General features: G+C 36.6%; 1 protein-coding gene across 7 annotated transcripts; it reads left to right on the top strand.

The window, feature by feature from the left end:
* Positions 1 to 22409: 22409 nt before the first annotated feature.
* LOC142553852 (uncharacterized) lies at positions 22410 to 57960 on the top strand. Of its 7 annotated transcripts, none has more exons than XM_075664368.1 (30): positions 22410 to 22595; positions 22742 to 23090; positions 23361 to 23630; positions 23910 to 24070; positions 26024 to 26089; positions 26467 to 26584; positions 26683 to 26792; positions 26899 to 26994; positions 27615 to 27738; positions 28625 to 28692; positions 37687 to 37773; positions 37930 to 38082; positions 38152 to 38247; positions 38360 to 38419; positions 38522 to 38640; positions 38743 to 38830; positions 39427 to 39531; positions 39611 to 39715; positions 39796 to 39848; positions 39944 to 40007; positions 40131 to 40265; positions 46145 to 46257; positions 46346 to 46439; positions 47451 to 47670; positions 48339 to 48469; positions 49012 to 49158; positions 50537 to 50665; positions 55143 to 55241; positions 55708 to 55746; positions 57414 to 57960. In XM_075664368.1, exons 3-30 carry the CDS (start codon positions 23390 to 23392, stop codon positions 57549 to 57551), a joined length of 3159 nt encoding a protein of 1052 aa, XP_075520483.1. In that variant the 5' UTR covers positions 22410 to 22595; positions 22742 to 23090; positions 23361 to 23389; the 3' UTR covers positions 57552 to 57960. The 7 variants fall into 7 exon arrangements, with proteins under 7 accessions (XP_075520483.1, XP_075520485.1, XP_075520484.1 ...); XM_075664370.1 differs by having other exon boundaries at positions 22742 to 22800; positions 23310 to 23630; XM_075664369.1 differs by having other exon boundaries at positions 22742 to 22800.
* Positions 57961 to 72089: the final 14129 nt, after the last annotated feature.

Below are 72089 nucleotides of genomic sequence, written 5' to 3' on the forward strand. Positions count from 1 at the left end.
TAGCCGTGGGTTCACATCTCCATGTGATTCGGACTAAACATGTCCTTATACGAGCATACCCTAATTGCTCCATTTTTACTTATCAACTCCTTGATAACAAGAACGTCAGAACTCAAGTCTAATAGTACCCAACCAACCATGTTAAACGCCTAGCAGCATCGCTTACATGATTCCCTAGGTATCAAATGATAGTGCCTGCAAGAACCATTCAATTATGGTTAGCGTACAGTACGGCCCCTTCAACTCATATATCCCGACCGATTCGACAATCATTGGTTTATCGAGAGTTGTCAATGAATCGATACTATGTGTCATGTCGTAGTTGCATCAATGGTGTAATCTATGAAACCCCTTTCATAATTACCACCATACTCTGATCAGAGATTTCAACCTACATACACATGAGAACACATAGGATATCCATACCCGAAGGTAAGCGGTGAATCCCCGACTACAATGCATCGACTCCTATATGTTTCGATAGAACACCCAACCTTGCCACCTGATGACCCCATGAGAGTCGGTAAACAAGTCAAAGTGTAATTCTAGCACATAGAGTCTCAATGTTGTCCCGGGTCATAAGGACTAATGGTGTACAACCATAAACTAGGACTTTTCCTTTCGATAAGTGAGAACCACTTGGAAAGTCCTTTATGGAGGGTTGTTCAGTGCACTCTACAAGGAGCAGCTATCTGAATGCTCGGACATCACAATGTCCCCTACCAATGAAACATGGCACTCACATCGCAGATACTAGTCTCGAACTCGAGCGGCCTATATCCTTCTTAGCGGCAGCTGAATCGACTAGGAACTGTTTATAATATACAGTATTCCAAATATGAGTTTCATGATACTCATCATATGAGCATCTCATATTCTTTCTACTATTTGTATATTCAAGGACTTTATCTATGCAACTAGCATGGGTATACAGATAAAGAAGTGCCATAACAATAAATTCAAATATTATTAAAATAAAGACTGTTCATACATAGAGTTTAATCATGAACCCTCGGCCAACACTTGACTCGACGGGCACCTACTCTAACATTAGTCAAACCGAACGACATAACAAGAAATTCGTAATGACCATACCTGGTCCGAAACGCCGTCTTAGGGATATCAGACTCCCTAACTTTCAACTGATAATAGCCAGATCGCAGATCAATCTTCGAAAACACTGTAGCCCCCTGCAGTTGGTCAAAAAGGTCATCTATCTGTGGCAACGGATATTTATTCTTAATCGTCACTTTGTTGATTTCTCTGTAGTCAATGCAAAGCCGCAAAGACTCCGTCTTTCTTTTTAACGAAAAGAACCGGAGCTCCCCAAGGCGAAGAACTCGGCTGTATAAAACCTTTATCTAATAGATCCTGCAACTGCGTCTTCAACTCGAAATAGGAACCGTTTTAGGGACTAAATCAATCACAAACTCTACATATCTGTCCGGCGGTAAACCCGGAACATCATCCTCAAATACATCAGGAAACTCTCTCACAACATTAATATCATCAATATTCAACTTCACAATTCTATCTGTATCAACAATCGAAGCCAAAAACCCATCACAACCTCTAAACAACAATTTCTTAGCCTCAAGACATGAAATAAAAGGAAGAACCAGCGAAGTACCTGCACTGGCGAGCATACCTTCCTTATTTTCATCATCTACAAATTTCAACTTCTTGGCAACGCAATCAATCACTGCACGGTAAGTTGATAGCCAATCCATGCCAAGTATAATATCAATCGCAACCATCGGAATAACAATCAAATCGGCATAAACCACTCGCTCATCAATTTGAACAGTACACGCATACATAATAGACGTCGGGCAAAACACATCCCCAGAAGGCAAAACAACATTAAACTGGAGGGGAAGAACAGAAGGAACTAAACCCAAAGATCTCAAAAATAGTTCAGACATAAAAGAATGAGTAGCACCTGTATCAATCAATGTCGTAGCTATTCTGCCTGAAATTAGAATAGTGCTAAAGATCACAGAAGAATCACGGTTTATACCTTCCTTCGTCATGGTGAAGATGCGACCCTGCACCTTCTCTTTACTCGATCCTCTCGGACAATCCTTGGCGATATGGCCTGCAGTACCACATCGGTAGCATGTGTGAGTACCAAACCTGCATTCACCCCTATGAGGCCTACTGCACTTGGGACACAATGACTTCTCTGGGTCAAACGGGACTGTCGATGCTTTAGAACTCGGCTCTATCTTGCCTTTTCCTTTGTAACTGCCTTGTCCTCTTTGGCTCGAACCTTGACCTCTTTGAGCAATAGCCTGGTGCCTCGCCTGTCTCTCTCTAGCAATATCCTTCTCATCTTGCTCGGCTAACAATTCTTTAGCCACAATCTCTTTAAATGTCACCACCTTAGACATATTGATGTCCCTCCTGATCTCTGCTCGAAGTCCTCTAATAAAATGAGCACCCTTGTCTTTGTCATTTGAGGCAATGTATGGGGCAAACAGACAGCCCTTCTCGAACTTCAAAATGTACTCATCAACATTCATACCTCCTTGCCGAAGCTCTAAAAACTCAGTCACCTTCCGAGCTCGAAGTGCATCCGGGAAATACTTGTCGTAGAAAAGATCCGTGAAATCTTGCCACTTTAATGTCGGAACATCAACACCTACCTTAGTGGCATTCCACCAAATACGTGCAGCTTTGACTAGCATGAAAACTGCACAACCAACTCTATCATTATCTTCATACTTGAGATGATCAAATATCGCCTCAAGTGCTTTAATCCACTCTACAGCCATCAATGGATCAGTGCTTCCTGCAAACTCAGGTGGATCCATCTTCTTGAAAGCAGTAAAGATCCCATCAGTCCCAACTGCTTGAAGCACTTGGCCTCTCACTTGGCCTCTACCTTGACCTGATCCTTGCATACGTAGCAACTGTTGAATCTGTTCACTATGAACCTTGGCTTGCTCTTTCAGTAACTTGCCGAACTCGTCGACAACTCTCGATGAGGAGATATCCTCACCCTCTGAAGCCTGTCTCTTAGGAGGCATAACTCCTACAATGTGCTCACATAATACATATCAACCATAACAATAAATAGATGAAGAAGAAGACATACCCGGACTGTTGAAAGTAGACGAAGTCATATGCATTGGTCCGAAGAACGTTGCTCTGATACCACTAAATGTAACACCTCTGACTGATTTCGTAAAATAACAGCGGAATTTTTCTAAAATTTATTTAGAGGGAAGGAGGATTTAAAATTCTCTTGACATAAAACATTTATAATCAAAAACATATACATGATCAATCAAGTGTTTTATCAAAATACAAAATATTATTTTTGATCATGTCAAAATGCTAGCAAAATATCTTCTTCCTTCCATCTCTTGTATGCACATGACCCCGACTCCAATCAACGTCCTGGCTCGTCCCTCTTATCTGCATCACATGAAATAACTGGAATGAGTATAAAACTCAGCAAGTGGAACTCTTACATAACAATCTACATATATCATACTCTGTAAAACATGACTTTGAAATCATTAAATACCATCCAACTCTTGAAACATGAATAACATTGTATATCATAACAATAACGATAGTATTTCTCTTTTCTCTGGTAGATTGATATTTAAATAGTATCTCTGTCTCTGTACATATATCCCATCGATATAAATGGATTACTCTGTTGGGATATAAGTCTATGGTCGTTGATCAACTAATTGCATGCAATCTCTGACTATGTATCTATCAATCCAATAAATCATTTGAACTCTCTTTTGGGCATTAAACCAAACACTTTGCATACTCTTTCTTTTGTATTCCCTTTTACACAATTGAGACATATAAAGCCTCTCATATACAACATGGTATATCTATACATAATATGAATCAAATGGAATGGAATAACATGTTAAAACATTGGAACACAATACATATATATCATGTGAGCACAAGGAAATGAATTCCACTTACAACAAATGGAAACCTTGAATCTAATCTCTTGGTACAAATCCTACAACAATAAACCATGTATTGCACCATCAACAACTCAATAATCCAACAACCAAACCATAACATCCATAAAACCAACACAATCAACAAACCCATGCTTTCTTCCCAACACCAAAATCCAAAGAATAACTACACCAAAAGCTTACCTTAACTTCTTGAACCCAAAATAATCTTGCTCTCACTTCAACAATCCAACAAGAAGCTTGAATCAAAGGAAATGAAAGGAAGAAATAAGAACCCTAGCTCTCCCTTGAAGTGAAGAACCGAGAAGAATGGAGGAAATGAGAGAAATGAGGGCAAACACTTGTATTTAAACACTAAAAATACCAAAACACGACCTTTAAACATTGCTGGCCGCCCGAGCGAACATCTTTTTCCGCCCGAGCGCGGAACTCTCGGACAGAAATCCAAAATTTTCGAACTAGGCTCGCCCGGGCGCACATCTTTTTTGGCCCGGGCGCGCTCTGCGCACAGCTACATCAAATATTGCTTCCGAAACGCCTCTTTCCTTCAGAATTAGGAAAAGTGGTAAACTGGAAAGTTGTAGCCCTATGTCTTGGCTTGCATCTCCAATTGACCTCATGTCATTTGAAGGTCTGAGCAAAACGTTATGCTAAATCTCCCAACATGTGTCACTAGAGGAACGACGAAACACACGACACACTTCGGGGCACTTTTGGCTTATCTTCCACAATGATTTGAACAAAACCCAAAACAAGAAAGTTATAGCCTTATGTCTTATCTTTCTAATGAAAGTGACCTCACCTCATTTGAATCAATATATAAATTATCATGAATTTAATCGTAACGCCGCTACTATAACACTACACGTGTCAAGGCCCGTATTTCGTATTCATAATTTTACGGAATTATAAAAATTTTTCTAAATAAATAATTATCTTGTCCCATTTAATTAAGTAAATATGTAAATAATTTTAACTTTAAAATAACAGCGGAAGCCAATATTTTTTTCAACCAACAATTTAAAAATAATTCAACGTAAACATCAACTTAAAAATAGTCCAATGTATTAAAACTGAGTTTGAATAATAAATGATGCATAAATTAAATCATGAGGTCCTCAGATTTACTACTGTTGTCCCAAGATCGCTCACTGGTCTCCGTCCGCTGGTCCCGACCTCATCAATACCTACAACAATCAAGTCTAGTGAGTCTAAAGACTCAACATGTGTATATCGTGAATAACAAGTAAATATATCATAAAATCACATGCAACGTAAAAATAAAGTATCGTAAAGCGTACGGTGAAAATAGCATCATGAATAATTATAACTACGTGCATATCTGAAAATCATACGTAAAAGCTTTGCTCAATAGAGCTGTGTCATGTCATATCATAATTTTCTGGTAGAGATAATGTTTAACATAACGTAAGCGCCTGATCAGACTAAACCACAGTATACTGGGCGGTAGAGATCAATCACAGCCCTTGGACTGGATGTTTGTACCCATACATAATCATAAACGGTCGTAAGTCACCAGGCGGAGAGGTCCTCTGTTGCGCCTACCGACTTCCAAACCCATAAGCATAAGGTGGCCACAAGACATATAGCATATATCTCAAAAATAAACATTTTATATTCTTATGCACGTAATATAATTATAACCTTATTTTTATCGGATGAGTTGGATCGCTCCCAGGCTTGCTGCGACTTAATTCTAATATGTGACACATTCAAATAATATTATCTTGACTTAAATTTGACAACTGAATCAAAACTTAACAATAGAACCAAAAAAATGAGACTATTATGACCAACAACTTAATTTTCAATCATGGTATTGTACCAACCCGAACCAACAATAAACCGACGTTTAACCATGATTAAAAATACCCCAAACATACTGAAAATATGCACAAGGACTGTAAAACACAAAAATAGGTGAATAGAATCCAAAAACATAAAACACTCCTTCGAGAGTCATTTTGGCACCTTTCACCGTAAATTCTCATACGACCTCTAAACTTGACCAAATCACGAACGGCCAAAAACATGACCTTCCTAACTCATTGAGGTACTGTCCAGTCCAAGACCATGGGCTAAAAGCCAACCAAGAACTCAAACAACCCCAAAAACCGGATCACGTAGCTGCTGTCAAAAGTGCAGCAGTGGCAGCTTGTGTGTATTTGTAGTAAACTCTGAAAATAATTGACTATGGGCTTGAACCACCGCCCAAGGACTCTTACCAACATCCAAAGGCATGGCTTGGACCATGGCTAAGGGCTAAAAGCCAAACATAAACCAAGCCAACACCGAGGACAATGCATCATACTAGCCGAGAAATGCAACCTGCTGTGTCTTGAGATGTATTAACTTGTTTTACTGTCTTGGGTCGTTCCAATGGCAATTTGATCAACCATGGCTCGACCTAGACATGATGGAGTGTTGTATAAACCATGGCTATGGGCTAGAAGCCAACCATAATCCAAACAAAACACCCAAAACCGAAAGTGTGCTCATGCAGAATTTTGAAGAAACAGAATGCAATTGTATTGTTTTGATGAATTTCTTATGGATCCGTGAACCAAACTTGGAAAGGACTACTTGGCCACATCCTAGACATGCTAAGGAAGGATTCTAACCATGGCTATGGTCCTTAAAACAGCAATGATCCGAATACTCCCTTAAACCATTCAAAAGGCCAAAACTATAACTCATTTTGCTGCTATAAACAAACTTGGTGTCATTTCTTTATGTGTGCGTGAATGGGCTTGAACCATTGAACCAAATACAACCTAACACATTCTAATTTATGCCTAGAAGCAGCCTTGGAAGCCTGGAACCGAGCAACATCCTGAAATCAATAAAACTCAGCAAACCCGTGAGCCACAAAGATGAAGCCAAAAAAATCTGTACCGAAACTTGTGTGTAGTTGCTGTCAAAATTTCGTTTTTACCTCATGAACCCTGAACATATAATGCTTAAAAATATTTATAGGACTTGATTGAAGAGCAAAGAAACAATATATACATGCCTGGAAATTGTTTTGACACGAAAACAAACCAATACGACGAATACGAGCGACGGAGTCGGAGTTGAGAATTCCTTCTTGTTCTTGTGCTGTTATTCTCGATTTTTATCTGCTGTTCTCTTCTGTAAATTTCGAAATTATGGATGAAGGGCTGCTAGGTAATGAGTATCAAGGTTACAAGGGGTGATAAAGGAGTCTTGAAGTGCATTTAGTTGTAGGTTACAAGTCAAGAAGTTGAATGGATATGAATTGTTTTTCCTCCTCTAGTGTTGTTGTTCCTACCCTCTCCTCCTTGCTGCTAATTCACGATTTTTCTCAGATGTTTCCTACTGATTTTTTTGAGCATATGAATGTAGGACATGTAGGTAAGGAAGAGGAATGTTAATAATGGTGTTAAAGGGTCCATAATATACATTAAAATGAGAGTTACAAGTGAAGGAGGTGAAGGGTTTTGAATTGTTTCTTAATCCCCTTATTGCCGTTGGTTTGTTCCTTATTTCCTACTGCATTTACACGGTTTTGTTGTCTAATAGGTTGAGTAGAAATGAGGTATGTTATTGCATTTAAATTTACTACCCATTAGATAATTAAAATGAGAATTGAATACCCCATGAATTGTAATTAGGAATTGTTGGAATGGAGAGTTATCCACCTTTGAATATTTTAAATGTTGGACCCAAAATTATAACTTATTTGCATGGTGTTTTATTGTTTACATCTTGTATGTTAATTGCTTAAGGTTTTAAATACCCATTCTACATTTAAATGAATTTACACCTTAATTTATAATGACTTCTTGCATGGCATTGCATGGATTTAACTTTAAGCATTTAAATACTATGTTTAATTTCTTGAATACTTCATACTTAGATTAATTCATTCTCTCTTGTTTACATATTTTAATTTAAGCTTTAATTAAATATTGAACCTAAAAGAATTTATTTACCAACTTAGCTCTAATTAATTAAATAAATTCTAAAACATTATATTTCTTTAAATTAAATTATTCCTTGACTTAAATTAAATTTAGGAATGTCTTTCTTATTATTAATCTTATCTTTAATCTTCAAACTCCGGTCCATCCTCGCGTATTTAACTGAAAAGATAAAACTAAACTTTTGCATTTAAAATAAATAGTTATGACTTGTCAAATATCAAAATGAATTAGACTCTTCATATATATATATATATATATATATATATATATATATATATGAATTATTTTTAAATTTAAATAGTAATAATTATGCATGGCTTATACGTAGTCTGATTTTCGGGTCGTTACAATCTTCTCCCTTTAAATTGAATTTTGTCCCCGAAATTCGCTAATCCTCGATAATCCAAAAGTTTAGATTCTTAATTCTATTATCCCAACAACCACGCTACCGCTGCGCTACTCTAATAAAAATTAAGTCATAGGCTGTCCTTACGTTTCTTCAATCCTAATTAGATTGCCTACCAAAAATCTCATTTGTGAATCGCAACTTAAAACGACTTATGGTAACTTAGCTTTACTTTACTATGACCTCGAATTCTGACTTTTCTCATCGTTCCCAATATTAGAATTGGTGGTTCAAACTTATCATGTCTTACCTTCCTTATACTATACCCGTAATGTTCAACGACCTATTACATTAGCATTTACGCAGTTCAACTTAAAGACTCTTAGCACCAAAGGTTACTGATCAACTTCTATCCTCGGTGATACACTTAAAAGTTAAATCTTATCTCAGCTCCATAACAAAATTAGTCTAAGATCCTTGAATCGAATCTTTATCTTACAGCCAAAACTTATATAACTTAACTATTTACGAGTATACCCCAAATATAAAGTTGTTGCAAATCTTAAACCTCAAATAACGTTAATCCATAAAACCTAATTATACAACATCGACCTTCTACCAATATTTTAAAGCCCTTCAAGTCTCAATTTTATGCTTAACCCATTTTCTTTCCAAATACAATATAGTTGAGGCCTAAGACTCTGGACTTTCCTCATTGAAACAAATGTCGCATTCTTAAGTATCATCAATGCTTAATTAAGTCTAGTGTATAAAACTTAATAAGTTATCTCATGTTAGCGATAAACTTACTCTAATAATTCAACTTCGCTCATATCACCCATAGAGTTCTAAAATTCCCATATCAAGATTTCGGATTTCTTACTCAATTAAAATCTTAATGTTAGTTCATTGGTATTCTATGTTGAACGCCTCTAATTCTTTTTTTTTATTTCACCCAAAACTTGTGTATGAACACCTATCTTATAAATCTTGAAATTCAAGCTTATGCAACCCAAATAATATTAGATAGTATAACTCCAGCCCACATATCCGCTTAGTCCCAAATTTCTTAATGACTTTCAAAATTCCTCAAGATAAGGTATCTAATTCAATTCTTCATGCGTATATCGAGTAACCTAACCATCCATCATACTCAACTTTCTAGAAAAATCAAATTCCCCCAAAGGTATAATTCTAACTGTTAAGATCCTGGTTAAAACTTACGACACATCAAACTTAAATTCCCAAAAAAAATTTCTAACTCAATATTTATCCTTATAACTTAACTAACCGATCAAATTTTACCTCAAATCGGCATCACTTTAAATCCTTAATTTGCCACAACATGATTTCACTAACGCTTAAATTTTCATGCCTAAGATTGATTCATCCTACAATGTCCTTGGTTACCATTCATTATAACATTATAATCCAAATATCTAAATATTTTATATTTCCTTCGAGCCTAAATAACCGAAAATTCCGACCATTTAAATCGTTCAATTCTCACTTACTACTAGATAAGTTCTCAAATTTCTTAAAATTGTAAAAATAATTCTTACTTTCCTCGAATATCGTCCAAATTTTTTTTTTTTCTAAATCTTGAAATTTCCACAATTACTCATGAGTACTCAGTATTTCCAATTTCATTTTATAGATTTCCCGTATCATAATGTTCAATAGTCTTAAGTTTATTAAACCCAAAATTAATTCTCATAACATGTCTTACATTTCTATAAATACTTAAAATCCCAAGTGTTCCTCAAAAGTTCGCATTTAATCCTTAAAATTTTGAAAATTGCAACCTGACCCTTACAGTTCTCCCAATTTACATTTTGGCCCCACAACTCTTCGAAATCTGCATCATTGTCCCCATAAAATTTTCCATCTTTACCTCATTAAACTTTTAGATTCTCGAACTCAAAATTTAATCCCCAAAATTTAGTAAATTCGAAAATAGTCCATTAGAATTTTTTTTTCCACTTAGGTCCTCAAATTATTAGTTATTACAATTAGGTCCCTAAAATTCTCAATTCATGCAATTCCATCCTTAAATCTAACTAGGTAGAGCATGTATCCTAAATAAATTCTCATAATTAATCTTACATTTCCATAGATACTTAAAATCCTCGAATTGTACATTTATAATCCTAAAGATTGTCGTAGTATTCGAATCGCTATTGCTTATATGAAATCCTCAAAAATTTACTCGACTAGCAACCAAGAACCATCAATAATTTCTTAGAATTTCTACAAGTCCCAAAAGCATTCATAATTTTCAAGATTAACTTATGACCCATAAGGAGGACATCAACACTATTGACCTAAAAATTAATATAGTCAAATCATTTTCAACATCTCCTAAAGCCCAATATTCGAATTCTTAGACATGTCCAATTCCAAACGTACCCAACATGCAAAATTTCATAATTTATATTTTTAATTTAAATAAACACTGAACAATTAAAATCTAAACGCAAAAATATTTCATGAAAACATGCTGTTAAAATAATTCATGCTTTAAATAAAATGCGTAAATGTAAAACTTACAGACCGAAGACGTGACTTCATGAGCTTCTCGAGAGCAGTAGTAGTACAACCCTTTACAAGATCATAGGCTCTGATACCAACTGTCAAGGCCCGTATTTCGTATTCATAATTTTACGGAATTATAAAAATTTTTCTAAATAAATAATTATTTTGTCCCATTTAATTAAAGTAAATATGTAAATAATTTTAACTTTAAAATAACAGCGGAAGCCAATATTTTTTTCAACCAACAATTTAAAAATAATTCAACTGTAAACATCAACTTAAAAATAATCCAACGTATTAAAACTGAGTTTGAATAATAAATGGTGCATAAATTAAATCATGAGGTCCTCGGGTTTACTACTGTTGTCCCAAGATCGCTCACTGGTCTCCGTCCGCGGTCCCGACCTCATCAATACCTACAACAATCAAGTCTAGTGAGTCTAAAGACTCAACATGTATATATCGTGAATAACAAGTAAATATATCATAAAATCGCATGCAACGTAAAAATAAAGTATCGTAAAGCGTACGGTGAAAATAGCATCATGAATAATTTATAACTACGTGCAGTATCTGAAAATCATACGTAAAAGCTTTGCTCAATAGAGCTGTGTCATGTCATATCATAATTTTCTGGTAGAGATAATGTTTCGAAGCAAGTGGCCCATAACATAACGTAAGCGCCTTATCAGACTAAACCACAGTATACTGGGCGGTAGAGATCAATCACAGCCCTTGGACTGGATGTCTGTACCCATACATAATCATAAACCGGTCGTAAGTCACCGGGCGGAGAGGTCCTCGGTTGCGCCTACCGACTTTCAAACCCATAAGCATAAGGTGGCCACAAGACATATAGCATATATCTCAAAAATAAACATTTTCTATTCTTATGCACGTAATATAATTATAACCTTATTTTTATCGGATGAGTTGGATCGCTCCCAGGCTTGCTGCGACTTAATTCTAATATGTGACACATTCAAATAATATTATCTTGACTTAAATTTGACAACTGAATCAAAACTTAACAATAGAACCAAAAAATGAGACTATTAGGACCAACAAATTAATTTTCAATCATGGTATTGTACCAACCCGAACCAACATTAAACCGACGTTTAACCATGATTAAAAATACCCCAAACATACTGAAAATATGCACAAGGACTGTAAAACACAAAAATAGGTGAATGGAATCCAAAAACATAAAACACTCCTTCGAGAGTCATTTTGGCACCTTTCACCATAAATTCTCATACGACTTCTAAACTTGACCAAATCACGAACGGCCAAAAACATGACCTTCCTAACTCATTGAGGTACTGTCCAGTCCAAGACCATGGGCTAAAAGCCAACCAAGAACTCAAACAACCCAAAAAACCGGATCCCATAGCTGCTGTCAAAAGTGCAGCAGTGGCAGCTTGTGTGTATTTGTAGTAAACTCTGAAAATAATTGACTATGGGCTTGAACCACCGCCCAAGGACTCTTACCAACATCCAAAGGCATGGCTTGGACCATGGCTAAGGGCTAAAAGCCAAACATAAACCGAGCCAACACCGAGGACAATGCATCATACTAGCCGAGAAATGCAACCTGCTGTGTCTTGAGATGTATTAACTTGTTTTACTGTCTTGGGTCGTTCCAATGGAAATTTGATCAACCATGGCTCTACCTAGACATGATGGAGTGTTGTATAAACCATGGCTATGGGCTAGAAGCCAACCATAATCCAAACAAAACACCCAAAACCGAAAGTGTGCTCATGCAGAATTTTGAAGAAACAGAATGCAATTGTATTGTTTTGATGAATTTCTGATGGATCCGTGAACCAAACTTGGAAAGGACTACTTGGCCACATCCTAGACATGCTAAGGAAGGATTCTAACCATGGCTATGGTCCTTAAAACAGCAATGATCCGAATACTCCCTTAAACCATTCAAAAGACCAAAACTATAACTCATTTTGCTGCTATAAACAAACTTGCTGTCATTTCTTTATGTGTGCGTGAATGGGCTTGAACCATTGAACCAAATACAACCTAACACATTCTAATTTATGCCTAGAAGCAGCCTTGGAAGCCTGGAACCGAGCAACATCCTGAAATCAATAAAACTCAGCAAACCCGTGAGCCACAAAGATGAAGCCAAAAAAATCTGTACCGAAACTTGTGTGTAGTTGCTGTCAAAATTTCGTTTTTACCTCATGAACCCTGAACATATAATGCTTAAAAATATTTATAGGACTTGATTGAAGAGCAAAGAAACAATATATACATGCCTGGAAATTGTTTTGACACGAAAACAAACCAATACGACGAATACGAGCGACGGAGTCGGAGTTGAGAATTCCTTCTTGTTCTTGTGCTGTTATTCTCGATTTTTAGCTGCTGTTCTCTTCTGTAAATTTCGAAATTATGGATGAAGGGCTGCTAGGTAATGAGTATGAAGGTTACAAGGGGTGATAAAGGAGTCTTGAGTGCATTTAGTTGGAGGTTACAAGTCAAGTTGAATGGATATGAATTGTTTTTCCTCCTCTAGTGTTGTTGTTCCTACCCTCTCCTCCTTGCTGCTAATTCACGATTTTTCTCAGATGTTTCCTACTGATTTTTTTGAGCATATGAATGTAGGACATGTAGGTAAGGAAGAGGAATGTTAATAATGGTGTTAAAGGGTCCATAATATACATTAAAATGAGAGTTACAAGTGAAGGAGGTGAAGGGTTTTGAATTGTTTCTTAATCCCCTTATTGCCGTTGGTTTGTTCCTTATTTCCTACTGCATTTACACGGTTTTGTTGTCTAATAGGTTGAGTAGAAATGAGGTATGTTATTGCATTTAAATTTACTACACATTAGATAATTAAAATGAGAATTGAATACCCCATGAATTGTAATTAGGAATTGTTGGAATGGAGAGTTATCCACCTTTGAATATTTTAAATGTTGGACCCAAAATTATTACTTATTTGCATGGTGTTTTATTGTTTACATCTTGTATGTTAATTGCTTAAGGTTTTAAATACCCATTCTACATTTAAATGAATTTACACCTTAATTTATAATGACTTCTTGCATGGCATTGCATGGATTTAACTTTAAGCATTTAAATACTATGTTTAATTTCTTGAATACTTCATACTTAGATTAATTCATTCTCTCTTGTTTACATATTTTAATTTAAGCTTTAATTAAATATTGAACCTAAAAGAATTTATTTACCAACTTAGCTCTAATTAATTAAATAAATTCTAAAACATTCTATTTCTTTAAATTAAATTATTCCTTGACTTAAATTAAATTTAGGAATGTCTTTCTTATTATTAATCTTATCTTTAATCTTCAAACTCCGGTCCATCCTCGCGTATTTAACTGAAAAGATAAAACTAAACTTTTGCATTTAAAATAAATAGTTATGACTTGTCAAATATCAAAATGAATTAGACTCTTCATATATATATATATATATATATATATATAAATCATTTTTAAATTTAAATAGTAATAATTATGCATGGCTTATACGTAGTCTGATTTTCGGGTCGTTACAACACGTCATCTATAACCAACCATACTATAAATCATAAATCGAAACTCTTAACATCCAAACTATACTTAAACTTGACCAAGTAGTCAATGAACGTATGAAATCTTAAACCGTACTGTTCACCAGGCTTGGATATTACACGAAGCATATTGTGCAACAGTCATTGTTCCCCTGCTACAGATTATTAAATTCATTCTCCTAAGCAGTATAATAGGATGGAGGGGAATACTGCTTCAAAAACTGGGCCTTGAAGACATCCCATGTGACTTCAATCCCGGCCTCTTTCAATCCAATCTCAGCGGCTTCCCACCAAGATTTAGCTCGGTCTTTCAACTGATAGAGAGCAAGTTTCAGTCTCCGAGGCTTGGAATATTCAACAATATTAAACAAATACTCGATATCCTTTAACCAAGCCTCTGCTCTTTCTGCACTCTCAGTGCCAAAGAACCTCGGTGGTTTCAGATCCTGGAATCGAGCCATCACTATATCCATGGACAATCCTTCAAATTGCCCAACTATCCTCTCAGTATTGCTACTCGCAGTTTTATTTGTGGGATCCATCTACAATCAAAAGATGAATATCACAAATCCATATCAATTTCACATCATCATCATCTCATATAATCAATCTCATCAGATACTTACTCGAATCAAATCAAGTATGAGCAAGTAATACAAAAAGATCAAACACAAGCGCACAATTCATTTGTGCATATTCACGTGTACACAAGACTCAATCGAGCATTCCCAACTATGCTCTGATACCACTCTGTGTGGGGTCCTTAGATCCTAATCGTTATTACAATGCACTTCGATTAGGGTTAACTAATTACAGCGGAAAACGAGTTTAAAATTCCTTTACAATGAGCCCAAAATATTTCTTCTACAACTTAAATACTAAAAATAGTATTTAGTCTCACATCATAAACATGCCCACACGTAATCAAAACCAATCATATACAAACAACTCATATCCTCGGGACATGCCCCGGTATATGGACACATATACATATATACTAGGGAACAAAATATAAACCTCAACTCAAACTGTGACTCCCTCCAGAAGTACCCTCTCCGGTCTCCTGATATCCTGGAGTACCTGCCATTGTCAACACACAAAGACAACAGCAGCCCCCCTTGGGGGTGAGCAAAGCTCCGTATGGAACAACCATCATATATACCACAAGTATCTAAACAATGATATATGGTATGCAATGCATGTATGTCGTGGAGGTATCAGGTCAAATGCCCATCCACTGAGCACATGTCAGAATCAAACGAATCGCTATCAAATCAATGCTCGAGCTGGCACACCGGTCTCAATAAGGGATACTCGTATGATAGCGTCAACGAAGCGCCATCAAATCCCAAATCTCATATCGATCGTCGGGGCCACAAATGTCTATGTTTTAAGGGTCATACAATACCAAACATAGCATTGTGTTCACAAACCCCAGAATCCAATCAAATCATATCAGGGTATCCAAGGATCATAACTCAACGTGCATGTCATGTATCGATGTATGCATCAAACGATGTGTGTTAACAAAACATTTATTTTATACATCGATATTCAAATCACAATATCATGTATGCCACATAAACTCAACAAATAAGTCATATAGACATATATTCTCATTCCAATCAATCAAACCAATCCAACATATATCATATAATACAGATACCTGTCGTATGTTACCCGGTCGCAACATACATCAATTCTCCGTTTCCAGTTGATGTAGCCTGAAGATATCGGTATAATACTTTATCTACCTCAATAACATACTCATTCCAATCAATAACATAATCCAAAATCATTAATATGAGTTTCAAATATCATTTGAAACTTCAAAAATTCATATCAAATCATAATCATATCATAATTCAATTCCGACTTCGAATATGAGTTTCTTGTCAGTTATTCTACCACATATAGGAATTTCAACTTCAAATACATGCTATTCCAGCACTTTGATATTTAGAGCTACTGGAACCAGAAGAAATTTACCTCAGTCAGAAGCCCTCGACACGAAGATCACAAATATATAATTTGTTTCACGTTTAGACAGCGTTTCGAAGTCGATTTGGACGGAAGAAAATCGAATCTCTCGTGTCTCTCGAATTCTCTGAAATGTAAAATGAAGAAAACGAATGAAAGAACTCATTCTTATCTTCACCGCCTACGCGCTCGGGCAGGTAGAATTCTCGCGCCCGAGCGCGAGACATTCTGTCCCCGAGTATCAATTGCACCGCGCTCGGGCGGTCAAAGATTACCGCTCGGGTGCGGAGGGTTCTGTCCGCCTAACACTTGCATCGCGCTCGGGCGGTCACAAACTTCCGCTCGGGCGCGAAGTGTTCTGCCCGAATACACATTTTACATACCCTGGCACTCGGGCGGTCATTTTCTACCGCCCGGGCGCCACACGTTGAAACGTCCTGCCCTTTTTATTGCTTTAAAAGTACTAGAAATTTTATTTTTTTTAAACCTCACTTAGCATCGGCCGAACCATAAAATATTTTTGACATCATTTTAAAAATAACCATCCAACTGCTATTTAAAAATCCAAAGGAAAATATTTTAAAGCATAAAATCGTCAAACATTTTACCAAACCTAAAAAGCAATAATTTGAAAAGAATAGCACATACTAAACCTCTCAAAAATCTCTCAAATGCATAAATAAATAATCTTAAAAATCTTTAATCATAAAGCATGAGTCAAAAGTCATAATGCGGAAAAAGTAGAAGCGCTGGTCCTCGGGTTGTGTGCGCCTTCAGTCCAGTCAAATCACTCATCAAGTCCTCCCTCAATACCACCTGCATCCATCACACCTAGTGAGTCTAAAGACTCAACACACCATAATCTTGATAACGAGTAATACGTAATACAGTCAACATATAACGGTGAAAAATACTTGTACTTAAAATATCGTTTTCATGAAGATGCATAAACACAACATTTTCGTAAACATTTTCATGATGCATAAAACTTTAAACATAAACATTTTCATGACATGCAAACATGAATTTCCTTTTCCTCAACATGACATGACATAAAACCTTAAACATAATCATGAACATTTCCTTTTTTTTTTCCTTTGTTGAATTCAGATCGTTAATTGTGACTTTCCTGACATGACATGACATGACGATGGATCCATCTACGTGAAACCTCAGTACTGGGCGGCGGGGGACACCAGCAACACTCTCACCGGTCAACTGGGCCCTGGCCTATCATGATCGAATAGAAATACGATCGTCGGGGCTCCCTCTGGGGCCTTCTCCCATAAATGGGCTCCCTCTGGGGCCTTCTCCCCTCACGATATTCCCATTCTTACCTCTAACCTCATAACCTCATAACCTCATATTCGTAATAATGGAAACACGATCGTCGGGCTCCCACTGGATCCATCACCCTTACGACATCGCCATCATTAACGAATTAGTCACAATCACTTCACTTCCTTCAACATTTATATTCTCACCACTTTATAAAAATCATGCATAACATAACATTTTGTTTTTGAAACCAAGTATGCAACATGTCTTTTAAATGTCTTCCTTAAATCATAAAAATCAAATAGACATTTTAAAATCATAATTTAATCATAAACATTTCATAAACATTTAAAAATAATCATAATATCATAAAAACACTATTTAGGGCACTGACATGACCTTTACTAATTTCTCGGTGTAAAAAGACCGTTTTATCCCTGGACTCGACATTTTACGTTTTCTACTTTTTTCTTGATTTCATGACTCTAACATGTCCCAAATAATTATTTAAGCTTACATGAATTTTTCCATAATTTTATTTGGCTTAAATGTTAGACTTTTTCAATTATCTTTAATTAATTGTTTTAACGGTGTTTTTAACCCGAAAAATCCCAAACATTAATATAAAATTCCTAAATTCTAAATTTAGACTTCTAATAATTATTAAACTTAAATATAAATTTTCATAATTTTATTAAGCTTAAATCTAGGTGTTTTCCTATTCGTTTTTAAACTTAGACGTACTTCCTAGTTTTGACTCGTATGGACTCGAAACTTAACCAAACTTGAACCAAAGCTTAATAACACCTTACTAACCCATATCCGACCAAATTCCAGCCCATTAAGTCCCTTGAATATGCATAGAAAGCTACTGAATTTTTCTGCACAAGAGTCCTAGTCATAATATGATTCGAACCTAGGCTAGCTTCGCCTCTAGCCCTTAACCACCATGTCCAGCCTCTACCCATCCCTCCTATGCAGCCCAATTAAGTCTAGTGGACCCTCCCTAACCGCATCTAGCGGCCGTGACCCTCAAACACTTCTAGTCGAAGAGTCCTTTCCCTTAAGGAGTCTATTTTCGTTTTTATTCTTTCTCTATTTTTTTCAGCCTTTAAACATACACCTAGGGACCCTTAAACATGTGGAAAAACATCCCTTCAAGTACCCCTACCATGGCAGCCCCTTTGTGCATCATTATGAAGAGTTTTAAAAAAGAAAAACTATTGTTTTGTGCATGTATAACCATAAAAACGAAAATATAAAAGTTGTATCATGTTTTTCATGCAATCATGTATCAAAAAATAATATGGTGTGAAAGATGAGTAAAAGGAGAATATGGCGTGCCTTTGCGTTTTTAACGCACGAAAAACCATTGACGACTCGAAGAACGGCGATGCAAGAACGTTGGCTGAATTTTTCTTCAAAAAGCCCATGCTTTTCCCCTTCACAATATGTGTGTGCCGTGTGTTTATGGTGCAAAGGAGTCCTTGAATTTGTTGGGTGGTGGAGGCGTGTAAAAGTGGGGGTTTGGGGTTTAACTTTAAATAATAGCTAATTAATCACTAATTAGGCTTAGGCCCATTAAGTATATAATTAGACCCATTAGTGTTTAATTAGGATTTAGTTAAAATATGATAATAGTTTTGTTTAAATAAGTTTGTGAATTTATTAGCCGGGTTGCCAAAACGTTTGAATTTTTGTTGAAAAACCAACCCCGATAAAATTTACGTCTCGGCGTATAAAATCACCTCAAAACCCCATATTTTCAAAAATAAGAAAAAGCATCACCCATATTTTAAATAATAAAAAACAATTATTTAATAAAAACATTTGACATTTTTCAGCCATCGGTCTTCGTTCCTCGATCGCAACTCGAATAACCTTTTAAAAATAAATTTTAATGCAACCATGTGGAAAAATATATTTTAAACATGCAAGTATGCACAACATAATTAATTCATGTAATTAAAATATTTAATTAAAATACACAAAGAATTTAATAATTCAAATGCATGTGGTTCGCGTGGATCTTTAAATTTTCGGGGCGTTACACACGTTCTGTACAAATATAAATTTTTGGTACTATATTGGCGTCCGGCTTCTCCACTCAAGCTCTTACAACGTCAATTCATATTCAATATTCATTTTCTCAATTCCATTGTCATGATATACATCAAATACATAATCACATGACAATTTCATAAATTATCGATAATTACATAAGATTTACGATAATACGATACACGATTCCTTACATATTATGTGTAAAATTCGTGTGATAGCATGTGAAATTCTCGATGTATGCATGTGTGTGTCTCGGTATATGTTTCATGCATTTTTATTTCACTCCTCATTCGGTTTTCACGATTTACTTGATGTGGTTGCAAGGGGATGCCGATCTAGGGCCTTAAGGGGCTGTGTATGTCGAGTTTCAAGAAGTTTTTAAGCTGGGATCGCGGCTTGGTGGAGTAGTGCTTGAATTGATTTAGGAGCTGATAAGTTGAACAGGTAGTGCTTCGTTTTGTGTTGGGGCTCGGACCAAAGGTGAAGCTGACGGGGTGAAGGCATCTCCAGGCCGTGGGCTGGTCTCTGATGAGTTTGAGTCACGATCTGGAAGATCTTGAACCCTGCTGGTCTGAACTCGAGGGCCGCGCGAGGGAGCTCTATCGAGGAGGGGTCATGGCCGAGTATCTTGGGAGGTTTAGCGAGAAGCTGGAATCTCCAGTGTGCATGGGACTAGTTGCGTGGGTTCAGTATGATCAGGGACGTCCTAGGATGGTCTAAGGAGGGTTGAGCCGGGGCTAGATCGATCGTGTGTAGGCTATAGTGCAAAAATGGGAAGTGGGGCACTAGGGTTGGTAGAATAGGGAACCACGAAAAAGTACAGCAGCTGGATGTCCTAATTTTCGAAAGTTTAGAGGTCTGGTTTTTGAGGTTTTAGGGCCTTTAAAAGGTGTACTAAGTATGGTAAAAAGGTTGGGAAAATTTGGTGAAATTTCGAGTCGATTCAAGTTAAAACGGGACCCCTGTCTTAGTTTTTAAAACGAATCGGTTAAGTTTGGTATTGGGCTCGAGTTTACGTCTAAGAATGCTTTTATATATGTTTTGAGATATTTTAAGGAGTTTGGTAAGCTTCAGGTCAATTTTAGAGGTTCAGGGGTAAAACGATAAATTTTGGGTTTCTAAGGGCAAAATGGTCATTTGTACTCGAGTTGAGATTTTGGTCCTGGCAGCGCCTTGAGCACAAATTCACCATATTTTAAATGTTTATGCATCATGATCACGATTTTTAAGATTTTATGAAAATATACGTTGCCTGCCTGGATTTAAAGAAAATTGCATATGTTCATGATTTTTATAAGTGATGAAAATGACGATGTTTTGAATGATGAGAATTAGTTGTGGCTATCAAAATATATGTAAATGCATAAGACGTATATGTAAATGATGATGATGAGGCCTAGACACAGTGGATGAGTAATCCCGTCACTGATGTCCGACAGCCGCCGGGTACCGCGATTCTATGTATGATGGATCCATCGTAAATGATAATGTACGATAGTCACCTCTAATTAACTGAATTCACCAATGGAAATGATGAATGATGAATGATGATTAACGATGAGCTGTTTTGACACGTCATGATTTTACACGACACGTTTATGTTACGCTTTTAAAGTTCATGAAGTATATGTTTAGTATGTTATTTTTCACTGCTGTGTGTCATGTATATGTACTTGTTATTTATGGTACAGGTGTGTTGAGTCTTTAGACTCACTAGGCGTGTGTGATGCATGTGAGTTCAATATCTAGAGGACTGGAGGTGCCAAACTCTAAGTAGGCAGACCCGGTGGGCGACATGACCCGATGACCTTATGTTTTTCCGCACATTTACTATTTTATGTTTTGAGAGGATATGAACATTTTATACACTGTTTTATTATAATGTTTGATGTTCGGATTTTTACTCGTTTTTGCTCCGTTATATTTTTATTGGTAGTTACTTATGATTATTTTTAAATGACATTTTTAAGTAAGACTGCATGTATGCAATTTATTTAAATGCTTAATTTCAAAATGTGAGCTTATAAAAAAATTTCCGCACTTTTAAAACGGCAGACGTTACAATGAAAATAAACTAACAGTTAACTCTGGCCTTCGCTCATTTCTAGGATGCATCGAACAATACTCTGAAACCATTATGAAAGAATTCTTCGACTCTGCTTTCATAGAAAATGGGGAAATCCTCTGCGCTGTTCAGGGAAAGAACCTTCGTGTTACCCAGAAGATATTCGTTGAGTTGTTTACGCTATCAGTCGCTGGAATCACCGACTTTACTACTCTGCTAAATGTCAACGCTGAGCTTCGGAGAAGTAACTTCACTCTCTTTGACTCTCTTATCTCTTCTCCAACTTGCCAGAAACGAGATCCGAAGATTGATTTCAAACTGATGGCTGATATAGTGACAAAGAGAATTCTAGTCAATGCTGATGCGTTTAACAAAAGTATAAGAAACAAATTAGAAGAGGCGACAAAAAAAAAATTGAGACATGAGACCAAATAAGTAAAATAATATTATAAATTTTAATTGAACTGCAAAAAAATAAAAATAAAAATTCGTCATCTTTGTGAGTCAAAATTTAGTTATTAATGACAAAAACCTTTTGCAATTAAAAATGTTCGATAAAAATCGGATTAAATGTAAAAAATTAATTTTATCAAATTATGAAGGGTTAGGGTTAAATTGTATAACCTAAGCGGTGCGTGTAATCTGTACAACGTGTCTCTTTCTCACCCTCTCTCTCTTACAGCAATTCCATTTTCTTTACTGTCGTTTGCTTTCTGAAAAACTAAAATAAAATAGAAATTTAATTGAACCATCCCACAGTTTGAAGAATCCTACCGCATCGATCGCAAATCGATTTCCTACTTTGCTGTCGGTTCTGGGGAACAATTTGGAGGTTATACTCGATTTCTTCACAAGTTGATTCGATTTATTGGGTTTTGAGTCTGTGTGCGCTTACGAATCTGAGTATAAAAATGATGATTTTATTTGATAAAACGCGGATTAATTTTATTGTTGTTTTTTCCTTGGTTTTGTTGTCAGGGTTTGATGCTGAACAGGGTTCATTTATCTGGAGCTCTTTTGCATTACATGAAATAGTTGTATTTTTTTTTCTATTTTTATTTTTTCAATTTTTGTTGAGATATATTTGGGGAGGAGAACAATACCACTGCTTTTGTATCTTTTTACAGATAATGAATGTAATATTTGCAGCTTGTATTATTTATGTGGGCGTGATTTTTATTTTTCCTCAAACTTAGCATGCAAAGGGGCAATCATTCAGAAGTGGTACACAAATTGATGCAAAGTGTACACAATTCCACTGTTGCTGTCCTTCCTTCGGGCTGTATGAGAGCATTGTTGCTCTATCGTTTTATCTGACTTAATGTTTGTGCGTGCATGGGTTTTTTTTTTTGTTCTTCGTATCTACTAGTATTTTGAGCATTTGAAGCGTTTTATTGATATGCTGCCACTCGTTAGTTGCACCCACCCACTTTACTAATGATGGATGTGTATTCAGTTCGACTCATTTCTTTTTATATTTATTTATGGCATTTATGTTTGACTCTCTATCTGAATTTGTAACTGCAAAATGTGGGAAATTTTGTAGACTAAGGTTGGATTGGGTGAGTTCGGGTCCTTGATCATCTGGCATTTGCAGGAGGGCGTTTTGGTGTGGCTTAAGTATTTATGGAGAGCTTAGCACAGTTGGAGGTGTTGTGTGAAAGGCTTTACAATTCACAAGACTCAACAGAGCGAATTCATGCTGAGAATACACTGAAATGCTTTTCTACAAATGTTGATTACATTTCACAATGTCAGTATATTCTGGACAATGCTTTGACGCCTTATGCATTGATGTTGGCTAGTTCAAGCTTGTTGAAACAAGTGACTGAGCACAGTCTCTCCTTGCAGCTACGCCTTGATATCCGTAATACACTATTTATCTTACAGTTTCTGTCTTATCGAGCCAAGAAACTTGTTGCACTTTTGCGCTACCAACGATTCTTAATTGAGTCTAATTGAAGTTCATTAGCATGTTTTCATGAACAAAATTGCGTATATGTGAGTTTCGTTAGTTTCATTATACTTGACACCCAACCTGTTCAAAGCACAACCTTGTTATCATCGAAGTTTTAAGTTGTGTTTGTTATTTGGTTTTTATAATCTTTGTTGCATCTGAATTCACTGGATTTTTACTTCTCTGAAGGAAATTACCTAATAAGCTACCTAGCAAACAGAGGTCCTGAGCTGCAGTCCTTTGTGGTCGGATCTTTAGTGCAGCTTTTATGTCGTCTCACCAAATTTGGATGGTTTGATGAAGATAGATTTAGAGATGTAGCAAAAGAATCAATCAACTTTTTAAGCCAGGTAGTTTGTTTCCTCATATTATGTAGCTATCTTATAGTCAACTAAGATTTCTTTTTTCATGTCATTAATTTTTTAAGCATCTTGATATCTTTAACTTAGTGTGGATACGTACCGTTAACCGTCCTAATAGTTGAAGTAAACTCATAAATCATGTTGTTGACGAGATTCCTTAATCTATCAATTTACTCTTTCGAGCTATATTAATCTAATTAACAAAATGAAGTAATCAAATGTTCTTGCAGTATTTAACAATTGCAATCACATTAACGAACGATGAAATTTTATAGCTTTCGATTTAAATTCAATCATGACATAGATGTCTAGGAGGTAGGTTCCCCTCAATTCTAACTAAAAGAAAGAAAATAATCAGAAAAGAGAAAAACGAGTGTGCGGTTTTTGTTCCCTCTTCACTTCACGGCTCGTCCCTTCTTTCACGTTCCCAAATTTCGTTCCTTTGCGGCTGATGATTGTGGCGGATCCTTCTTCTTCCTACTGCTGGTTGTTCCTTCTTCTTCTAGGTTTTTTTCCTCTTTTTATATGCACATTAGAGTCCACAACTTTCGTCCTTCCACCCAAAAAGATCCGTGGAGATTTTGTCCATCTTCGCCTCGCGCTGGGCGGTTAAAGAATTGACCGCCCTAGCGCTACTTGTTTTAGTCTAGCCCTGTCCTTTCTTTTGTTTCGCAGGCGCTAAATTTTTGACCGCCTTAGCGTGACATGTTTTGTCCCAGGCTTAGGACTTACGTCAATTCGTGCTGGGGCCGTATTTTTCTGTGGTCCTAGCACAACCTCTGCTGCCCTGTTTTTACTCCACCTTGAGCATAGTTGTCGATAGCCCTCGCTATAGCGAATAACGTGGCGAAGCGACACCACATCGCTATGGACCGCTACGCGCCATGGACTTTGCAATAGCGCTCGCTATCCTCGCTATTGGCACTATAGCGACAATCGCAATAGCTGAAATAGCGACGCTATTGCAAAACGAAGCTACATGCTTATTTTTTTTGTCTTTTTTTTCTAATTTTGGCTTTTTTGGCATGTACTTACTTAGTTTTTTGCTGAAAATTATATTTTTCTGCATTTCTTGTTTTATTTTTGTGTCTTATATGATATTTCAATGAAAAAACTTGAAATAATTTCAGGTTTTAGTATTTTACAATTAAAGTTGATGGAATATTATGCTGGAAATTAAGATTTTTGAATTGATGTTACTATATGTTATATATCATAAATTTATATACTTATGTCGCTTTACTTTTAAATAACCCTCGCTACACTATTCGCTATGCGCTATAGCCACGGGCAACCTTTGCGCTACGGGGCGCTATGCGCGATTGACAACTATGACCTTGAGTTTCTCTTTTTGCCACTTTTACCTATAAAACAATCAATTCAAGTAAGTAGTGTCCCATATACACAAACAATGAAATAAGTGAACAAAATATGGACTTGACACGACAAAACCATGCAACGGACTCAAAACAACGTACTCAAACACGTAAAATCGACATCTATCGGGAATACCCATTCCTTTCCCATCTCGTCATCACATACCAATCTATGGCTTAGTTCCAATTTCCAAACTAATTCTTTCTCCCCATTTTTCCCAGATTTTGGTGTACACATTGCAATAAGAGTTTCCAAATATATATATTATTGAAACATGTACACCAAAAGCTGCCAAAAATGGAGGGAAAGAGTTAGTATTGAAATTGGAACTAAGCCCTAGATTGGTATGTGATGACTAATATATATATATATATATATATATATATATAGCTCGTAACATAAACAGTTGCTATCCTGTTTGCGTTTCTTAGTTTCTTAGATCAGATCTAGTTGTTTTGGTAAATAATGTACATCTTAACTTGATAACGCTTTCATTTGTTTATTTCTTAACTATTTTTTCTAGTTGTTTGAGCATGACTTCTTATGAAATTTTCTATTTGTCAGGCAACGCCAGACCACTATGCTATTGGTTTAAAGATATTAAATCAGCTTGTTTGTGAGATGAATCAGGTCGGCTTTTACACTTACGTTTTGTTCTAGTTCATTCTTATTGTAAGAGAGTAGAGATTTAAAACAGAACCATGAAATAAAATTGGCAAAACAATTTTTTCTGTTTGCTTCCGTTAGACATCATGATGTCATTGTTTTTTGCTTTTGCGTGCATATCATTCAGTAACTTGATATTGCTTCCCTTCTCGTTGTTTTGGTTTGTGAAAACTTCATTATCTCTCTCTGTTTCTGTGAAACTTGCATATCATTCAGTAACGTGATATTGCTTCCCTTCTCTTTGTTTTGGTTTGTGGAAACTTCATTATCTCTCTCTCTGTTTCTCTGAAACTTGTAGTTGCCTGAAACTTGTTTTGTGCTTCATGACATTTTTCTTTCAGCCCAACCCAGGAATGCCGTCATCACATCATCGGAGGGTGGCATGTTCCTTCAGAGATCAGAGTCTTTTTCAAATTTTCCAGATATCTCTAACTTCATTACATCAGCTTAAAAATGATGGTATTGTGCTCTATGCTTATGCATCTCGGAATAATGTGATACATTTTTTTGTTGATATCACGTGTAATATGGACAACTGTTATTATCGACACATGCAGTCGTCAGCCGCTTGCAAGAATTGGCACTATCATTGTCACTTAAATGTTTATCTTTTGATTTTGTTGGGACATCAATTGACGAAAGCTCTGAGGAATTTGGGACTGTCCAGGTATATTTTAGGTTTCAGTAAGGGTTAATTTATATTTGATTTGTTTTCTGGTAGATGAATGTTATGTTTGGTCGAGGATGCTACTCAGCCGACGTTAATTATGCAGATTCCATCTTCTTGGAAGTCTGTGCTAGAAGATTTTTCCACCATACAAATATTTTTTGACTATTATGCACTTACAAAGCCGCCAATTGCAAAAGAGGTTGGTTCATATCCTCTTATTGTTTTGTGATGTAATCATCTGATAATTATTGATTTATTCATTTTCTTGGATAATATTCCTCGGCCTCTTCGAATTGTATAATGACTGTGAATAGCTTTCTGAAGTAAAGTTAAAATATATCAGCTACTTGAATTTCAATTTGGTGTGGGTCAATCACGAGTTGATAAAAGAAAACTCAAACCGTTACCTTTTGTCCCTTTAAAATCTAGTTTACTTTGTGAAAACCACATTTTTGTAAAAGTTACTATAAAAATGTAATTTGATTTTCTGATGATTTAGTTGGAGTAACTTTATGCATCAATTGATATTTGAAGATTCTTACTATGGCAATGGTTGTTTTCAAATTAATTGAGAAATAAAGATGTGTACCCTTCGGTGGCATTTGTCCATGCACGTAATCAAAGCCGAATCACTTGGTTTCTTTATGTTCCTTTCCCCCTTCGCTATTTTACGTGCCATTTCAAAATTCTACGCTGATTCTCTGTTTTTGCTGTTAATTACCTGATTATTAAATTGATCACCTTCGATAAAAAAATCATGTGCCTTTTAAAGTTCTAATCTAATATACTTGAGACATTAACTTTTTCTTTTATTTTTAGTCACTGGAGTGCTTGGTGCGATTGGCTTCTGTTAGGCGCTCTCTTTTCACCAATGATGCTGCACGTTCCAAGTTCTTGGACCATCTGATGTCGGGAACCAAAGAAATTTTACGAACAGGGCAAGGTATGTGATCTGCTTGCCTTCAATGTTACTATTTTGATCTATTTCTTAATCTTCTGTAATGGTATTCTTAATTTTTATGCATTCAGTTGAATATAATGGCTGTAATTATAATTTCCGACAGCTGTACTGGCTCTATAGTTTTTTTTTTTGCATCGCTTCTGCTCCTTTCGAAGTGGTAGTCTGTGTTCTGCATTTATTGTTAGTGACATGTGCCTAAAGGAATGCAGATTGATAGTTCCTTGGAGATGTCCATCCAACTTCTTTTTCCTTTCTTGTTCTCCATGGGCTTTTGTGAGTTCTTTGTACGGCATGGAATTATTTTTTCCCCTCAAGTGGTTTATAGGACTTTGAAATTTTATTGGACATAAATTGAAATATTTATCTACTGATTGATTGTATCTCATTTAAATTTTTTTACCGGCCTGATTTTTGATGACTGCTTTATTGTGGAGCTTGTGTTTATGTTCCACCCTCATGTCCTATTCGCATAGGAGAATCTTCAAAGTGGACACTCTTTACGCAATGTATTGACTGGATGGTTTCTAATAGAATAGATACTAGCTATTTTCTCATCCTGGTGCATGCAGTGAGTACTGATTTTCAAATAAACCGTTCTTACCTTGTCTTTGTTTCAGACAGGTGGTAGGAAAGTAGAGCAGTCTTAAAAATTTTGAACACCGGATTCTCCATGTAATTAAAGTCTTCGCAAGATGATCTAAGTTTGTGTTTGTTTGGGTCTAATTTAGTGATTTGGCAGGAAAGTATGAGAATGCCTTTTGAGATTAGTTGCTTGTGTTGACTCTAAGCTCCATGCTGGGATGGTCTTTGTTCATTTTTCTTTGTGTGTTACTGTTTCATGGATGGATATTTTGCTTATCGGAGTCAGGTCTTGCTGATCATGATAACTACCATGAGTTTTGCCGCCTTCTTGGACGATTCAGAATTAATTATCAGGTAATTAATTTGGAATATTTCGACTATGTCTGTATGTAAACTATTTTTATGCTTTACATGCTGTAAACAATTACAATATTTTTTCCACTTATGGTTCTCTTCATAATTTGTTTGTTTTGATGTAAATTGGAGGTTTGTTTCTAAATTTTAAAACTTATAGTTTAGTAAGTGAAGACACAAGCTGAAGTTAGTTTCAGAAGTATAAAGATACTCACTTCTGCTCTTTGATTTACTGATGGTGCACCATGTTATGTGCTCGCGCTTAGGATCTAGTCACGGGTCAATTTATGCCACCATTCTCTATGATTGTTCAATTGTTTTTCTGAGATTTTCTTCCGTTTCGGCCTATGTTTGATTAGGGTTGTCGAGGCTCGTTTAAATCTGAGAATATCATGATCTGGGACTCACAATTGAGGATAAATTCGTAAGCTTAAATTTTGTAAATCAACAAACCAAGTATTTATGCAGAAAATAGACAGACTCCCTAACAAACTAAAACTCAAAAGACCAATCCTAATAAACTTCAAATTATAAAAGACCAATACTACGCAAAACCAAAACCTAAAGAAAGCAAAAGGAAACAAAAGCTATTACCCTTGAACTTCCCATGTGTGTGGCTCTTGTAATATTGTCTTTGGTTGGTGTAGCGACGTCTCACCTAGGCTTGGAGAAGGTTGGGCTGAGTCCATGATTCATCATGTCCTATAGAACATAAGCATTTTGGGTCCTGCCATTAACTTTTCTGCATCACATCCAACCACCTCTTTTCCGCATTTTTATCTTGTCTTCCCAATTTGCGTTAACTTTCTGCGGAAACATCATCAGATGTTATGAGTTATGATATTGATTTTTAGACGCTACCGTTTATCTGAACCCTAAGGAAACATTTGGCTTCCTTTTTCTTAACCTTTTTTTATTTGTAGAAAGTTGTTTTGAAGGTAATCTGTAATATACTCTTTCCCGAAATTCTCGTCTCCTTCCCAATAATTATGAACGCTTTAAATTGCCTACACGATGTCTCTCCCATTAATTCTGTTTGTCCAAATTAATTGATAAGTAAAGTGTTCATAATTGTAAATGAAGTTCAAGATGAGTGGATATTGTAGGTCTTATGTGGGAAAAAGTTAATTCACGTCAGCCACCAGTTTGATTAACACTCATAGATAAAATTTAGAAATGAATTAAGTGGATGAATGATCTGATATGGCACTATGTGGAAAATCTGAGGGAGGGCAGTAATATTTTTTGCCATACATACTTACTGTTAGGCTGTCACAATCTCTCTTCTTCGACATTTCTTTTCAGAAGATTGTCGAAAAATTAATTTAATCCCGAATTTCAGTGGTTAAATATTAATTTTAAGACTAAAATCTTATCCTTGTAGCCTAGATATTATTAGTGATATATGCAGATAAGTTTCTTTAGTGTCTCCTAGTTTTGTGGAAGATATATGCCTGTAAATTATGCCATTCTTCATTAATGAATAATTAATGAAAAGGATTGTGTTTCACATTTTTTCGCTGGTATCATAGTCAAATGTTCTGAGAGAAAAAAATGAAAGCCAAATCTGATCCGCTGTTGCAGCTACTCAATACTATGGCAGTTGCTGATAAAAGTATCCAGCTAAACTTTTATTCTTTCAACCACCAAGCCAATAATCTACTGTTCAACGAAATCTTTCTTTTTCAATAAAAAAATTAATATGAAATAAACTGCCATTGAAATATTCTACTTCAGCCACACACTGTTGTGGCATTGTCTTTCGGTCATCACCACTGAACTACCAGTTTGCTACTTGTGAAATAATTTGTTATGTTCAGAGAATTCCGAGAATCACGCACACACAATTTCAAGAGATAGATCAATAAGGAAATGGAAAATTATATTGAATGAAGAAATGGAAACCCAGAGTTTATGTGCTCTGTACAATATTTCTCTCCCTAGCCACAGCTAGTGCTCACTCAACAGAAATATAACTGAATGAATCTCTCCTCCCCTCTAACTGCTCTTTTATTCCCCCCCATTCACGTGTTTCTCTCCCTTGTTCCTCCTATCATTCGTTTTAACTATCTTGGGCTTCTCAAAGGCTATTTTAGTTGGGCCTTTGTATGTCTCTGGGCCTGATGGACTCAAGTATTTCATGATTGAATTTGGGCTCATAACATTACTGGCCTTCCTCAAAATGCGCCTTGTCTTGTCCTCAAGGCGATAATCAGGAAACTGCCCTTGAAAATCTTCTAGACTCTCCCACGTAGCTTCCTCTTCGGATCGTCCCTTCCATCGCACTAAATCTGTTGACAAGGGCTGCCCTTTGAGATGTTTAATCCTCTCTGCTAAAACCACATCAGGTTCAAAAGTCATGAGCAAATGTGTGTCGATTTCCTCAGGTAGTTTGATCTCAAAATCAGAGGTGCCCACTGCTCGTTTCAAGCATGAAACATGAAAAACTGGATGCACCCTCGACCCCTCGGGCAGCTGTAACTTATAGGCAACTGTCCCCACCTTCTTTTCAATCTTAAATGGCCCATAGAACCTGTTAGAAAGTTTCTGAGCAATTCTGGAACATATTGAATTCTGCCGATGTGGTCTCAACTTCAAGTATACCATGTCTCCTTCCTGAAATTGAACCTCTCGCCGCTTCTTGTTAGCATGTTTCGTCATGTGCTGCTGAGCTCTTTCCAGATTATACTTGAGTTGCCGTAAGAGCTCATCTCTGTCCCCTAATGCCTGTGATACCGCTGCCACTTGTGTCTCTCCCGGAATAAATTGAGTCATGCTTGGTGGCTTGCGCCCATATACCACTTCGAATGGACTCATTCTTGCTGATGTTTGATAAGAAAGTACTGTACCAATATTCTGCCCAATGTAGCCATTGAGCCCAACTCTTAGGATGCTCTGAACAGAAGCAACGTAGGTAAGTCTCAACGCACTTGTTTAACGCTTCACTCTGTCCGTCGGTCTCAGGGTGATACGCTGTACTCATTTTTAGTTGGGTTCCCTGGAGCCTGAAAATTTCAGACCAAAACAGACTCATAAACACAGCATCCCTGTCGCTCACAATCGTCTTTGGAACCCCGTGTAATTTCACCACATTTTTGACAAACAGCTCAGCTACTGCACTTGCCTTGTAAGGGTGTTTCAACAGCAGAAAATGTGCATATTTGGATAGCCTGTCTATTACCACCAATATTACATCATACCCTTTTGATTTTGGGAGTCCCATGATAAAATCCATGGCTAAATCCTCCCAAACCATTGCCGGTAGTGCCAACGGTTGGAGTAATCCCGCGGGCTTGGTGGCCTCATACTTTTGTTGCTGACAAATCGAACACTGAGCTACAAATTTTCTGACATCTGCCTTCATTCCCTTCCAATAAAAATTACTCGCTACCCTCTTATATGTTCGTAGTGCACCGGCGTGACCCCCAACTGAAGTGTTATGAAACTCGTTTAATAATTTGGTGATCCACTGTGACGACTGCGGAACCACCAATCTGCCTTTGTGCAACAAACAATCGTTGACTAACATATAATGGGTGTTGCCCCTGTCCTCCCCTTGAAGTTTTTCAATAACCTTCCTCAGCTCTTGATCTTCCCAAACCGCTTTCTTAAGTTCGTTTAACTCAACCCATTCAGCTTTTGTCAAAACCATCAAATCGCCCCCGTCTTCTCTCCGTGACAACGCATCAGCTGCCCCATTCTCCAACCCTCCCTTGTGCTTGATTTCAAACTCGTAACCGAGCAGTTTGGCCAACCAATATTGTTGGTCAGGAGTGGTAATTCGTTGCCGCAAGAGGCTTCTTAGTGGTTTATGATCAGTCATCACCGTGAACTTCCTCCCCAAAAGATAGTGGCGCCAATGTTGGACAGCTAATACCAAAGCCATTAGTTCTCGTTCATACGTTGACTTTGTTGAAGCCCTCTCAGCCAGCGCCTTACTGTAGTAGGCGATGAGCTTGCCCTCTTGGACCAGCACTGCTCCTAGCCCCACTCCTGATGCATCACACTCCACCACAAACTCTTGACTAAAATTGGGCATTTTAAGGACGGGAGCTGTGCTAAGAGCCTCTTTGAGCTGGACAAACGCCTCCTCTGCCATGTCATCCCAGGAGAAATTATTTTTCTTCAGCTGGTCTGTTCATGGTTTAGCAATCTTCCCATAATATTTAATGAACTTTCTGTAGTAACCCGTCAACGCCAGAAATCCTCTCAAACCCTTTGTGTTTTTCGGCTCGGCCATTGACTCACACTCGTTATCTTGTCTGGATCCACCATTACCCCTTGACCAGTGATAATATGTCCCAAGTAGCCTACTTGACTCAACCCGAAGTGACATTTTTTTTATTCAAAACTAGATTGTTACGCAGCAGTACATTGAGCAACATTCTCACATGCAACAAGTGTTCCTCCCACCCTTCACTGTAAATTAGTATGTCATCAAAAAATACAAGAACAAACTTCCTCAGATAAAGCTGGAATACCTCATTCATTGTGGATTGGAACGTTGCCGGGGCGTTTTTCAAACCAAAGGGCATTACCACAAATTCGTTATGCCCATCATGCGTTCGAAACGCTGTTTCTGGAATATCATCGGGTTGAACCCGAATTTGGTGATAGCCCGACCTGAGATCCAACTTTGAAAGTACTTCGCACCATGCAATTCATCGAAGAGCTCCTCAACCACTGGGATAGGATATTTGTCAGATATGGTGATCTCATTCAAGGCCCGGTAATCAATACAAAATCGCCAACCGCCATCTTTTTTCTTTACTAAAATGACGGGGCTGGAGTATGGGCTGCTACTTGGCTGTATGACACCCGATTTGAGCATGTCTCGCACCATACGTTCTATCTCATCCTTTTGGTGATGGGCGTAGCGATATGGCCTCACCGACACCGGTCCACACCCCTCCTTGATGTTTATGACATGATCTTGTAATCGTCGAGGAGGCAGTCCTGTAGGCTCTTGAAATACTCCTCCATAATGAGAGAGGAGAATGTCAATTGCCCCATTGGGACCCTCTTGCTCTACTGCTATTTTGCTCAGCACGCTGTCATTCCACTTGACCAGTACCGCTCCACAGAATTCTACCTCTCTTACTTTAGCAATCGATTTGAACGATACCACAGATCTACTGAGTGTCGGGTCCCCTCGTAGAACCACAGTCTGCCCTTGCCACGTAAATCTCATCTCCATATTGGCCCAATTCAGCATGACGTCCCAAAGTTCGGAGTCCAATCAACGCCCAGAATGAGATCAAGTTCACCCAACTCAAATAAATACCCCTCGATTTGTATCTGGCAAAGACCCAAATCGACTTCTACCCCTTTACACAACCCTTGACAAGCCACACGACATCCATCCCCCAGGCACACGCTAAATTTCACCCCCTCATCCACTTTGATTCCCAAATCAGCAATCAAATTTCTCGAAATGAAGTTGTGGCTCGCACCACTGTCAACCATCGCCACCACCTCTCGTCCTGCTACCTTCGCCTTCATTTTCAGTGTCTGCGGTTGATTAATACCGCTGACGGAGTACATTGGCAGCTCCAGCGTATTGTATTCAGTAACCGGAGCTCCCAACCATGCTTCAGCCTCCCCCTGCTGTTGGTCAATTCCCTCCTCAGCTGCCCCCTGGCCCTCCTCGACTTCTTCCCCATCCTCTTCCGCCAAAATCGTCACCCTTAAACTCTTATTCAAACTTCGATGTAAGGGGTGATATGGTTCCTCACATTTAAAGCACAGCCCTTCTCTCTCCTGTGCAAAAACTCTTGGTGTGACCGATTCTACCATCACTATTCTTCGGTGACTGGATCCTCATTGTTCCGCCACTGTTCCTGCCAGGATATGATCGCGACCCCCCTCTGTAATTCGTCGGGGCGTGCGGCCTGTGCAGGTATTCTTCTCCTGGACCCAACGCTCTTGCATTAAGACGTGATGGTGGGTTACTAAGGTGGCGATCCTTCTAAGTGGAATGGGCCTGATTAGCCCAATTCATATTCATGGGCCCTCTCTGTTCAAGACCCGGGCCAAGCCCAGATCTACTTTCTGCCACGATCCATCACCTTACCGAACAACTCCACTTCCAACCCCCTTTGCTAACAACATCGCGCGATCCACTGTCCGCGGATTATGAACAATCATTCGCCGACGAATCTCCTCCCGCAACCCGCTCATGAAATAACCCAGACATTGGTCCTCTTGAACGTCACCAATCTGGGCAACCAACATCTCAAATTGTTCGATATATGTGTCAATGGGTTGCTGTCCCTGCTTCAGTGAGGCTATGAGCTCGAATGGATTAGCTTCGTAACCGCCATACCTCTTAATCAATTCTTCCGCAAATCGATCCCAATTCATGTTAGGGACCCTCGCCTTCATCCAGCGGAACCAATGAATGGTGGATCCCTGCGTACAGATGTAAGCCAGTTTGAGCCTACATCCGGTTGGGGTGTTATGAACATCAAAGTATTACTCCACTTTCCCCAGCCAACCCATCGGGTCCTCTCCTTCGAACACAGGTAATTCGATTCTCCTCAACGCCATCCTCATTTCTTTTGTAATTGTTTCGTGACCCCCGACGTTGGTGGCTTCCGCGCTCTCCTCCCTCCCTCCTCCTAGCGTCTCCTCGTAATGACCAGAACCCTTCCCTCCTTCCTGTGTTTTAATCAGCTGCCCCATCAGTCCCCTCAGCTCATGGAAGCCGCCGAGCGTTTGATCGAGTTTATCCAACCTTCCCTGCACCTGCAGCATACTCTCCTGCAAGCCCATTCACTGATCGTTCCATTGTTTCAAACTTCGCATCATTACGTGTGCTGGCCATCTTCTTTGTGCGTCCTTCGGATCTGGCAGGTCGGACCAATGTTATGTTCAGAGAATTCCGAGAATCACGCACACACAATTTCAAGAGATAGATCAATAAGGAAATGGAAAATTATATTGAATGAAGAAATGAAAACCCAGAGTTTATGTGCTCTGTACAATATTTCTCTCCCTAGCCACAGCTAGTGCTCACTCAACAGAAATATAACTGAATGAATCTCTCCTCCCCTCTAACTGCTCTTTTATTCCCCCCCATTCACGTGTTTCTCTCCCTTGTTCCTCCTAGCATACGTTTTAACTATCTTGGGCTTCTCAAAGGCTATTTTAGTTGGGCCTTTGGATGTCTCTGGGCCTGATGGACTCAAGTCTTTCATGATTGAATTTGGGCTCATAACATAATTATCCCAAGAAAAGTAGAAAAATACATTCGTTCTTTCCTTTTTTCCTCTCTATCCAAAGAAAGAAAATTTTATTTTAAAGAAACAAATATTTGTTCAATATGTTGGAGCATGTAGGCCTCTTGCACCATCATATTCCAATAACATGCATCTCACTTGCTTGTGTTTTATCACCATTTTGTCACCTGCAATTCACTTTACTGTTTAACATGAAAATGCCGATTTATAATGTGAAAGAGCAATTACCCAATGAGACAAGTAGCATGAACATAGTTGTCACTGCCACGTCCAAGGCACGAGGCACACCAGGTATTGGTCCGTGTGCTTGAGGATATCTTTGGCGCATTAGCCTTGCATAGGTGTGCGCATAAAGGAATAGGTGTGCAGACCTCAGAGCAAGCCTTGGTAGATGCCCAATCACGCCTGGGTCTAGGCTTTTTTTCCCTACCTAAAGGGTGTTATTTTACATATAATGAACTCAGCAGCCCAACCTAAAGGCTTCAACCAAGACCAAATTTGGTGTCGACAGACGGTGCTGATTATTTTATTTTTGTAGCACTTTGGGGTCATTCACACTTCTATTTTTTATTTTTTATACGTTTTACATATAATAATAATATTAATAATAATAATAATAATAAATGCAGCAGCCCAATCTACAGGTTCAGCCAAAACCCACTTTGGCGTCCGTGGCAGTAACTCAGTCGATTTGTATATTTTATTTTTGTAGCAGTTTCGGATGATTTTTGTACTTATATTTAATATTTTTTTATACTTTTAAGTATATCATTAAATTTAAGTCTAATAGTTTTCGTCGCTGGTCAGAGTTTTGAAGCTTTCTACAGTTAAAGATGTTTGGTGTTGAATTTGTTTTAGGGCGAAGGTTAAGATTTTTGTGGTGCAATTAGAAGTTGTGCAGTAACCACATGAAGGTGGTGCTTGGGAGAATCTGAATGAAGTATGCGAATCTGAATGAAGTATGCTTATTTGACGGAGTGATTGTATCGAAGAAAAAATAGTCGTTTGAGTTTCGATCTTTGTCCAAGATGAGGCTTATGATGTTTTAACTTGAGGAGTGTTGAAAATGAAGTTGATCCAAATTTCAGTCAACTGAGTCTTCAATTTAAGGAATCAAATCCAGTTGTAGCCTAAATATTATTGGTGATAAAATCTGGAGATTAGTTTCCTTCTTTGTGGTATATTCTCCTAATTTATTTGATGATATATGGCTGGATATATAGCAATTCTCTATTTGAAATAATCAGTGAAAAAGGTTGTCTTTCACATTTTTTCACAAAAATAAGTCATTAATGCTATTCCCTGACAAAAAATGGGATAGCAGTTATTTTTAAGTATCACACTAATGAGTTTTCAGTTATTTGTAAGTATTACCCTAATGAGTTTGAAAATAACTAATTAATTTTTCACATCTTGTCTGCAACAGGAAGGGTAAATTGCATATTATTTAAGATTTTGGTGTCCTTTTTTTCTCCTATTAATATTGACATGTAAAATGGTTTTTTTTTTTTTTTTTTTGAAATAGTGCTTTTTACTTATTTAGTTTTTTGACAATTTTTCTGGTGCTTGTTGCCTCTCCTGTTCATTCATGTGTATGTTTTTTCCGTTTGTTTGGGTTGTCTACTACTGGAACAATGAATTTCTTTTCATTTACTTGTAAATTGAGATTTCTTGATTTTCGTTATGTGCACTTACTTTCCATCAAATGTTTTCTTATGACTCATGAGTTTTTGTGATTGTCATACTATTTCAGTTGTCTGAACTTGTGACCATGGAAGGATATGGTGATTGGATACGATTAGTTGCCGAGTTCACATCGAAATCTCTGCAGTCCTGGCAGGTGATTGCTTCAAAATTGATTTATCATAAATTTTTTCAAATTGGCATGATTCTGTTCTTAGTGAATAATTTCTGCCCTGAACTAATGGACACAGCGTTGTGCTTCTATCGCTAAAATTATGCCAATAAAATTAATGGAGTCTCCACCTTCTTGCAGTGGGCCAGTAGCAGTGTGTATTATCTCTTAGGGCTCTGGTCTAGGTTGGTGAGTTCTGTACCCTACCTGAAGGGTGATGCACCTAGCTTGCTTGATGAATTTGTGCCTAAAATCACTGAAGGATTTATCACTTCAAGATTGGATTCTGCACAGGTAACAATTTTTTTCTTTTGCATCACAGTTTCTGGTACCAATGTATTTGTCGTTTCTCTTTGTTTGTAGGGTGGCCTGCCAGATGATGTATCAGAGCATCCACTGGACAATGTTGACCTTCTTCAAGACCAGCTGGATTGCTTTCCTAACCTCTGCAGATTTCAGGTTGTACATAAACTTGATTTGTTGATTTCGTTTCCACCTCACCCCCAGCCCCCCAACAACACTTGACTTCATTGATTTTCTAATCTGTGTTATATCTCCGTACTTGTTTCAGTATGGAAGCAGTAGCTTGTTTATTATCAACATCCTTGAGCCTATTTTACAATTGTACATGGTATACAGATTTTTATTCAAGATAAAATTTCGTTACACTTGATTTTAGCATGGGACTCTGATTAGACATTCTTTATATTTCAAAATTTTGTTCCTTTGATAGGAAAGAGCGCAGCTTCAGACTGGAGATAATAGTGAACTTTCTGTAGTTGAATCCAAGCTTGCTTGGATTGTACATATAATTGCTGCTATTTTAAAACTAAAGCAGAGTGTTGGGTGCAGGTGACATTCATCTTTTCTAATCTTGATATCCTACCATCTTGTTAGCTTATTGGTTCTTTTGAGTGTAATTTTAATATTTTTTGTTTGGTTTTCCAAATACAGTGCTGAATCACAGGAGGTACTGGACGCGGAACTTTCAGCTCGTGTTTTGCGGCTTGTAAATGTTGCTGATAGTGGATTACACAGCCAGGTTACCCATGAAACATAATAATCTTGTTGACTATTGTATTTCCTTAGAGTTTACACTGAGTATAAGTTACAAGAAAGTTTCTTGAGTTTAAGCCTAAATACACTTACTCTTTGGTTTGGATAATAACAGACACACCCTAAGTTAGATAAAAGTTACATTTACAACCCTAGTAGAACGTTACTAATGGTTCATGATTGACATCATCCAATATCTGTTTCCAACTAATTATTTTAAGGGGTAGTTCTTTGAAACATCAAGATATAACAGTGTTGTTATTCTGATACCCTATGTATTGATCCTGTTATAACCTTCTGAGGTTAATCTCAGTGACATAACTTTCTTATGGTTTTAGTTTGAATAAGAACAAGAATATCCCATATGTTTAAGTGAGGTTTTCAGTTTCATATTGCTTTACAATTCACATATTTTGGAAAACCAGTGGTGTGATGTGTTATTTAAATCTCAATAACTTGCGATTTAAATTATTATTGTTACTGAATTTTTAAAACTTCTTTGGGACATTACCTGGGTATTATGAAACCAATACCATCTTTCCCTCTAAGCTGAAGCATTCTTGTCATTTTCGCATTTGACAGAGATATGGTGAATTAAGCAAGCAAAGACTTGATCGAGCAATACTTACCTTTTTCCAGAGTTTCAGGAAATCGTATGTGGGCGACCATGCTATGCATTCATCAAAGGTTACATCACCTTTTCACTTAATGAATATCAGTTATTTACCATGGCTGCATGTAAAGAATGCTTTTGTGTTTGGTGCAGCAGTTGTATGCCCAATTATCTGACCTTATTGGACTTAATGATCATCTATTGCTGTTGGATTTTTTTATTCGCAAAGTTGCAACGAACCTCAAGTGTTATACAGAGGTGAATGTGTTCTATATTTGTCTTTCTTTTGATCTTGTTCCATGAAATTTGCTTTGTATCTCAAATTTGTTTTACTGCAGTGTGAGGAGGTTATTGATCACACATTGAGTTTGTTTTTGGAGCTGGCATCCGGGTTTGATTTTTTTTTTTTCAATCTTTATAAAAATATTAAATTTTGTCTTCTCCAGTGTACTTTTTTTAATACTCAGCCATTAAATTTTCTTGCAGTTATATGACTGGAAAACTACTTCTCAAGTTGGATACTGTAAAATTCATAATTGCACATCACACAGTAAGAGACCCCTTATTGATTTTTTCCTGTTTAATTGTTGATCTGATAATTTAAAGTTTTCGGACGTGGCCCCCCATCCTTTTTATATTTACTTACCATATCTCTCTGGATTCCTATATTCAGAGGGAACATTTTCCATTTCTGGAGGAAAATAGATGTTCTCGTAGCAGAACAACGTTCTATTACACTATTGGCTGGTTAATATTCCTGGAGGATAGCGCTCTGGTCTTTAAGTCTTCAATGGATCCTCTGCTGCAGGTACTGCTAATCCATTCCCTTCCTCCTTTTTCCTTCTTTTATCCTTCTTTTCTTTATGGGCATCTATTTTAATGTTAACATCTGAATGCATTTAGTTCTGTAAACGCGTGTCTGCATGTCCTTAACTTATCTCCAGTTTAATCTGAAGTTCTTCTCTCTCATTGGATCACGACAATGCGTAATTATATCTTAAATGGGTTTAGATGGTTAATTAGGCAGGAGATGATAGTTTACACTTGCAGTTCAATTGAACCAAATCTGCCATGCTATTGCGGAACTTTGTTTGAGATTTTTTTTATAAGAAACAATATTAAATTTATTAATAAAATTAGTGACACAAAGCGAACCAAAGGTCCACATAAGGCGAAATGAGATCCATAGTAAAATAGATTAACATAATACTAGATTCCAATTCGTGTATAAATCTGAGATCGAGAACGATTTGAGCTCTACAATCCTCGAGCTCCATTATGAAACACTGAATTTAATCTTGTCTCAGCACTCCCCAATCAGTATCTTCTTGATCTTCAAAGATATTCACATTCCTCTCCATCCACACGGACCAGATCAAACAGTGAACAACCAAATTCCAAAAAAATTTGTTCCTCCCTAAATTCCGTCCGACGTTTGCCTTGCATAAATCCCAAGTTGATCTCGGAGATACCCAAATCAAACCAAATTTGCCAAAGCTTTAAACAAAAGACAACGTGCAAAGAGACAATGGATGATCAAATGGTCCTGAGTTTCCACCTCTTGTCAACATAATACACACCAATTTGGACAAAGCGAACAAAAAGTGACCTTTTTTGCAACATCTCAGTCTGGTCATTTTTCAAGCACTGCAATCCACGAGAATACTTGCACCTTGGGATGAAATAGGCGTTTTCCAAATTTATTGATAAAGAGAAAAAGAAGAATAACCAGAATCTCAAAAGACGGATACTGAAAACTGTCCTGAATAATCCTTGACTCATTCCCTCGTAGCTTCTGCACCCTCGATCAATAGGACCCTCTCTAGTGTCTTGATCAAAGAACGAAATTCAATTGCCTCCTTATCCTTGGGATCCAAAAATTTCAAGAAAGAGTAGAAGGGTTGGATGAAGAATTGAATATGCAAAGTAAGAAATTGTATGATTATGTATTGTCAAAATCTGGAATAAAGACGGGTAAAGATCCTGAAAATAGGAATTCCCACACCATCTCTCTTCCCAAAACCTAATCTTATGTCCCCCATTGACCACCACTCCCACTGATTGAATAAAAATCGGATAGATCTGAATATAAATTTTCTTGGACTTCTGAAGGTAACACTTCTTGCATTAACCGCGTCCTACCTGTTATTTGTGTATCATATTTTCTAACCACAATCTTCCTCCATAACGACTCCCCTTCAGTAGAAAATATCCACCAACATTTCCTTGGTAAAACCTTGTTTCTCATACAAATATTAACAATACCCAAAGTTCTTTTGTTCTACAAACTTGATCCCTAGCCACCCAGTGGTCGTAGTGATCCCCGTCTGTTCCATAGGAACCCCTAAGTATCTTATAAACCTGGATTCCTTCCCACAACCAATTTCAAATGTCAACCTGTCCACATCATGTGCTTCGCAATTGATACCCAATAAAGCATTTTTTTCTAAATTGATCTTTAACCCGACATCTCACAAAAAGAGTGTAAAATCTAAGTTAGAAATCGCACATGACTCGTTTTTCGCAAAAAATAGCGTATCATTCCATCCTCTCTATGTCTGCTTCCCAACCCCTAAAAGGTCTCCTTTGCCTTGTCAACCAATCTGCCCAACACATCTACCACCAAATTAAAGAAGAAAGATGATAGTGGGTCGTCTTGCCTAAGTCTTTTTTCACCCTTGAATTTGCCCTCAAGCCCGCGATTAATAATAATCGAAAAAGATACACTTGATAGGCATCCCTTAATCCATTTCCATCATCTCTATCTCAGAGTTTTTCTTGAGCAAAATGAAATCCAACTCAAAATCGACCTTAAAGACCCATCCAGTCATGTCCTTCAACATATGTTTCTCCTAACAACTCATTTGCAATTAGACAACCATCTAGAATTTGTCTACCTTCAATAAAGGCATTATGAGAATCTGCGGCTGCAAGAGGTATTATCTTATTTAATCGTAGTGATAAAACTTTAGCAATGATCTAATATAAGAGTAGACCAAACTGATGGGCTGAAAGTCCTTAATTTGAACCAATTCTTGTTTTTCTGGCATCAATCAGATGTCGCTTTATTGGTTATTCCATTGATAACCCCCCTTCAAAAAATTAATTAATCACCTTTATCAGGTCTCCTTTAATTGTATCTCAGCATTGTTGGTATACTGCCATCGTGAATCCACTATCATGTCAGATTCAAAATCACTAAATATGCTTCAAATTTCTTCCTAATGTTTTTTAAATCACTATTTAAGGTTTAGGTTTATACATACGTCCGTCGTCAGCCAGCTGATGATGTCTCCCGATTCGCCGACCCCTCCTCGAGTCGACACTATTTCCGAAGCTTCCCGACACTAAAATGCCCTAGAAACTAGCTAAAACCCTAGGCATATGGCTAAAACTAGAGAGAGAAGCCGAGGGAAAGCGGTGAAGGAAACAAATGATCAACTTCTATTTATAGGTTGCATCCATACTAGTTCAGAAGATCCGAAATCAATCTTATATGTCACGTGTCATAATATCATTCGTGTAGTGAATTTCTCGTGATAATGTAATCTGAATTAAATTGAGTAGTCCATTTTAAATTCGGTGGATCTCAACGTATTGATCCTCAATTAATCATTTGCTCAATAATACTTAATTAACATCTCTTAATCATGTCTTCATTGGTACTTCTTTCAAATAAGGATTCAGGTCATTACGAAATCAAAGCAAAGCATTCTGCCAGTCAAGGAGTTACTATTCAATTTCTCACAAAGAGATCAGACCACGGTGAAATCCTCCCTCAAAAACACACAAATCACTCTCAATCCAGCCAATTCATTCCAAAAAGATTGTATGTCCCTCGGTTTGCACCACCCATAAACAGCTGAAAACCTATAACTTGGTGGCATCATGCTTTTCAACTTATGTAGACACAGAAAACTCGCCTAGCAAACTATCAAGTATCCTTGACTGACACCAATGTAGCATCTCACAACCAAAATACCTGCCGATCTCCCAACAACTGGTAGTACTAACCATTCCACAAATCTCGACTTCCAAATGTTTGCTCTAAATCTCCTATCTACCTCTTCTTTTTTAATCTCTTGTACAACTAAGATATCCGGCCTTTGCTTGTGCACAACCGTTTTATCAATCCCCTATGTCTACTCGAACCCCCTCCCTTTATATTCCAAGATAATATCTTCATTTAACCACTTCAGAGCCCCTTTGAATCATCCCTTTCTCATAATTTATCTCAAAAACCAATCGATTTAACTCTCTATTTTTAAAGGTAGTCGATCTGTTCCCTCCTTAATTTACTAGCGGCACTTTCTCCACCTCCAACTGAGATAGACATTGATCATAGACAATTGATCGCTGCCTCCGAACATGTTGATCCACTTCCACCTCTAAATTCAAACCCGTACTAGCTTCTTCTAGAAATTTATTACCCGAATCTTCCGGCTTTTCAACTTCAGTGATTTTGCTAAAGTACTCTCCTCACCCTTTGATGAACCAAAGAAAGATAAAGGCGAAGGAAGACTGGAATTGAGAGAAAAAGATTGTTTAAGGGGTGAAAGGTTGAGGCAAGAACTTATCTTATCCACCTTGGTGTCAGAAAATTGGGCTCACTCAAAGTAAAATCAAGGGGAGGGGCTCTTTCTTTGTGACTGATGGATCCTAAACCTGAGGCAACAGTTTTTGCTATAGGTGTGATCTTCAGCAGTAGCGGCTTTGATGAACCAAAGAAAGATAAAGGCAAAGGAAGAATTAAATTGAGAGAAAAAGATTGTTTAAGAGGTCAAGGTTAAGGCAAGAACTTACCTTATCCACCCTGGTGTCAAGAAAATCCTCGTGGATCAGCCTATCATTTTGCTGAAGACTAGGAAATAATGCAAAAAGTCCCTTATGTTCTCCTATCCTCATGGAGTGGATGTTGTAATTATCTAAGCTTAAGAATTGGATACTGTCCAGAGTCCTCTAGAGAACTAACTTCGGCCGGAGCATTATAAATCTAGTCCTCGTCGATCCCTAAATCCTCATTGGTTAATACCTGAACCTCCTCACTCGAAGGACTACCCCTAGCATGAGCCTCTTGGAAAGGTGAAAGTGATTTGCGTCTAACGTAGACTTTCTCACAATTATGTATCAAATGCTTTCTTGTATTTCCTGAATTGATCTTTATTCTATCAGAATATTTCTTGAATGGATACATCGATATGATTGTCGATTATATGAATCAGTGATGTTTCTTCTCGATTGGTTAGCAAGACATTTCATGTGAAATAGCAGGCCTTTGTTTATGTTTTTGAGATTACTAAGAGTATTTTTTGGAGGACGCAAGATTAGTTTTGTTAGATATTAATCTTAATATCTCATCTCTGTAATGGCTTAAACTTTGTAACGAGTTGATTTAGTGAAGATGTCGTCTACCTATCTCCCATATCTCCTTAGTAGCTTTGCAAAATAATAAGTCCGCTCAATGCTTCTCTAAATTGAATGAACGTGGTGGCATGGTAGCCAAAAAAACAATTGCTGAACATGATGGAGGGTCAATGTGCTTGATAAACCCACTTTTACCTTTTTTTTCAGTATCCAAAAGGCTGATGATGTATATGTACTACCAACTTCAATTGATACAATATATGATACACCTATAACACCGTGTCTTCTCACCTCTCGGGCACTTTGTGGACATATCTTGGAGATGCTTCTTGACGGCATTAAAAATTTAAAGTTAAAATAAAAAGTGGATACTGTGTCTGACACTTATATTAAGAATACTTGGTGCAGCTTAGATGCAGAAAAGTTTTGTTTGCTATATCTCAAATTTGTTACTAAAAGGCTAAAAAGAATAATATTTCCTTGTTTCGACTAGCTTGTTTCTTTATACCAACACTTCACTAGATAAATTGATGATTAAAATTGTACCATATATTATGTTTATATTCTGAATGGTGATTTGCATTTTGTCCTGATTGCTAATTTATGTAGTTAAACTTTTTTTTTTATAGGAAACAATATTATATCCATTAATTAAAAGCAATTAATTGCAGTGGCGGACAAGTGATACACATAACTTTATGTAGTTAAACTTAATCGTGAACATGGTGATATTTGTTTGACTGTGTTTTTAAGATTAAAAGGTGACTGATATACTAAATTGAATTATGTTTAATGGTGTTTATGTCATTGAATTTGATGCTATTGTGTTATAAATGCGTACAGTTTATCAATAAATTTCAAATGTAATGCTTTGAGAATGAATTGCATTAGAATACGTGAAGATATGTCAGAGACAGTAATATTATATTTTTCTCCTATTTACAACTTAATTTTAAGAGATGATTTTTGTTTTTCAATGGAAGAGTTTTTCATATTGTATCTGCTGAGTTAGGTAAATTAATTTCCGTAAGGTGGTATTAGGGATACCAAATCAGAGAGAAATCTTTAACAAACAAATGCAACTATTGGGATTTCCTTGGTTAACTCTCACCTGGTTTGTGGTTTCTTAATGAAAATAAATAAGAAAGAAAATCGATGCCGTCTCTGCACTCCAAACAAGAGAAAATTTGTGAGAAGGAGAGAAGGTTTTGTATTTTTTTGTATTCTTGCTCACTTGTCATTACTCATTGCCATCATCAATTTGATGTGATTCATTTTTCCTTTGATGTTGGAATCAACAAAAGTTCATTGTGTATAATACAGCTTTTCATCAATTTGGAATCAACTCCCGACTCTTTGTTTCGAACCGACTCTGTGAAATATGTACTGATTGGGTTGATGAGAGATCTAAGGGGGATTGCAATGGCCACCAATAGGTTAGTGCTTACTGTTATGTACTACATGTTCTGATAGCATGTTCAGTAGCTTTAATGCATCACCTATTAGTGTCTTCTTTATTTTCAGTCGCAGAACTTATGGGCTTCTCTTTGATTGGATTTATCCTGCTCACATGCCTATTCTGCTAAGGGGAATTTCACATTGGTCTGATACACCAGAAGTTAGCTCTCTTTCTCAATCCCTTCTTAACTAGTACATTTCTTACATATTTATTTTTTATTTTCTTCCTTCTATTAATTTGAAATAAAAAATCAAAGTGGTTGTATAAGACCTAATTATTTGTTGTTAAGGACCAGCATGTCTTGGCATAGAATGCAGGACCTTCGGAAGTATTATTCAATGAACCGAAAATACTGTAACTACTTGTATTCATTCTGCCATAGGATTGATCACTGAAAGGCCTTGCATTAATAGATATTAATTACTAAAGGGTAAGCATCTGTAATCATGGGAAGAATGATCAGAAAGTCCATCTGCCACCATAGTGCACTGTTGAAGGGGCGGGTCTATCATGACAGAGAGATTGGGATTTTGTCTCAATTCAATACCCTAGATTGGAGCCGCTATTTCAGTATAATTCTTGGGTGGCAGCAGTTTGTTCCGGAAACCAGCTAGATCAGAGATGAAAATTGAGGATGAAGTCTGAGCAGTAGAGTATGTTTTCATGGCTTGGAGGTTGTCAAATGTTGGGTGAAGATGGGTTTTTCACTTGGATATTGTGGAAACCTTCACTATTGGTTGTTGGAAATAATGATTATTGACCCTATAAATGGACAAGATATACTAAAAATGAAGAAATCGTGAAAGGTCTATAAATTAGATGTTTGGGAATAGTTTATTTTGAACTTTCTGGTTTCAAACCCAATTCAGTTAAGCCTATTGGGCCAAAGTGTTCTTTCAATCGGGTAGACCTGGTGAGGTAAAAATTGTGTAATGGCTGTGTATATTCTCTCTTCTTTTAGCTGTAGTTGAACTACTAAATCATTTTGCTCTAGCTACTGGCTTTTTTACGGCCATTGCCTAGGGAGGCATATGTCGCTTCTAGTCTTATGAGGAGAGTTCCTGTATGTGGGATTAACCTCATTTTTATATACCGTGTTAGCAACTGTTGCATTATTTTAATCCTTTACTCTCTAATACGAGATTATAACATCACTTCTGTTCCGCATAGGTGACAACTCCATTGCTGAAATTCATGGCCGAGTTTGTATTAAACAAAGCACAACGTTTGACTTTTGATATTTCATCTCCGAATGGCATACTTCTTTTCAGAGAAGTTAGCAAGTTGCTAGTCGCGTATGGCTCAAGGGTTTTAACAATTCCAAATGTTACTGACGTATATGCATTCAAATACAAAGGAATATGGATTTGTTTAACTATTCTTTCAAGAGGTAAAGGTCCATGGCCTCAAGATTTGAAATAAATTGAGGTTGTTTTCTTGGTGACTTATGGTTTTTATTGATGAGATATTGTTTCATTTCATATCCGTCTAAGTTCATTAATTTGTCTTCCATTTTTAAGATTTCTTGGTTGTATGCATATACGATCAGATAGGACATGAGAGTTGTGCTTTAGTAATCTTTATCGAAGTTTCATTAGTCATGCAGGTGATCAGTTCTCTTTCTTATTTCTAGATTTCTAAGAACATCACCTCATATAGCAGTTTCTATTTGTTTTACAATCCAGTTTGTGCATTGAGGTTATGACACATTCATGTGCATATGACTCTTATCTAGCTCTTTGGTAGATCTCTGTGCACCAATTCTATTGATTAGATCTTTCATTTTTCCTCACGGTGCAGTCAGATGTTAGCCATATCTTGGAATGGAAGATAGTTCCTAATTAACACAACTAGATAAAAACTAAAAAGAAAGGATAGTTCCTAATCAATGTTCCTCTCTAAATGTTTTGTTATTCCAAATTTTCTAAAAGCATAGAATCAGGAGAAGTGATTGCATACTTAGCTGGATAGCCAGCTGGGAGATCTAGCATTTTTTTGGATATCCTGTGTTATTTATTCTTGACTTCTAAAATATCTGTTCTTTCCATGGAATGACAGCACTTGCAGGAAATTATGTGAATTTTGGTGTGTTTGAACTCTACGGAGATAGAGCACTCGCTGATGTACTTGATATTGCCCTTAAGATGACTCTATCAATTCCACTGTCTGACATTTTGGCTTACAGAAAGGTTTGTCTGTGTTTCTGATATTTTTGTGGAAGATTTTATGGTTGTTGATTGAAGCACATTAGCCTCTGCTACTCTGTCTCCACGCTAGACTGTGCATTTGTGACCAACTTAGTCAGACTTGTGTTCTGATCTGCTCATGCAATGGCCCAGTAGCTAGATTAGTGTGTTTTCCTTTCAGTTTTGAATCTGGTGTGCTTCAGGGAAAACTATTTAAAAATAAGGAAAATTGCTTCCAACAATATATTATTGTATTTTCATTTCATAGCAGCCATATTTCCACTGATTCTTGAAAAGATAGCTAGAAATGCAAGTGAATCTAGGAGAGTCGTAGTTCTTGGTAAGAACAGTAGAGACCAAATAAGAAGCATATTTTGAACGAAGTAGTTATTGTAAAATCTGTCCTTCTGGTTCTGCAGAGTGACAAAAATATCAAAACGTTAAGAATAATTTTGACATCCATTTTTCTTCTTCTTTTATGAACTGTAATTGCTTAGTCGGTTCCTGTCCATGAAGTTTTCTCATAATTTTCTTATTCTCTGCAGTTAACGAAGGCTTACTTTGCCTTTGTGGAGGTTCTGTTTAACAGCCATCTTGTTTTTGTGTTGAGCCTTGATATACACACCTTCATGCATATTGTCGGTTCACTTGAGTCTGGTCTCAAAGGTCTCGATGCTGGTATCTCCTCTCAGGTTTGTTAGATGAATATATTCCTAGCACACTATTATTAATATCGTTACACATCTAACCCCTATTTTAGCTTTTTTCATGAGTCTTCAATCTGTATTCGTCCTCTGTTTTGCGTCTTTGTGTTTTGTTCATGTTGTTCGTTTATGCACGCATGTTAAGTGGACTCGGATACATGCATGGTTGTATAGAAATTCATAAATAGATGCTGGCTGTTCGTAGTATCATTTTTATTTTTCTCATTGTGGGCACCATGCCTGCTGTGGATTGTATGTTATATTACAACAAGGCTTGTAAAAGGTCCTTTGTTATCAGTTAATGATTATAATTCGTGATCAAAAAGCCCAATAAATGGATTTAAATGAGTGGGTGTAATTAGTTCACCCAAGATGTATTTGAATGAAAATTCCAAACAAATCCTTTCAATCATTTCACAGTTCAAATCAATCATTTAAAACTATTATTACAAGATGATTTTTTCTCTCTACGTTTTCCTGTCAACCCTTTTCTCGTTTTAGCTTTTTCATAGTCATTATATATTTCTTCTACATATCACATCCATTTTGAAAATGCATATTCGAACACTATCTCAAAATCATTTCAATGTTGCTGTCGTAATTTCTGAGTTGAGTAGACCAAATGTTGGGATAGTGGGTTTATCAAAACCATTTGTAATGGGTAAATTAGGGAGAATACAAATTCCTTTAACTCTTAAAAAATTTGGTGATAAAGAAAACCACCTTTATTGTTGTCATTTCACTGTGAAAATTATTTTTTTGGCAGAATCACTTATATTCAGTGCATCTGACATGTAAACTTAAAAGGGGGCCACAATTTGTTGTGATTCCAGTTACTGCAATCTAATATAGAGCTAACAGATATTTTCCCATGAGAACTGGACCTCATTTACATTATTTATATATGCTAGGCTGCTTGGTTCAGTTTGCTAGTCATCTAGAGAATTCCTCTATTTCCCGTGACTGACACGTTGGGAAGAAGGGTGAAGGCTTGTGCAAATATTTGCTTTATTGTTGCCACCACCACCACCAATATATCTGGCTTTAAAATGACCTGACTGCACGTGTTCGTGATGATTCGTTAGTGATGATTCTTAGCTTTCTGCATGATAATCTGCAAATGTTATCATGTGTGAATGAATTATAATCATTTACCGGGATGTTATCAGTTTAGACAACATTGTTGTTCGAATTCTATCTGCTATAGAGTTTCATGCGTTCTTTCTAACTTTTCAAATTCTCGAGTTATTGTTGTTGATGTGTATATCACAATTTTTTGTCATCGCATCTTTCTGAAATTTTAGAAAGCAAATGTTTATGTCTAGAATTATTCGCTTAATGTTTATATTTCTATTTTATGGGGCAGTGTGCATCTGCTATTGATAATTTGGCCGCTTTCTATTTCAACGACATTACCATGGGGGAGGCTCCATCATCACCAGCTGCTATTAATCTTGTGAGGCACATAACAGAATGCTCAGCACTACTACCTGAAGTAAGTTGTGTTTTCTACTTTTATATAAACTTTTTGGATATCCTCTCCATTAATTTGAGCCATTTTGAATGTGTACTTGACAAAATCTTTGCTCGTAGTTATCTCAACTTGGATTGTTTTATTCTAATATTTGAACTTACCTAAACTGGTAATTTTTACTGAGTTTTCTTCATGAAAGGCTTGGGATTGCTTGCTTTGATTTGTATGTATGTAAAACTATTGGCTGACATGGACAGTATTTTTTTATCATGTGTCAATGTTGTGATGCAATATTAGATTTTTTTCCCCATTGATATCGACGTAACCCAGACTTGTTTAGGAAAACATGAAACATACAATATTAACAACTCTAGTGGTAGGCAATATAGGATGTCATCCAATGCATATTAAGCTAAATGGAATTCCTTCAAGAGCTTCTCCAGCTTTGGCCTTGTGGAGCAGTCCAATGTTTGATATTCTCACAAGTTTGAATCTCATCACTATGTGTTTAACTTTAAATCTCCCAAGTACTGACTAGCTGCACATTCATGGTTATTCCCATTTCTTCTTCCAATCAATAGTATTTTCAGTCTCACGTTGTTTTGTTACTTTTTTGGGGTGAGACCAAGTAGAAATTGAGTTCCCTTAAAATCTCAATAAAAAATGATGCATCATAACTACGAGAGAAAATATGATCTCTGGTTTGTTGTCATTTGTATATAGCATATAACAGATATATATTTATGATAACTCAAATATAGTTCTTTTTTCTTTATATTACATCGTGGGTATTTGATTTATTTAGCAATGAAACCTAATAAATACTTGGCATGACCTAAGATAATTGTTAGCTGGTTCAATGAAATTGTAGTGATAATTGAAATATTATAAGTGAAATAAATGAACAGAATGAAGAAAATAAGAATGAGCACTGGAACTGTGATGTATTGATTAATGTTTTCCCTGGAGAGACCCTATCAGAGCTAGTAACAAACTCAAAAATGATTTTCTGAATAACTAACTTACTAACGCCTCATTTTTTTAATTTTCCTCCCCATGCCTAGCTTGAACATTTCTTTTTGGGCCTTCTATAACACACAATCGTAATATTGGGCCTTTCTTTTTCACCTATTTCCCTAAAAATAACGATCTATCAAAGAGTGAGAAACCGGTCTATTTAAGAAATACGATCTGAAAGAAAACTTTCTTTACCCACTCTTCCCTTTCATCCCCTAAAATCTTTTTCTATGCCATTGACACCCGTGAATGTATCTTATAAAGCATTGTTGTCTTGTCAAGACTCCAGAAAGCAATTCTTTGACAACTTCTAGATGGCCAGCCTCCAAAAGAATGCCCATAATGTCTACTTGCTACTTTATGTTGGGTGCACGCTCAATCAAGTGAGGCTTGTGACATTCCAGCCTCGCTAATCTTGAAGGGGTTCATGTCTTGTCATATCAGACATGCACCTCAAGAGAATGTCCACCTCAGGCATGCATTGAACAATAATTACTTCCCTTAGCAGCTCACAATCGATCACCACTCTCCAATCCAAACCATCTTCCGACAACTCTGGCAATTGTAACTATTATCTAGCGATGGGTCGATCATACAAGACGAAGAACAAATTGAGTTTCACCTATTAGATTTTAGATTTCTTCCAAAATCTGTATGGGAAATCAGACAGAGGAGGTTGGGGTATAGTAGGTGTGGAATGGAGCACTATTGATAGTGAATCTAGGACAGAACTTGAGAATCCTTTTTCCGAGGAGGAGATCAAGAGAGTAGTCTTTGAAAGTGATGGGACAAAAACACCCGACCAGGGTTCACAATAGCAGTTTATCAAGAGTTGGGACAAAATCAAAGGAGACTTGATGAAGGTGTTAAATGAATTTTATTAAGGGGGTGTTATCAATGGCATCACCAATGAAACATACATATGTCTAATACCAAGAAAACAAGAATATGTTCAAATTAAGGATTTTCGCGCTGTCAGTCTGTTAACAAGTCTTTACAAGATTATTTCCATAGTGTCGTCCCTAAGATTAAAAAAGGTAATTCTTATCACAATAGCTGATTCTCTGGGTGCTTTCGTCGAAGGTAGACAGATCCTAGACTGTTGCCTAATAACAAATGAGGGCGTGGAGGAAGTTAGGATAAAGAGTAGTGGTTGGGTCTTCAAGGTTGATTTTGAGAAAGCCTATGACAATTTCGATCGGAGTTTTTTGGATTTTGTGTTACTTAAGAAAGGTTTTGGAGAGCATTGGAGATGATGGATCAAATGATGTCTGACGAGTGTCTCTTTCTCGATACTTATTAATTGTAGGCCCGAGGGTAATTGTAGGAGGGAATTCACTAAAAGCCTCTATTTGAGAGTCGGTTCTTTTCAAGATGTCTAAGAAGTTAGCGAGTTGAAAGAAAGCTTTCTTATCAAGATGGGGTAGATTAACTTTGATTTCAACGATATTGAACGCTTTACCAATGTTTTTTTTTCTATTGAGCTGCCTCGGGGAAGCCATGGAGAAGATTATGAGAGATTTCTTGTGTGATGGCCCCGTGTGACCCGACGGGGACCACCATTGTCATTTGGTTGCTTGGGACCAAGTTTTTAGACCAAAGGAGCGAGGAGGCTTGGGTACCGGTAACATTTGTCCAAGGAGGAGTAGGGCCTATTAGGGAAATGGTGGTGGAGATTTTCCTGTGAGGGGGAGTCGTTTGGGAAGAAAATTGTTATCAGTAAATATGAGTTACAAGATAATGGGTGGGATGCGGGCATTGCAAGTAGTTTTACATTTAGGAGTCCCTGGAAATTTATTTCCGGGATTAACCGGCTTTTCTTCTGTTAGCAAGGGTTGTGGTTAGGGGGGAATAAGATTAGATTTTGGGAGGCCAGATGGTTGGTGATCTTTTCCCGTCTCTATTTCAGACACTGATGCTTTGTGCATTTCGATTCATCATTCAACCATTCCAATCTATCTTGGGACTTTCACTTTCGGCGGGTTCTTAGGGATGAGGAGGTTAACGATTTTAAATTTATTGTTAGGATCATCGGAGAGGGTAAGTTTGATCGAAATTAACGATTTTAAGCTTATTGTTAGGATCATCGGAGAGGGTAAGTTTGATCGATGGTACCGAAGGCACTAGGAAGTGGGTTTGAGATTCATCAATGCACTTTTCAGTGAAGTTATTACAGTGTTTGGTAAATTACCAATGTGTGAGAAGATTCAAAAACGGTATACTAATTGTTTTCTTTGCCTAAGTTGGTGTTTGTTGAGCCGGCTAGAGGTGGAGACTCTGGATCACTTGCTAATTCATTGTCTTTTTATGAGCCATCTTTGGTTCAAAGCATTGGTGGAGTTGGGCTCAGCTGGGTATCCCTAAGATCATCTGGATTTGTTCGCAGCAGATCTAGGACGTGATCTAGGTAGGAGGGGTAGAATCTTTTGGGTTGTGGTGGTTCACTGTCATGTTGGTCCGTTTGGTTCGTAGATGAATAGAAGGATTTTTTGACAATTTTGAAGACTCGTTTGTAGAATGCTTGGACAAAATTAAATTTGAGGTCTCATGTGGGAGTTCGAAGAGCGCGGAGTTTAAATTGTTCTCGGTTTCAGATTTGTGTAGGTTTGGAGTTTAATATTATGTTAGTATGACAGTGTCTCACTTAACTATGCATGGACCACATGTCTGCTTTTTGTAATTAGTATTTTTCAATTCAAATGATATTGTTTCCTATATATAAAAAAAGGCTGCTAGGTATAAAATGACTAGTTTTGCCTTTTAAATTTCTTAGATATTAGGAAAGTGTAAAACTATCAGCCGTATTTGATAAACCATTAAATTGAAATTCGTTAATTTCCTCTAGAACATCCTGTTTCATTACATCCGAGTGTTCTTGGAAGACATTGGTCAAGAAGCCATGTGGGCCTGGGGCCTTATTCCTTTTTCAACCAAGATTCAACAGTTTTTAAAATTCTTCTAGATGTACAGTAAGTAGTATTGAACATTACACTTTGTGAAACACTCCATATTTGAAAATAATCAATTGACTTAACTCCATATCATGTCCATTTTGTATCATTTGCTACCTCTACTGTTTATCGAGTGATGCCCAGCCGCCTAAGAAGATATTTGAGATCAATCTAAAAGGCATTTCCTTTGTCTAAAAAATTACTTTGGAAATGTAAATTAGGACTGCTGCTGATCACAGAAAATAGCATGATTTGGATATGGAAGGTGCAATTTAACTTCTCATGGCTAGTTTGTGACCCATGGTTGCTTTACATAAAAGTGGATAAAAATGAGCTAGCAAGCTTGTTGTATATCCTTATATTTTGCCATTACAAACAGTTACTCCAGCAAGATTCAAGCTTTTTCAAATGTCTGTTGATGAACTTATTTTTCTTCATCTCAGATCACGTATTGAATGTCGTTATCATTATTTGTTTATTGATTTTTGCTTTCTTATTTTAATCTAACTTCAATGTTTTCTTTTTTTCAGATACTTAAAACCCTCTTTGAGATTGTTTTATTCGAGGACTGCAGCAACCAATGGAGTCTTAGTAGACCAATGTTGAGCTTGATGCTGATAAATGAACAGGTTTTTCTTATTGCCTTCACTCTCTGCTTTTAATTCAAATTATTTGTCGAATTTGTCTAGATGTTTATGTTCGAGATGGCAAATTATATTTGTTTAACGAGCCAACATCATATCATATAGTTGTGATGTTTCCTTGCATTTACTAATTCGTCAATCATTCCTCCCCAACTTTTTCAGTTTCTTTCATTTTTTGACATATTCCATCGGTTAAGTTATTCTCTGAAATCTGAATCTGTGAACACGCTAAAGAATCAGAAATTTGTGTAACATTACTAGCATGGTTGGTCTGATCAAATGTTGACATCAGTTAATTATGAGTATTGCATGAAAAAGTTTTTGTGTTCGTTGTCAGAGTCTCGGAAATTGTTTTATTGTGAATTCCACATCTTGTTTTTAAAATTCATGTCACTTGCTTCAAGTATTGGCAATATGTGGATACTTAATTGAATCTAACTATTTCATGCAGATGTTTACAGACTTGAAAACTCAAATTTTGGCCTCGCAGGTGACCTTTATGCTGTTTTACTTAAAGTTCCTATGTTGGTGGAATGTTTTGTTATTCGTTCTACTCTCTTATATCTCAAATTGCAAAAACTATGAGGATTTTGCTCAAGATTGATGAATCTATTCAGTTATGGAACTAATAAACCGCTTTTAGAATTTCTGTTTGTTGTTTTAGTAGCTCTGAATTGTCATGGAGAATGAACCAAGAGGATAAAACAAGGAGACTTCATGTGAGGGCGAAATGGGATAGATGCTAATACTTAAAAGTTATTAGTCAAATGACAATTCAAGGAAATTGACCTTTCTCCTCCCCTCTCTATTCAAATAAATTGGGAGAGGCAGTGTGGATATGGGGCAGAGCAGAACGAGGGGGTTTCTTTCTGTACATTAGAAATTTAGGATCGTTTTTTGTCTCTATCGGTATACATACCTATGAGCACTTTATATTTTCTACGTCTTGAACATACTCTTTATGACAAGGATGTGCTGAAAAATTCGGCCAACCAAGCATTGCATCAGACATGGCTTCCTAAAATGCCCTGTTCATACTTGACGCCATTTCTTTCTATTCTCTTCATGTTCTCGTTTATGACATTTTATGAACAATGTACAGGTTAAAAAAATCTAGATTAGGGTTTCCTTGTCAAGTTCCATGTTTAAATCCTGAAAAGCAATGATAGGAAGACAATGTGACATAACATAGGACTCGTAAAATCTTCACAGAATGTCACTACCCACAAGATGAATGTCGTAATGGATAAATCTCTTGGTTCTTTTGTTAGTTGTTAAGTGCGTTCATTTTAAATAATTATCATAGTGTAACTACATGTTTATCATAATTTTGAGAGTAACAAATTTGTTAGAATATCATCTTTGATTGTTAGCAGTTAGCATAAATATATTGAACCATTGTTGGATAAGATGCTGGAAACTTTTTATGCTTGATCTTTTTCAAGGCCAGTATCAGCCCAAGCTAAAGTTAGGATTCACGATATACTCTGCAAATTTACTAACAAGAGTATTCATGCGATGTATCAGACACTTTCTCCTCTCCTTATCTGTGGTTGCATATAGTCATCTGTGCTTCTTGACATTGGTGTGTAATTTAAGATATATATATATATATATATATTTTTTTTTTGGGGGGGGGGGGTGTATGGGGGCTACTGTGGTGGCTTGGTAGGTGCCTAAGAGAGCGTGACATCGTCCTTTGAGTGTTATGGGATGGAGTTATTGCGGGTGTGGAGATGGAGACCGAGAGTATCGGAACTAATTAGTTTTCTACTGCAGTTTGACAAACACTCTAGTTGTTTCGTCTCTGGACGTTGTATGTACATTTGAGAGGAAAAGAATTACTTGTTCTTTCTGTTGACTCATGAATATCCTCAAGCTGGCAGGATATTATTATTTAATGCCTGAATATAATTAGACAATTCCTAATTTTCATGTTTTACCCAATGCTGAACTGTTACACTTGGGAGAGAAATTTCCCAGATTTTCTACAACCCAACATGTACTGTGTTCTCTGTTGTAACTGATAGGCCTTTGAAGTTCATGGCATGATATGTATATATTTGAGTATCACGCACGGATTTCCTCTTTAACTTGAGAAACTTCATGTTGAAATGTCTTTCCAGTATGATCATTGTATTTTATGCCATATTGCAGGCTGTTGACCAGCATCAACGTCTTGCCTCTTGCTTTGACAAATTGATGGTTGATATCACCCGAAGCTTGGATTCAAAGAACAGAGACAAGTTTACCCAAAATCTTAACGTATTTAGGCATGATTTTCGTGTCAAGTAGCTCCACCCTTCTCTAATAATTGTTGAGATGATTCTCCTGCAGCATTATGACGGTTTTGGTTTTCTTGGTAAACAAATCGCCTAAAGTTATACTAGACTCATATACGGGATTGTGTGGAGTATAGTGGCGACATTTATTTCTTGTCATATGGCTTCAAAGGTTACTTGTGACATAGACTAATGGTTATCTTGACAGAACTTGTGGCCATGAGTAAATTGCTGGCTGTTGTCATTTGGCATTGTATAGTAGGTGTACATTATATCTCAAAGATTTTGGTTCCGTAGGAGAATTAGTTTGAAGGGTATTTTGCACTTGTGCATTTCATTCTTTCATTAGTCAATTACAGAAATTATGAACAATATTGGATCGGTTATACAAAATGTTGAATTTGGTGCAATAGCTTTACAGATCCCATTGTGCGGAATAACTTTATTTTTGGAAATCTACCATTCGGATATGCATTGGTGGTCCAAGCCAAATCTCATTTTTTTTCTTTGTATTTTATAACCACCCTTCTGATCTTGAAGGTGTCCCAGCAAAATTTCTCTTACTCTGAAATCAAAACTATGGATATGGATGTGTGCAATCTTGTGTAAATATTGATGTACCATTTATGAGTTTTACCTTATTTATAATTATTGTCTCAACTGTCACGAGTTACTGATTTATTTTTACCCTAAAAAAATACGGGGCCAGGTTTTTGATTTGTTAAAATTAAGGGTATGTTCTTTTGATAATGATTCTGTCTGTCCTGATTGTGATGAGATGAGATGAGATGAGATGAGATGACTGACGTAATAATATTGGAAAACTAGTAAGTGGATCAAGTCAAGTAAGAATATGGTTGGATGGAGTTTAAGTTGTTATTATCGAATTATTATAATTTAATCTAGTTTAAATAAGAAAAATTAATTTTGTGAATAATTAGACTGAATAAAATAAATAAAATTATTTTAAAACAAATAACACAATTTAATTAAATAACAAATTAAGCTTCAGGAGAAATTTAAATGAACTAGAGACACAACAGTATGAAACATTAATTATTGTCATGTATTGGATTTGATAAAACAAGAATTATTCTAAAGTCGAGATGTGTAGGACCGAGTGTTTAATGTGTCCGAAAATTTGAAGGTCCACGCTAACCACATGCATACAAGTTATTAAATTCCTTGTGTATTTCAATTAATTGTTTTAATTGCATAAATTAATTTGTTGTGCATGTTGACATGTTTAAAATAAACTTTTCTACATGGTTGCATTAAAATGTATTTTTAAAGCTTATTCGAGTTGTGATCGAGGATCGAAGATCGATGACTGAAAAATGAAAAAAGTTTTTATTAAATAATTGCTTTTGATTATTTAAAATATGTTTGATGTTTTTTCTTATTTTTGAAAATAAGGAGTTTTGAGGTGATTTTATACGCCGGGACGTAATTTTTATCGGCGTTGGATTTTCAACAAAAATACGAACGTTTTGGTAACCCGGCTAATAAATTCACAAACTTTTCTACCCATAATATTTTAATTAAGCATTAATGGGCTAAGTGGACCTAATTAACCTTGTTAATGGACCTAAGCTAGCAATTAGTGTTTGGTTAGTATTTTATTTATTATTTAAAACCAAAACCTACCTCATAACCCATTGTAAACCCACGTCCCACACCCCTCAAACCTCCAAACTCTTTTTACTCTCAAGACACGGCATACACACAACATTTCAAGGAGTAAGTTTCGGCTATTGCTAGGAAAATTCAAGCCAAGGTCCTCCTCGTCATCGTTCTTCAATCGTCAACGTTTATTCGTACGTTAAATACGCAAAGGCACGCCATATTCTTCCTTTAAATAGTCCATCACACCATAGTATTTATTTGATCATGTTTTGAATGAAAACAAGTCACACAACTCACAATTTTCGTAACTATTCATATGCATGTGTTTAACTCTTGATATTGGATTCAAAAACATGTTTATATTTTTGTTATAGGGGCTACCATGATTAGGACTTATTAGTGACATGTTTTATACGTTTTATAAGAGTCCTAGAACACCACAATCGGCTGCTCACGTAGAGAACAAACAAGGCGGAAACCGAAATTGGTGATTGGTGATTGGTGATTGGTGATTGGTGAGCATGGGCTCGGGTTGTAAGGATTTGTTGCTTAACTTGGCTTTGGTTGCGACAAGGGCTGGGCTAGGGGCGTTCTTGGGTCAGGGAAGGAGTCTTAGCCATGCTAGGACTCGAGTCAAGGGGCTGGGGAGGAGTCCTAGCAATCTAGGACTCCACCCGTGCACATCAGCACATGCTGCGCTCTTGTGTGCAGCAGCGTGCAGGGAGGAAGTTGTTCGGCCAGGGGGCTTTGGGCTGTGCTAGGTTAGGTCCTTAAGGTCCTAGGAGGGTGCATGAGGGGCTGGTTCAAGGGCTGTCTCGTTGGTTAAGCGGCTAGGCAAGAAAACATAAAGTCCATCACACTAAGGAGTCTCGGCCATGGCATGTGCGCTGATGTTTGTCTTCGGTTTCAAGTTAGGGTCAGGTTCTTTGGGTGCTAAGGGTCCAGTAGGGTCCATAGGGGGTCTGGCTTCAGGTTGGATCATGATGGTTTGAGCTTGGCTCGAGAACAAACGAACATGGCTCAAGGGTAGTCTAGGTGGGTTCTCGGCTTTTTCTTGCGACTTATGTTGTGGCTTCGGTTTTTGGGCTTGGATTGAGTCCTATGGTTCTATGGGTCCAGGAAGGTTCCTAGAAGAGCTGGTAAGGGTTCGGCTCAACATGGTCCGAGCATGGCTCGATAAAAAAATGGAGATGGGACGAGGTTAACATATAGGGGTCAAGTTAGGGTTTTCAATGAACAAATAATTCGAAACATGGCTCACGGGGGTCGAGTTATGGTTCACGAGGGCCAAATAATTATAAAAAGTCTAAATTTGTAATATGGCAATTTTATATTGAAGTTTGAGTTAATTCGGGATTAAAACGCATTAAAATATTATATTTAAAAGTTAATTTAAAAGTCCTCGATTTAAGCCAAATAAAAATATGAAAAAATTAATGTATGCTTAAATAATTATTTGGGATGGTCTAGAGTCAACGGAATTAAAAAAAAAGGTAAAAAACGTGAAATTTTATGTCTAGGGGTAAAACGGTAATTTTACATCGAAAATTATTAAACGTCATGACAGTGTTTTGAATGCTGTTTTATACGGAAAAATGTTTATTTTGAATGTTTATGGAATTTTTGATTATTTATGGAATTTTATGATGAAACGATAACATTAAAAGATATATTGCATGTTTGTTTTTAAAAGTAAAATGAAATTACATTCATGATTTTTATAAAGTGATGAAAATTTGAAATATTGGAGGAGGTGAAGTAATTGTGACTATTATGATGATATGATGACATGAATGGGGATATTGTGAGGAAAAATGCCTCAGAGGGATCCTATTTACAGGAGAAGGCCCCAGAGGGAGCCCGTCTATGGGAGAAGGCCCCAGAGGGAGCCCAGCGATCGTATTTCTATATGATGATGATAGGCCAAGACTCAGTTGACGGGTGAGAGTGTCGCTGATGTCTCCGCCGCCCAGTACTGTGGTAACATGATAGATGGATCCATCGACCTTATGATGATACGAAAGTCACATCGACCTTATGTGATTTTTATACGTATTATTTGTTATCAAGAATATGTTGTGTTGAATCTTTAGACTCACTAGATGTGGTCGATGCAGGTGATATTGATAATAATAATGTTGGAGGTTTTGATGGTTGACTTTGCTGGACTGAAAGTGCACATGACCCGAGGACCAGCGGTTCTATTTTTCCGCACTTATGATTTACGTTTATGATTTATGTAAAGGCCTCTAAATTCGTACTTGAAAATTTGCGGAAAATTTAAAATTTTCTCTTTAAGTAAATAGAATGCTTCATTCATAAAAACAACTGATAGAAAGTTTAACCATTCAAAATAGCAGCGGAAGTAAATAATGTTTCAAAATAACAATTTTAAATAATTCAATGACAACTTAAAATAAATCATTGTGCTAATAAAAATGAGTTTGCATAAAATGGTAAATGAACTGGTAAATGAGGTCCTCGGGTTCCACTACTGCCGACCCGAGCTGGCTCACTGGTCCCCGCCCTCGGTCCCGACCTCATCAGTACCTACAACAATCAAGTCTAGTGAGCCTAAAGACTCAGCATGCATATATCGTAAATAACAAGTAATAATAATAAAATCGCATGCAAAGTGAAAATATCATGTCGTGAGTTATTATAATACTTGCATAACTAAACTAAAAATCGCATCATGAATAATTATAAATACGTGCATAACTGAACTGAAGGTCGTAAGTGAAATGTTTACTCCGTAGAGCCCTGTCATAAAATGGCATATAACAATTTTTTTTGTTGAGATTATGTTATACGCACGTGGCCCCATGAACTGAACTGAACTGAACCGGTAAGTGACCATCGGGTGAAGTAATAATCCCATGATAGTTAAGTGGCCACAAACAATATCGCATAAATCTCAAAAATGAATATTTTATATTTTCGCACGTAATATAATTATACTTCCTATATCATTTTACTGAATGGGTTGGATCGTTCCCAGGCTCGCTGCAACTTAAATCTAACATGAAAATATGCAAATGATTTAACTTGACCAAACTTTGTAATTGAATCCAAAAACGAGACAATTACGCCCAACAACTTATTATTTAATCATGACTCCGTGCCAACCCGAACCAACACCGAACCATCTTTTAGTCATGATTAAAATACACTATAAAATGATGAAATAATGATCCTAAATTGGTACAAGTCGAAGTTTTGGTGAATGGAGGCCAAAACATGAAACGCCCTTTCGAGAGTCACTTTGGCACATTGCACCGTAAATTCTTGTACGACCTCTAAACTTGACCAAATCACGAACGGCCAAAAACATGACCTTCCTAACTGGCTGAGGTACTGTCCAGTCCATGTCCATAGTCTAAAAGCCAACCAAGAACTCGAACGAGCCTCTGAACCGAAGCATCAACTTGCTGTCAAAAAAATACAGCAGTAGTGCTTTCGTTTCCTTGCGTCGTTTTCGAGACTACCGGCCATTGGGGCTTGAACCACCAACCAGAGCCTCTTCCCAACACCTTAAGGTGTGGCTTGAACCATGGCTAAGGGCCCTAGGCCAGCCACAATCCAAGCAACACCATGGACCACCCGAAACTCCCACCCGAGAGGCAAACCTGCACACGTGGGGGAAAATGCTTCGTTTGCTGTCATGGACCTTTCCAGTGGCCATTTGATTGACCATGGCATGATTTAGGCATCAAGGGGTATGATATGAACCGTGGCTAAGGGCTAAAAAGCCAACCAAGATCCACACCAATACCATAAACTCGAAGATACACATGCAGAAAATGAAGGGGGTTGAAGGGGCTGTTCTTGTTTTTATTTGAAAACCGATTCCATCATGGACCAAGCCTCAAAAGGCCGACTTGGTCACGTCTTAGACATAATAAGGAGGTGTTCTAACCATGGCTATAGCCCCTAGGGCAGCCAAGATCAGAAACATCACCCTTGACAGCAAACTGAAATTTCGAGACTCATTGTGACTCTAGGGGAGAGTTGCTGTCATATCTGATTTCCAGCATGCATGGGGCTTGAACTACTGGACCAACATGATTCTAATACACCCTAGAACATGTCTAGGGGCATCCTTGGGAGCCTAGGGTCGAGCCAACCACCTGAAACCATCAAAACAGCCGAAACCGTGAGGAGCACAAGGAACCCGAAAATTTCTACACACAATTTTCAAAAAGGACTTGAACAATTTCGGTTTTTCCTTCATGATTGATGCACACATGATGTTTTAAAATAATAATATGACTTGATTGAGGAGTAAATAAAAATATAAACATGCCTTGGTTTGTTTTAAAAGAAAAACAAACGAAACGACGACGCGGCGCGGCGGAGATGGAGTTGCTTTTCTTTTCTTGTTTTTCTCTCTTGTTTCCTGCTAGGAGACTCACGATTTTCAGTGCTGAAATGTTCAGAATTTTCGAAAATGGAGGAGAGAAATATGTCTAGGAGGGTGAAGGGAAAGTTTGCAAAATAAATGGGAGGAAATGAATCTTGCTATCTTTTGAGTTGAGAGATAAGGGAGATGATTTGATATTGTTTGATTTGAGGGAGATTTGATGGTGAATGGCCGATTCTTCTATCAAATATGGGTAGGGATTTTGCATAATTAATAATTATTGGAGATTAAAAATTGAGGGAATTATTCTACCAAGAAAAGATTAAGGAAATGATATCACATGATGAGTTGTCAAACTAAATGTCCAATCTTTTGAAGGGGCCGAAAATATGCTAGATAAAGGGGTAAAATGTTGCTTAATTATTAATTAGTGGGGATTAAAATGGTGGGGGAATTATCTCCCAAGAAAAGATAAGGAAATGAGTTAAAATGGTGAGTTGACAAACTCAATTAAATATATCATGAAGTGGCCGATTTCCTCTAAAAAAATGGGATAGAAAAATTACTTAATTAATAATTATTGATGAATTAAATTGGAGGGATTATCTAACAAGAAAACGGATAAGGAAAGAATCAAGGAAAAGTGTTGTCAAATATTTTCGAATCTAGAAAGGAGTGATGGCCGATTTTTCTACTAAATAGATGGGGTAGGAAAATTGCTTATTTAATAATTATTGAGGATTTAAAGTTGAAGGAATTATCTATGCCAAGAAGGGATAAAGAAAGATATCCAAAATTGTGAGTTGTCAAATAAAAATTTAAATCCTACCAAGGTGGCCGAAATTTGCTCATTAAAATGAGTAGGAAAATTGCTTAATTCATAATTAATGAGGATTTAAAATTGAAGGAATTACTCTACCATAAAGGGATAAGGAAATATATCAAAATGGAGAGTTGACAAATTAATTAAATCCTTTAAGGGTAGTGGCCGAATTTTATGCTTAATAATGGAGGGAAATATTGCTTAATTATTGAAATTTAAATCTTTAGAGTTTTATCTACCCATTAGGTATTTTAGTAAATTAATAAAATAGTTTGAGATATAAAGTATCTTGCATGCATGGCTAAATCCTTAAATTTTAGAGGTAAATTTACTAACATGTTAAATTGTAATTTCTTAAATAAAATAAGTCTAGATTAACTTATCTCAATTGGTCACATAATTTTATTTTAGACTTTTAATTTAATTATTGGACATAAAGAATTTATTTACTACTTATCTCAAATTAATTAAATAATTCCTTAAATTTCTTTTACATTAAAATAAATTATTCTTTATCTTAAATAAATTCTAGGAATGTTTTCTCATTATTAAATTTTATCTTCATACTTCAACTCCAGTCCGGCCTCACTTATTTAACTGAAAAGATAACAACTAAACTACTGCATAAAATGATTAAATTTAAAGAGAAGAATTTAAATTCTCATACATCAAAAATCATTTTAATTTAAATACTAGAATTATGCATGGCCTATAGTAGTCTGATTTACGGGTTCTACAACCCTTCCCCCTTTAAAAGAAATTTCGTCCTCGAAATTCGCTTATCCTTGATAAACAAAAAGTTTAGACTCTTAATTCTAGAATCCTAATAATCCACGCTTCCGATGCGCTACTCTGATAAGATAAATATTAAGCTGTCCTTACCTCTCCTCAATCCTAAATAAATTTGTCTATCGAAATCCTCGTTTGTGAATCGCAACTTAAAACAACTTATGGTGACTTAGTTCTATTCAACTATAGCCCCGAATTTTGACTTATCCCGCAGTTTCTCATACTAGAGATGGATGTCCAAACTTATCGCACCTTACTTTTCTTATACTATACTCGTAATATTCATCGACTTATTATATTAGCATTTATGCAATTCGACTTAAGAAACCTTTGTACCAAAATTTACTGATCGACTTCTATTCTCAGTAGAACGCTTAAAGGTTACACCTTATTTCAACCTCATAGTAGTATTAGCCTAAAATTCTTGAATCGAATCTTTATCTTACGGCACTAAACTTACGTAACTTATTATTTACAAGTGCATCCCGGATGTGAAATCGTTGTAAATCTTAAACCTCGAATAACGTTAATCCATAAAACTCAATTATACAACATCGACCTTCTACCTTAATAATAACACTTCTAGCATCAATTACCTGCTCAAACTATCTTCTTCCCAATTACAATCTAGTTGAGGCCTAGGACTCTGAACTTCCTCATTGGAACAAGTGTCGCATTCTTATGTATCCTTAATGCTTACTTAATTCTAGCATATAAACTTAATAAGTTAGCCCATGGTAGCATTAGACTAACTTTAATAAATCAATTTCACTTATAACCCATAGAATTCTAGAATCCCCATATCAAGTTTTTAGATTTCTTACTTGATAAAAAAATCTTAACATTCATCAATTGATAACTTATATTTAACACAACTAATTCCATTTCGTTTTTATTTCACCCAAAATTTCCGTATGCCCAAATATATCATAAATTTGAAATTCAAACTTACCTAATCCAAATAGCTTTGAATAAAATAATTCCAATACACATATCCGTTTAGTCCCAAGTTTGTTAATGACTTCCAAAATTTCTCAAGACAAGGTGTCTACCTCACCTCTTACGTGCGTCTACCAATTAAACTAACCATCATCGTACCCAACTTTCCTAAAAATTTTAAATTCTCACAAGGTATAATCTTAACTGTTAAGATCATGACTAAAACTTGTGACACATCAAACTTATGTTCCCAAAAATTTACTAACTCAACGTTTATCCTTATAACTTAACTAACCGATCAAATTTATCTTAAATCGTCATCACTTTAAATTCTTAATTTGCCACAACATTATTTCACTAACGCTTAAATTTTCACGCCTAAGATTGATTCATCCTACAATGTCCTTAGTTACCATTCATTATAACGTTATAACCCAAATATCTAAATATTCTATATTTCCTTCGAGCCTAAATAACCGTAAATTCCTACCATTTAAACCGTTCAATTCTCACTTACTACTAAATAAGTTCACAAATTTCTTAAAATTGTAAAATTAATTCTTACTTTCCTCGAATATCATCCAATTTTTCCCTAAATCTCGAAAATTCCACAATTACCCATGAGTCCTCAGTATTCCCAATTTCATTTTATAGATTTTCCGTATCATAAGGTTCAATAGTCTTAAGTTTATTAAACCCAAATTAATTCCCATAACACGTCTTACATTTCTATAAATACTTAAAATCCCAAGTGTTCCTCAAAAGTTCGCAATTACATCCTTAAAATTTTGAAACTTGCAATCTGGCCATTACAGTTCTCCAAATTTACATTTTGGCCCTACAACTCTTCGAAATTTTTATCATTGTCCCCATAAAATTTTCCATCTTTACCTCATTGAACTTTTAAATTCTCGAACTCAAAATTAAATCCAAAATTTGGTAAATTCAAAAATAGTCTCTTAGAATTTTTGTTTTGCACTTAGGTCCTCAAATTATTAGTTATTACAATTAGGTCCCTAAAATTCTCAATTCATGCAATTCCATCCTTAAATTTAAGTAGATAGAGCATGTATCCTAAATAAATTCTACGTTTTATACTTCCAAATATCGTCGTAGTCTTCGAATCATTAATCCTTGCATGGAATCCTCAAAAATTTAATTCAACTAGCAACCACGAACCATCATTAATTTTTTACAAATTCTACAAGTCCCGAAAACATTCATATTTTTTTTTAAGTTTAACTTATGGCCCATAAGTAGAACATCAGTACTATTAACCCAAAAATTAATATAGTCAAATAATTTACGACCTCTCCTAATGCCCAATAGCAAAATTCTTATTTATGTCCGGTGGAGGTGCATTTCCCTCCTGCCTCTGATGCTCACCGTCCTCATGACGGCGCTCATCATCCCTCGCGCGCTCAACAAGGCGTCTAGGAGACATACTGTTCCAAACATGTAACACATACATAACCAACATGCATAATACCATTATTTCTTTGAAATTTAAATATATACTGCATAATCATAATTTTGACATAAAACATTTCATGAAAACATGCTGTTAAAATATTTGATGCTGTAAACGAAATGCGTAAAAGTAAAACTTACAGACCGAAGACGTGACTTTGTGAGCTTCTCGAGGTCAGTAGTAGTACAACCCTTTACAAGAACATAGGCTCTGATACCACCTGTAAAGGCCTCTAAATTCGTACTTGAAAATTTGCGGAAAATTTAAAATTTTCTCTTTAAGTAAATAGAATGCCTCATTCATAAAAACAACTGATAGAAAGTTTAACCATTCAAAATAGCAGCGGAAGTAAATAATGTTTCAAAATAAGAATTTTAAATAATTCAATGACAACTTAAAATAAATCATTTTGCTAATAAAATGAGTTTGCATAAAATGGTAAATGAACTGGTAAATGAGGTCCTCGGGTTCAACTACTGCCGACCCGAGCTGGCTCACTGGTCCCCGCCCTCGGTCCCGACCTCATCAGTACCTACAATAATCAAGTCTAGTGAGGCTAAAGACTCAGCATGCATATATCGTAAATAACAAGTAATAATAATAAAATCGCATGCAAAGTGAAAATATCATGTCGTGAGTTATTATAATACTTGCATAACTAAACTGAAAATCGCATCATGAATAATTATAAATACGTGCATAACTGAACTGAAGGTCATAAGTGAAATATTCACTTCGTAGAGCCCTGTCATAAAATGGCATATAATAATTTTTTTTGTTGAGATTATGTTATACGCACGTGGCCCCATTAACTCAACTGAACTGAACCGGTAAGTGACCACCGGGTGAAGTAATAACCGTCTGATCAGACTAATGCCACAGTATACTGGGTGGAACTGAACTGAACTGAACCGGTAAGTGACCATCGGGTGAAGTAATAATCCCATGATAGTGAAGTGGCCACAAGCAATATCGCATAAATCTCAAAAATGAATATTTTATATTTTCGCACGTAATATAATTATACTTCCTGTATTATTTTACTGAATGGGTTGGATCGTTCCCAGGCTCGCTGCAACTTAAATCTAACATGAAAATATGCAAATGATTTAAATTGACCAAACTTTGTAATTGAATCCAAAAACGAGACAATTACGCCCAACAGCTTAGTATTTAATCATGACTCCGTGCCAACCCGAACCAACACCGAACCATCTTTTATTCATGATTAAAATACACATAAAATGATGAAATAATGCTCCTAAATTGGTACAAGTCGAAATTTTGGTGAATGGAGGACAAAACATGAAACGCTCTTTCGAGAGTCACTTTGGCACATTGCACCGTAAATTCTTGTACGACCTCTAAACTTGACCAAATCACGAACGGCCAAAAACATGACCTTCCTAACTGGCTGAGGTACTGTCCAGTCCAAGGTCATAGGCTAAAAGCCAACCAAGAACTCGAACGAGCCTCTGAACCGAAGCATCAACTTGCTGTCAAAAAAATACAGCAGCAGTGCTTTCGTTTCCTTGCATCGTTTTCGAGACTACCGGCCATTGGGGTTTGAACCACCAACCAGAGCCTCTTCCCAACACCTTAAGGTGTGGCTTGAACCATGGCTAAGGGCCCTAGGCTAGCCACAATCCAAGCAACACAATGGACCACCCGAAACTCCCACCCAAGAGGCAAACCTGCACGCGTGGGGGAAAATGCTTCGTTTGCTGTCATGGACCTTTCCAGTGGCCATTTGATTGACCATGGCATGATCTAGGCATCAAGGGGTATGATATGAACCGTGGCTAAGGGCTAAAAAGCCAACCAAGATTCACACCAACACCATAAACTCGAAGATACACATGCAGAAAATGAAGGGGGTCGAAGGGGCTGTTCTTGTTTGTATTTGAAAACCGATTCCATCATGGACCAAGCCTCGAAAGGCCGACTTGGTCACGTCTTAGACATAATAAGGAGGTGTTCTAACCATGGCTATAGCCCCTAGGGCAGCCAAGATCAGAAACATCACCCTTGACAGCAAACTGAAATTTCGAGACTCATTGTGACTCTAGGGGAGAGTTGCTGTCATATCTGATTTCCAGCATGCATGGGGCTTGAACTACTGGACCAACACGATTCTAATACACCCTAGCACATGTATAGGGGTAGCCTTGGGAGCCTAGGGTCGAGCCAACCACCTGAAACCATCGAAACAGCCGAAACCGTGAGATATATAGAAAAATAAATTCTATATATCTCCAACATGCTCCCCTAGGGTATCTCATACTAGTGAGACCAAAAGAACCTCTGCTTCTTGCTCCGTGCACCATAACTCGTCGTCGTGGGAGAAATAACGACACGACTCAAAACTAATTTGAGCGACTTCAGAAGCGAACTCATATATTCCTCACTACAAGTACCTTCTGCACAAAGAACAAAATTTGCCTTAATTCTGCCCCCTAAACTGGTTAGCTCAACTTGAACAATTGCAAGTCCTAGACTTTTTAGCCCCATGCTTAGCTCGGAAAACAAGTCCGGTCGGTCGTCGCAGCACACAGATGCTTTCAAATACACATTCTCTTGATCTTGCGTCCTAATTCCTTCTTTATCTAAGAAATCTATAGTAACTTCATCGATTTCAGATGGGATTGTTGAGTGTTTGCATACTTCTTTCACTTCTTTTTTGAGTTCTTTCACATGTTCCACAACATGCCCTAGTAGAGCTGCCTTGTCCATCTGCAAATTCATCAACTTATACTATTTATCTTTCTACTATACTATTAATAAGAGAAGCATATCATGCAAACTAATACGGGAACCCTACATCATATTTTCAAAAATAATCCCAAACTCAAACTGAAGATAAAAAGATATAAATAGGAGTCTAAATACGAATATCGCGAAGAATAACTACAATTTCGGCCATTCAAATTTTTTTTTGTTTTGCGATTTTGGTTTTCGATATATGTTGTTAAGTTTTAGTCTTATTATACTATCTTCGCTTATTGTTCTCTCCAAATTTCAGTCCTTTAATTTTTTCAACATGATGCTGCTGTGTAATTGATGTAGTGATGACCAAACGCACTCATGTATGCACCGAATAAATAATATGACTTGATTGAGGAGTAAATAAAAATATAAACATGCCTTGGTTTGTTTTGAAAGAAAAACAAACGAAACGACGACGCGGCGCGGCGGAGATGGAGTTGCTTTGCTTTTCTTGTTTTTCTCTCTTGTTTCCTGCTAGGAGACTCACGATTTTCAGTGCTGAAATGTTCAGAATTTTCGAAAATGGAGGAGAGAAATATGTCTAGGAGGGTGAAGGGAAAGTTTGCAAAATAAATGGGAGGAAATGAATCTTGCTATCTTTTGAGTTGAGAGATAAGGGAGATGATTTGATATTGTTTGATTTGAGGGAGATTTGATGGTGAATGGCCGATTCTTCTATCAAATATGGGTAGGGATTTTGCATAATTAATAATTATTGGAGATTAAAAATTGAGGGAATTATTCTACCAAGAAAAGATTAAGGAAATGATATTAAATGATGAGTTGTCAAACTAAATGTCCAATCTTTTGAAGGGGCCGAAAATATGCTAGATAAAGGGGTAAAATGTTGCTTAATTATTAATTAGTGAGGATTAAAATGGTGGGGGAATTATCTCCCAAGAAAAGATAAGGAAATGAGTTAAAATGGTGAGTTGACAAACTCAATTAAATATATCATGAAGTGGCCGATTTCCTCTAAAAAAATGGGATAGAAAAATTACTTAATTAATAATTATTGATGAATTAAATTGGAGGGATTATCTAACAAGAAAACGGATAAGGAAAGAATCAAGGAAAAGTGTTGTCAAATATTTTCGAATCTAGAAAGGAGTGATGGCCGATTTTTCTACTAAATAGATGGGGTAGGAAAATTGCTTATTTAATAATTATTGAGGATTTAAAGTTGAAGGAATTATCTATGCCAAGAAGGGATAAAGAAAGATATCCAAAATTGTGAGTTGTCAAATAAAAATTTAAATCCTACCAAGGTGGCCGAAATTTGCTCATTAAAATGAGTAGGAAAATTGCTTAATTCATAATTAATGAGGATTTAAAATTGAAGGAATTACTCTACCATAAAGGGATAAAGATATATATCAAAATGGAGAGTTGACAAATTAATTAAATCCTTTAAGGGTAGTGGCCGAATTTTATGCTTAATAATGGAGGGAAATATTGCTTAATTATTGAAATTTAAATCTTTAGAGTTTTATATACCCATTAGGTATTTTGGTGAATTAATAAATTAGTTTGGGATAGAAAGTATCTTGTATGCATGGCTAAATCCTTAAATTTTAGAGGTAAATTTACTATCATGTTAAATTGTAATTTCATAAATAAAATAAATCTAGATTAAGTTATCTCAATTGGTCACATAATTTTATTTTAGGCTTTTAATTAAATTATTGGGCATAAAGAATTTATTTACTACTTATCTCAAATTAATTAAATAATTCCTTAACTTTCATTTACATTAAAATAAATTATTCTTTAT

Source organism: Primulina tabacum, chromosome 8, assembly GCF_025594145.1.
Source record: "Primulina tabacum isolate GXHZ01 chromosome 8, ASM2559414v2, whole genome shotgun sequence".
Taxonomy (NCBI): domain Eukaryota; kingdom Viridiplantae; phylum Streptophyta; class Magnoliopsida; order Lamiales; family Gesneriaceae; genus Primulina; species Primulina tabacum.

Coding starts and splice junctions, on each gene's coding strand:
- LOC142553852 (XM_075664368.1), top strand. CDS start 23,390: ATGGAGAGCTTAGCACAGTTGGAGGTGTTGTGTGAAAGGCTTTACAAT. Junction 23,631..23,909: donor GCAGCTACGCCTTGATATCC/GTAATACACTAT, acceptor ACTTCTCTGAAG/GAAATTACCTAATAAGCTAC. Junction 55,747..57,413: donor CTCAAATTTTGGCCTCGCAG/GTGACCTTTATG, acceptor GCCATATTGCAG/GCTGTTGACCAGCATCAACG.